This window comes from Haliotis rubra, unplaced genomic scaffold (genome assembly GCF_003918875.1).
Source record: "Haliotis rubra isolate DU_JTF1 unplaced genomic scaffold, ASM391887v1 Scf316, whole genome shotgun sequence".
In the NCBI taxonomy this organism is placed as follows: domain Eukaryota; kingdom Metazoa; phylum Mollusca; class Gastropoda; order Lepetellida; family Haliotidae; genus Haliotis; species Haliotis rubra.
Genome location: NW_025766987.1, coordinates 1,118,462 through 1,190,550, shown reverse-complemented (window position 1 = coordinate 1,190,550; position 72,089 = coordinate 1,118,462). Strand labels below are relative to the sequence as shown.

At 38.7% G+C, this 72,089-nt stretch overlaps 1 protein-coding gene across 1 annotated transcript; it reads right to left on the bottom strand.

Annotated features, from left to right (window-relative positions):
- Nucleotides 1–22,292: 22,292 nt before the first annotated feature.
- Nucleotides 22,293–41,539, bottom strand: LOC124283460. The gene is made up of 7 exons (XM_046719523.1): nucleotides 41,505–41,539; nucleotides 40,314–40,368; nucleotides 39,578–39,691; nucleotides 38,220–38,307; nucleotides 31,156–31,515; nucleotides 24,102–24,281; nucleotides 22,293–22,805 (listed from the first exon to the last, which is right to left on the bottom strand). The coding sequence occupies exons 1-7, from the start codon at nucleotides 41,537–41,539 to the stop codon at nucleotides 22,570–22,572; spliced, it is 1,068 nt and encodes a 355-aa protein (XP_046575479.1). The 3' UTR covers nucleotides 22,293–22,569.
- Nucleotides 41,540–72,089: the final 30,550 nt, after the last annotated feature.

The following is a 72,089-nucleotide window of genomic DNA, read 5'->3' as shown; positions in this document are numbered from 1 at the left end:
TGTCGAATAGTGTGAAAAAACATTTTGTGACTTTGTTTGCAACTGGCACACCACTGTACTATACTGAATCTTAACAGAAACATTATATTACAGCTACATAACTGTTTTATAATGAATAAAGCTGCCACATACTATGGAAAGGATTTTGTCATTTTCAGGTTGTTGTTTTTTAAACATACCAAAAATATGTCTCGTCCAATTTTGGTATGAATCCAGAGTACCATTCTGGCGATAGATATTGTGGCCTAAAAGCGCTTTATAATAATTGTAACACGCGTCCACAGATACATTTTGTGACAAATGTTCTTTTAGATAACAATATTTTAAGTAATTTTCCAGAAATGGGCGACAGTCTTTGCCTCCAGCTGCTTCCTCAATTAATTTTTTACATTTTCTTCATAAACCTGCTTCTTTGTCGACATAAATTTTGGAATTCTTTCTTAGCTCTGAGATACTGTGTACATTGTATACTGTTAATTGTTTTCCAATATTTTAAAATAAAATTGATTTGTATGGTTGACATTTTAATTGAACCACCTTGGTTGCATGCGTGTTTGTTGTGTATATGGTCTCTGGGGCGACGTGCTCATTTATTGGAACTTCTAACTACTTTCCTAATATTTTTTAATCTGGAAAGCGTTATCAATATTAGAGGACAATGTAATACAGTCCTCACTGAAAGTATCAATATTATCGTAAATGGTTGAGTAAATTCACGAGCCCAACTTGACATTGCAGGTATCTGCATGCACACTCGGTTGGAGCGTGGTTTTGATAATATGATTACTGCCATATCATGGGTATGGATAATGACCAAAGACTGCGGTATGGTTCCACTTAAGCAAAGTATACACATGCCTAATGGTCATTATAGTCATTCACCCTGACGAGTCCCGAACTGATGTGCTATCTTCGTTCCCTTTGTCTCCTTAACACTGCAAGATCTTTAGTGACAAAGGGCTGAGTTGACGAACCGGGCTGGACTGTGTGAACAAGAATTGATTGTGAATACACAGTGCCATTTAGTGAGTGATCAAATGTAAAATATGTAATATTTGGGATTACACTTTCTCAGTAAAGTACATGTGCATATTCTAGTACTTTGGTTGGGTTGAGTCCCATCCGGGATTCGAACCCACACCCTCAGAGGCAGGCACCTTATCGCCAGCACACAAAGTCAGCCACCTTATCGCCAGCACACAAAGTCAGCCGTCTACTAAACCGTTCAGCCACCGCAACTTCCACAAAGTTGAAGTCGGACAACTGGTAATCTAGGCTGCGGTGGCTGTAGTGGAAGTGGTGGTGGCTGAGCGGGTTAGGTGTTCAACAGTCCATACCATACATCGATGCGCATAATATCAACCACTGGATTGTCAGGTCCAGACACGATTACAGCCGTCATTTTGCTGGCATATTTCAGCAAACATAAATTATATGCTGAACCTGAAACAACATTAACTCTTCTAATTGATTTAGAACCGTCAGTTGACAGTTACCTATTATTTAAGAATTGAGTGTAATTGTTTTAGATTAGTTTGGTCGGAATCCCTAAACCAATGTGCAATGTCATCTAAGCACGTCAGATTGTTCATACCGGAATGAACGGACAAAAACAAACATTCAAACCAATAATTAAATTCGACAAGGAAAACATGGGATATCTACTAAAGTTTAATCGAAACCAATTATATAATCAAAGCAGGCAAAAATATCAGGAGTGGTACACATGCAAGGCGAAGTTTGGTTCGTTTGTTGTTTAACGCCGTACTCACCAATATTCCAGCTGTATGGCGGCGGACTGTAAACTAATCGAGTCTGGACGTGACAAGCCAGTGATCAACATCACGAGCATCGATTACCAGCGAGGAGATATACAGTGCAGTTAAAAAACTTTAAAATAATAAAGCCCCTGGGCTTGATGGTATCATCAATGAGTATATTATATCCACAGTAGGCGCGTTTATTGACATTTATATACTCATGCCAATAATGGTTGTCACCCCTTCCCCCCCCTCTCCAATAAAAAACCGATTATTGCAATGTGTATATATGTTAAAATCTTTAATATTGTATTTGATTGTGGTTATTCTACCGTCAATCACATCTTCACATTGTTTAACCTTTCAGAACTTGTAAGATGCCGAAAAAAGAAACTATACTGTGCATTTGTGGATTTCCAAAAAGCCTTTGATAACGTTTGGCGCGTGGGACTTTGGCAAAAGCTTCTGGCAAATAACATTTCTGGTAAATGTTTCCGAGTTATACACAACTTGTATAGAAATATAAACTCTTGTATATTATGTAAAGATGGTTTTACGGACTTCTTTCCCTGTCGATCTGGCGTACGGCAAGGAGAGAATTTATCACCCACATTATTTGCTATATTTATGAATGATATTGAAATGTCTTTTGATACAGATTTCTGTAAAGGTGTGGAGCTTAAACCTGAAGATTTTAATGATAGGTTAGAAGATATTATCAAAATGTTTGTATTATTATATGCAGATGATGCAGTTCTCTTGGCTTCAAACCCCAACGATCTTCAGCAAATGTTAGATTCTTTTCATGCCTATTGTTCCACAATGAAACTTAATGTCAATATTGCTAAAACAAAGGTTTTAATATTTGGCGGTTCAAAGAAAGATTACAAAATCCCATTTAAAATTGGAAATAACGTTCTGGACAATGTTAAAAAATACACATATTTGGGCGTAGTTTTCCAAAAAAGCAGAAGATTTACGTTAACAAAAGAAACAGCTGTTGAAAAAGCAAGAAAGGCAATCTATTTTATTCTTAGCAAAGGTCGGAAACTGCATCTAACATACGAATTACAATTACGTCTATTTGATTCATTGGTGTTGCCGATTCTTCTATATGGTTGTGAGGTTTCAGGATTTGAAAATACATTATTATTGGAAAAAGTACATTTAAACTTTCTTAAAGGTCACATGCAACTTGCAGATTCTGATACCTTTCGGTATGGACTTACCGAAACAAATCATCAAAAATGCAAATTCAACATATCAAGTTGAAAAATAACGCGATGAAAAAAACCGCGCGAAATCGGAGTTCAAACGATTCACTAATTTTCCCTCGACTTTTCGGAGGAAAACGGGTTTCAACAGCTGGGCTGCGCTCATAGCACGTGCGCAGTGAAATAGGTTCGCGCAACTTGGAAGCGGGCTGTCCGGTGAATACTCGGTGAAGGCTTTGTGATATCTCACAGGCGCGAGCTTTTTATATGTTATGACAGTAAATAAACTGTTTATATAATTTCATTTGTCCATTTCACCGCACGTTCTTCTTACCGAGTCACTTTCTCAGTTCGATACTTGAAAGCAATGTCATTATTTAGCGTTGACAGAATTTCTAACTGTGATATAGATATGTCGTTGTCACAGACAAAACTCAATGTCTTGTTTTATTGACATCTGTGTGTCTGCCTGCCTGTCTGCTAATGACAATATTCAATACACAACTGCGATCACTGACCACATGCAATTTGAACTTATCAGGCTATACACCATAAACAAAACGCATTGATTTATGGCCCGAGTTCGGTCTCTGTCACATTATGTAATTACACAGACAGGCAGGTGTGATACTTGAACACATGACATGTTATGATGTCTGTTGATTGCATAATGTTATACACAAAAAATGAGCATGTATTTACAATACCCAACATCTCTATATATACACACACAATGAGCCGTGAGGGCATCAGCCGTTACACATGAGTGCACACCCACCCGCTCTGACTGGGTTCGGTATCCCGGCTGCTTCGTTTCTTGGGAAGTAAACCCAAGTACACAATATTGCACTTTTGATTTGCGATTGTACGCTTATAATTTTGTTTATATGTCTTTTCATAACCAGCAATGTATATTATATGTCATGAATAAGTGATAATTGTGTTTTAATTATGTTTGATTTTTTGGTTGCATGTGACCTTTAAACAATTAGCACTGTTAAGAAAAATCACCCCAATTTTTATGTTGTATGGGGAGTTTGGTAGATACCCACTTGCAATTGGTGTGAAATTGAGAATTTTTTCGTTTTGGGGTCGACTTTTAACAGGTAAATCTTCCAAATTATCCTTACTTATCTTTAAATTACTTTTTAATGACACGCAATTTTGAAAAAGTAGGCATTAATGGATAATGAATATTAAACATACTTTTGACGAAATTGGGCTTAGTTATATCTGGAATTTCCAAAATTTTGAAAACCTGAATAAACTAAAAAATACAATTAAATGTAAACTAGAAGATGCGTATAAGCAAGTGTGGTTATCTACGGTAGAGCATTCATCCAAAGGTATCGTATATAGCTCCTTATCAAACTCAGATTTAAGGTTAAGTAAATATGTTGATATTTTAAATGATAAGTGTTCAAGGGGAGTGTTACGTTATAAAACAGCAAAGCATAACTTACCGATTGAAATAGGCCGTTGGAGCAATATCCAGAAACGTGAAAGATTATGTAAACTTTGTAATGGTAACTACATTGGCGATGAATTTCATTATTTATTTATTTGTTATCACTTTATAAATGCAAGAGTTAAATATTTAAAGCCATATTTTTATACAAGACAAAAGTTTCATAAAATTCAATAGCAATAAGATAGGTATTCTTAGAAAACTCGCTGTATTCTGCAGTATTATTATAAATGTTTTTATTATATATTCACTTTTTTCGTAATGAAATTTATTTGCATACGAATACATGTGTCAGCCAAGTCAGCGAGCCTGACCACCCGATCCCGTTAATCGCGTCTTACGACAAGCATGAGTTGCTGAAGACCGATTCTAACCCGGATCTTCACGGTTCGATATAATAGGATAATACAGTGATGTGACGTGAATCATGTGATTATATTTATGTTAGCACAAAACTAGACACGCCAACAGAGGGAGTAGCCAAACAGACAGTAGCGTGGAAGCAAGGTCTATATGACCTGTCAATCATGGAAAGAGACGAGAACTAACAACATCAGAGTGTAACGAATCAGAAACACATTCAGAGTTACTTTCCCTGAGTCCGTTCACTTACCGTTACAGGTTCCACTACACTAAATCAGAATCACATGCTCCCTGAGCGAGCACCGTATGTATACAACTCAAGGGACAGAGACATGTGACAACTGTGATTGGATGAAATAGTGTAAGAACCGTTAATTAAAACTGACCACAATTTTAAGCATCTAGTGCTGTCATTTGTATCACCATGACCTATGCTTATTGTGTGTACAGATATTTTGCAGTAGGTGACATTTGGTGCGGAACTGGGGTTGATGTGTTCCGCTTCCTGTGCTCGCAAAATATGCCGGACAAGTTGGCCAGATATTGTGTTTTATTGTAGTTCAAAGGCCAGAGTGTACACAGGTGTACATGGAATGGCTCTTGATAGCCTGGATAATTTAAAAGAAAATATAAGGTTACTATAGAAGTCTATTGGAAAACAGTTGGTGTTGTGTAACCTACAAACGTCCACACTCACTCACAGCTGTTTGGTGTTGCATTGGTAAGTAGCAACAATGGCTCCCGAACAGGTCCCTCTCGTTCTGATGCCAGGAGGAAAACAATGAGCTGTCGTGCGACGCGATTCTCAGAGATTGAACGACGCTTCAATCAGATCCGCCAGACAATGATGGAGATGATATTAGTGAATATGGTAACAGATCATTTTTATTCTGGTATGTGTTTGAATTACCTCTAAAATAACTGATCATGATTACATCAACCTCATTTGACAAGGAGCCATAGTTGAAAGTCTAAGACATTTGTGTGACATTTCCTGGTTTTATGCCCCAGTTTAAGGAAGCTGAAAATATAATTATCTAATTTTGGTCGACTTTCAGCGGGTGTGACTATAGAAATTTGAGAAAATGTTACCAGATTTGGAAAATAAGATAACGTTTATGACAGTGGTACTTATGCGCTGCAAGACAAAAATCAGGATTGACTTAAGAAAGATCTCTTGTACGTGTGTGTGTAAATTGATCCTGAATGTTCAACTTGGTAAAGATGGCGTCATTCAGTCACAAGATGATGTATCATCAAACTGTGATATATTTAAGTAATGCTCGTGTAGATTTGATGGCAAGAACCAGCTCCAAACCAATCTTTGTTGAGGATGTTATTCTAGAATATACTCAAAGTGAAAAGTTACAGTAACAAATGTTGCAAGGTATGGCAACGATCCACAGTCCATAAGAACAGAGCACCTGGCATGTGCAAATAAGTCACAATACAGGTGGGGTTCACATGGTTTCACTGAGTGTGTCCACTTTGTACATTAATGCATACGTGGCACATCCACGTCACTGAGGCTAATAAATGGCGATGAAAGGAAGATAATTCTTTATCCGAAGAATAATTTGACGGAATTCAAAATGTTCAAGGATTCTGATTAGGTTGCAAACGTCATTCCGATTCATCCCAGTCGTGTTCAGTGGGTAACAGATCGCAGGATCTCGGGGGGCCTGGGTCACATTTTAATGAATAATATACTGATGTTAAACTCAAGCAACGGGCGTTATTGTGTTGACGCGTTACACCAGGGCCGTTGTGTTGCGAAAAGAGTAAATCTCTTTTCTCAGCATTCAAGTCTCACGAAATCACAATCATTGGCGTCCTTGATGCAACCCAAGATCATAACGCCCCCACCTCCAAAACTATCCCCTGATGTAACGTTATTCCATGCGCCTATGTGTCCTGCCATCAGCCCAGTGAAGACGGACACATGACTCATCGGTGAATAAAATTCTTTTCACCGTCGCAAGTGTTGTCTGTTCAACTGGAAACGTTGACGTCGATGTTGACGAACTGGCCGTCGGACAGGGCGTCTTGCAATGATGCCACTGATGCAGATTGATGGACATCTTCGAACTGTTCTCCAGATACACCTCTGTTGATAGGCATGTGCAGGACTGTTATGGAACCTGAGTCGAATCCATCGGTCTTTGTAGGGGTCGTTACTGCCCCTAGACAGTTGATGACTTGAGTGATTAGCTGAAAACGTCACTGAAAGTGACAAATGGTCAATGGGAATTCAGTGGACGAGCACTGACTCGCTGGGACGTACAACACTGCAGTACACCCATAGCTCTCCAGCTGTGAGTTTCCTCGAGGCGTGGCATGTGGGGCTTGTTCCAGAACGATGAACCTGTACTTCAAAGATCACTGTAATGACGTCTTATTGTATTATTGGCTGCCAAGAATTTGACATTATTTCTTTTCTAAATCTACTCAAACTTCTACATCTTTTTTTTTCAAGCAACTGTAATTCTCTATTAAACAAGTCCTGATACAATAATATCTGCTATTATCCTCGATGTTAACAAATGCTACATCTGCATCTTTCTTCAGTAACTCACACGAAGTGGAAGATATGATATTTGATTTCACTGTTCATTATTATCTTCAATGCAGGGGATGCATGCTGGGTAATCAGACAGGGAAGATTTGCTCTCAACCTTCACCGAGCATGGGGATCAATTTAGTGTGATATCGTGTAAGAATTGGAACTTATTGGAAATAAATGCAAAAGGACTGTAAATGGTATTCAACTCCCTAGAAGAAAAGTTTTAATGATTATGCGTCTCCTGTTGCTACTGTCGACATTGCTGACCGCGTGTGGTGATGTTGAATCTAACCCGGGGCCGGGGCCCGACAAGTCTACCTCCAGAGTTACTCGACAAACTACATAGATAGAAGGTGCAACTGCCACGGAAAAGTTTACAAACGAAGACCTCATGAGAGTATTAATGGAACTGAAAAATGAGACATGTGGTTTAAATGAACGCACCACACGCATCGATAAAAAAAGTTAACAAGATGGCGACGCACGTGGAAACCGAGCTGGACAAGTTGAAAACCGAAAACAGACGTTTACAAGAACAGCTACAGGACATGCGTGATAAACACGAAGACATGGAATCACGTTTCCACGGCATTGCAGGGGATGCCAATGAAACTTGGGACATTTCGGAGAAGAAGGTTAGAAGTTTCATGAAAGATACCCAAGTGATAGAAAATACCGACGAACTCATTATATCGAGGGCGCAACGTATCTCACCGCGCAAGAAAGACTCATTATTGTTAGCTTCGTCAGACAGAAACCATATAATTCGGACGGAACGGGAAAAACATAACTTATAAGGAAAACGAACAATTCAAAGTCTCGGAAGAAGAAAAGAGTCCGCGAGGATCGTCGTGCATTATCCACACTCTTCGCCGAGGCTAGAGATCAAGGAAAGTTACCAAGGATACGCCCAAACAAACTACAATTATGCGAACGTTTTGACATTATAGGATAATGTGAATCATTCGTTCGTGATTCAAAAGACTTTTCTGATTATACTATGTTCACACTATCACGATTCGCGCCACGATTGAAATCGTGGTTTTAACCGTGGACCAATCGTGGCGATCCTATCAAATCTTATCAGATCTTGAGGTCAGTCGTGGTAATAGTGTTGATCGTAGAAACATTTTGGACGGTTCACTATTAGTTGTCTATCGTGATCACGTATCGTATTGCGTCGTAACAAAGCGCATCATATCACATCTAATCGTGCTTCCAAATCGTGGTGATCGCCACTGATCAAAATCAATCGTGGACAAGACAACACCACGCTCTGTTGAGATGTGTTGCGATCTCTCACGATCTGTGAGGCTCTGTCGGGTCCCATTGCTCACGGCCTGACACGAATGACTCACGAGTTGATACGAGTAAATGCGAGTAGATACGAGTTGATTCAAGTAAATACGAGTATTTACGCTTTTTTCACAGACGCTCACGATCTGTTACGAGTTACTGCCGACCCACTATATCCTTCACAGTGTTGGTCTTCTGCTCTTGAGTCCCGAGGAGACACCTGAATCTATTGGCCAGGATAAATCTGGCCGATACAGTGGTGGTGTGACTGTGTTTATGAAAGATGATCTTGTGCAACACGGCAACGTATCTCGTATCTTTGGTGATTTCCAGGATTGTGTAGTTTTTCACCTGAAAACCTCTCATAGCTCTATTGGTAAAGATTTAATTCTGATGTTTTTATATATATCTCCTCAAAACTCCCCCTATTTATGATACAATGGCTAATATGTTTTGCATCAACATTAACACGATAATTTGTCTTGAACATCTTCTTGTCATATGAAGAAAGTAAGAAGTATTACAATGTTTATTCATTATATTTACAGTGTTAATACTTAAGCATGTACAATATGATGTACCAATGTGCCTGCATTTTGTATTATGGGCCCTTGGCTTAGAATTACAGAAATATGTCGGTCTGTCTGTCTGTCAACCCACACAAAAGGGCGGTGAGTCAGCCTAGTGGTTAAAGCGTTGGCTCGGCACGCCCAAAACCCGGGTTTGATTCCCCACATGGGTACAATGCGTGAAGCCCAATTCTTGTTTCCCCCGTCGTGATGTTGCTGGAATATTGCTGGAATATTGCTAAAAACGGCGTAAAACTAAACTCACTCACTCAACCCACGCTAATTGACTAAAGTGCTACAAACGTATGTTGCCTCATATTCATGAAGCGGACGTAAACTGACCGTGACCGGATGGTGCGATGACCCGGCTCCCGGACGTATGTCTAACACTCTCTTTAAACGAGAAAAATGAGCAAAGTAATATTTCTGTCAAAAACCAAATGGTAACGCATATCAGATATTAATGACTGTAACAATAGTATTACAAATTTACCTATGAATATATTCCATGCAATGGATTTAAGAAACGTAACAATGTAATGAATTTGCGACACCCCGAGACCATGTACTGTGGGACTATGGCTTCATCAGCATTACGAATACAGAATGTTGTGGTGAGAAATCATTAATGAAAACAAAATATTGGCTGTAAACTAGGACACTAGTGCAGGGTATGTAGAAACGCGTTCCGTTTTCGGAACTTATCTCATAAACCATTCTATAGGTCTTTACTCAAATTTGTACGCAAACCATGAATACTCTGAACTGGTGCCTTGTGCTATTCATGAATTTGCTCATGCTGTTGATCACTGGATTGTTTGGTTGATTGACGCGATTATTTACAGACCACCGCCATATAGCTAGAATATTGCCGAGTGCGACGTACAACTAAACTCACTCACTCACTGTTCAGGAATTATCTTTGTATCCGGACAAGTGCGAAACTTGAGGAATTTGCTATTGAGGTATTGGATTAAATTTGCGGTTTAAGCATTCGTCATAATGTCATAATTCGTCACAAATCCCCTTTTCGTATAATGATGTTTGTTTCGAAAGGGCGGGTGATATACATGACTTCTTGTGTTGTATACCGAAAGTCGATAACACAATAACGTGTAATGGCAAAATCGTCTTTTGTTTGTGGCATCAAATGTATATTTACGTTATCATAGGTACATTAGCATGACATTATTGCATGACATGGTTAAATATCAAGCTGCAAAACGTGGAACTCGGATCCAAATCAATGTTAGTCATCAAAACTCTAAAACTGCTTGCACTGGTTGGATACTCATCAGGTGTATTTGCAGATGACGACATCCGCTTGACTTTCACCATTGCTTTCTCTGCATGTTCTGTTTGGAGAACTTATTTACAAGCCCTTTTGGTTTAAGGAAATGTTCAAAGATCACAGTTAGTCTATCAATGTTTAGAAATACGTATAGACAATGTATCAAAATTATTACGCTATCCTTACAAACATTAGCCCAGTCTTGTCCCAGTTGCATCATCCAGCAAATTATCTCACCGAAGCTAATGTATGGTGACATAAAATGGGCTCCACACATTGTAACCATGTGGGGAATCGAACCTGGGTCTTCAGTGTGATGAGCGGACGCTTTAACCATTAGGCTACCCCACCGTCCACATAGCAGCTATTGAGTCCTAGTGTCAGTGTCAGAGTGTTATGTGGGTGGTGGTGTTATAGTTTTAGGTCGACGCGGGCCAATAAGAGGCATAAACAAGCAGTAGCGATAAAATGATTTTAAATAAGAACTCAATCTGTCCAGGCCATTTAAGAGCCTGTCTAAATTACTCAATATTTTCCTGATACAAAGACAAAGACTGCCCGTTGCACGGAGCCATACATGATATTGGGGCCCCAAACTGTAGATAAAGAAAATATGTCATGAATTTCAAGTACAGCACTTCAGTGGATAAGTGGTTTGATAAGGAGTGTAGGGATATGAAGGCTATTAAGTTTAGTGTGCTGGATGAGTTTAGATTGACTGGGAACAAGGCTGTTCTGCCGGAGTATTGTAAACTGAGGAATAGTTATAGATCGTTATGTCGAAGGAAGCGAGAAGCGTATGGGGAGTCTTGTATTCGCCAGCTGGCTGATAGTACAGGGGATAGTAAGTCATTTTGGAGAAAGCTTCGTAATCTAACTAATAAGGTGAATGTTGAGAGTTCAGCCACAAAGATTAGTAATGAGAATTGGTTCGATTATTTCCAGAGGGTCTTCAATTTAACCGATTTAAGTGTAAACAGTGATATCATTGAGCATGTAGACGGGTTATTTTGTAATCATGACGAAGATCTTTGTGATAGATAGATTGAGATTGAAGCTGCCATAAAAGATCTTAAGTTGGGTAAAATCTGCAGGCCCGGGTGGTGTTTTAGCCGGGTGGAGTTGTGGCAGTCATCTCGTTCCGTATCTAATAGTTATTTGTGTAATAATATTCTATCTACAGGTAATTGTCCTACTGAGAGGTGTGAATGTTTGGTTGTTCCACTCCATAAGCAGGGACGGTATGATTGGGTGGATAATTATCGAGTATTTCCCTCACGGAATTTTTCTTCTATTGGAAGAATTTTTCTCGATTATTGTCAGTAAACGTCTGCAGCAGTTTGCTGATTTCTTTAACAATATTCCAGAGTCACAGGCAGGATTCAGAAAGATATATTGTGCAATGGATAATGTTTTTACATTAAAAATGTCTTATGCAAAAAATATTTGCCTGAAAGCTGGAGTAGATATTTCTGTTTGTATGATGATTTCAAAAAGGCTTTCGATTCGGTTAATGGGAATTTGTTATGGTTTTCAGTTATGACAAAAGGCGTTCCTGGAAAGTTGTTGTTTGCTTTACAAAATATGCATTCTAAAATAAAACCTTTGTTAGAATATCTGGCACTTCTATAACAGAGTATTTGGATTGCTTAAGTGGAGTAAAACAAGGATGTGTCCTTCGTCCATTTTTATTTTCAATGTTTATCTCAGAATTTCAATATATGATAGAAGATTCTGATGTCAGAGGTATATTTAATCTGTGAAGAATATTTAGATTTGTTATTATTATTGTATGCTGATGATTTATGTATTTTTGATGATAGTGTGGTTGGGCTGCAAAGGAAAATGGACATCTTGAGTACATTTTGTAAGTCTTGGGGTTACAAGTTAATATGGATAAGAGATTTTAGTATTTCGACATGGGGGTTACCTTCGTAATTATGAAAATAAGGTTTTCGATAGCGTACAACTTAAAATAGCAACATATTATAATTATATTGGTATCATGTTTTCTACTAGGTTGTCTTGAAGTTTTTGTACTAAGACGCTATTGGCAAAAGCCAATATAACAGTATGAGTTTAAAACAATTACAACATAATTTTACAAATATTCCTGTTCATGTGTTATTTAAACATTTTGACTGTAAAATAAAACCAATATTGTTGTACGGGGCAGAGGTGTGGGGATTTCAGGAAAGAAGTGTTGTTGATAAATTTCATAATAATTTTTGTAAATTTGTTTTAGGGGTTAGGTAAACATATATCAAGTAATGCAGCATTAGCTGAATGTGGAAGATATAGTATGAATGTAGATTATCATCTTAAATGTGTTACATTTTGGTGTAAACTATTAAGAATGTCTAATGATCGTTATCCTAAACAATGTTATAATTATATACTTAGATTAGATTCTGTAGGTAGGATTACTTGGGTTTCAAAAATACGTAAGCTTTTAAATGAGTATGGATTTGGTTATGTTTGGCTTTCCCAAGACATCGGAAATGTGTCATTATTTTTATCATTATTTAAGCAGAGGTTAGTTGATTGTTCAAAACAAAATATCAGTAGCAATGGCATGGATTCATCCAGTCTTGTACATTTTAAAAGTATTATATCATCATTGCTGCTTGATAATCACATTTATGTAAGAATTAATGTAAGAGACTTAAGAAGATATTTATGTTTGTTAATATTCAAGTGAGGGCTTGGTCGAAATTTTCATAAATCAACTTCAGGATATTGTAATCCAGACTAGGGCAAATTACCTCCGATCTCATTCCCATGTACTCCAACATGCGCTGGAACCCAAACAATATCGCATGCAATGTACTTCGTGCTTAGAAGCGTATCAAACTTCAATATCTCATAAACAATGTCATCACTGGATCCATTGAACAGCTTCTGCAGCTTAATTGCTGCCATGGAATCTGTAAAGATAATTGCTTCATGGTCATGTTCAACTACCCATATCAGGTCTTGCAGAATGGACAAAAGTTCAGCTGCCAAAGCCGAAAGATAATCATGGAATCATCAGATGGTTCTTTTGATGCATCAGTGTACGGAATTCAATCCAGGTTTCAGGAAATGCCACAGGATCAACTGGGCATGGAGTACAATTTTAAATACCATTTTGAGCAGCTAATCTCTGTATGTTCAAGCCAAATTGAAGTTTTCAATGAGGTCAGTCACACATGACACATTCCACACGGTCATTAACAATCTCAGTGACTGCATGGTTTTTGCCGTTGGTTTTTATTTTTAAGAAGTATTTCAGAGATACATGTTCTCCTCGAAGGGGAAAAGCCATATCTGAACACTCAACTAGAAGCGCTGAGGTTGGAGTTGTTGCATAGGCCCTGCCTATTCTCAAAGCTTTAGAGGGGCGGTGGGGTAACCTAGTGGTTAAAGCGTTCGCTCGTCACGCCGAAGGCCCGGGTTCGATTCCCCACATGGATGCAATGTGTGAAGCCCATTTCTGGTGTCCCCCGCCGTGATTTTGTTGGAATATTGTGGCGTAAAACCCAAGTTGAACTCACTCACACTCAAAGCTTTAGTCTGAATACGGCCAAACTTACTAAGATGGCAGCCATAGTCAAGTCTAGATAAGCTCAGGACCTTGTAAAGCTATAACATAGTTGACTTTATCAGCACCCCACTTCGTTTTCGAAAGACCCTCATATAGATTGATGATCTTGTTACATGTTGTACAAATGAGGGATATGGTGAGACCATGTTAATTTTCGATCAAAATGTACACAAGAAGAAATTTGAACACTGGTACTATTTCCAATTTATTGGTGTGTATTTTGATCAATCACCGAACGATGCGCTCCTTTCTTAAGAAAAGACAGCCAAATCACATAGTAGTGACGAGTGACCTTTGCCTTGCAATATTGGCCTGTTCACAGTTGTCATTCCACCAAGACTTTGGAGAGAAAGCCGTTATTTAACAGATGCTTTTCCAATGGTCTCTTCTGCAATTCTTGATATTTGTGTTGTGACGTTTTCATTAGACATATCAACATTACCGTTAATAAGATCAGATGTGATATGTTCAGAGCACAGACAAGGAAATATAGGCCCAATTAGCATTCTTGACATTAAAGAAACACGATGAAACATTCACAAGAAACACGATGTGGTCAGACCTGAATTTTCTTTAAAAACGGGAAAATGATCACTACCTAACGCATCTTCCTGAAATACATCCCAGTTCCATTTACTGTCTATTGATGGTGATATCATCGGGAGATCCAAAGGAGAATAAATCCATTTGCCAAGATCCATGCGAGTGAATTTACCATCGGACAAGGTCAGCTGCATCTAAAAAGTGTTCAACAGTTTGACCATTGTAATAAGTCCCCACATATAAAATATGGGTCTTATTGGGATCAATCAATTTCAAATATTCCTCTACGTTTGACTCACCTGTATTCGATATGGCTGAAATATTGCCGATGTGACGATAAATATTAACTCACTCACTCACCTGTATTATAGATATTAACAATAGTAACGGTTGTATCTTCCCCATAATTATTTGTTTCCTGCATTAGCCGCATACACTATTTTTGGTAATCTGGGAACCATATACAACAAATCAGACTTGATAAATCTAGCACAACCACCTCTCCGAGCGATTTTAGTATTTGGATTGATTGTTTGCCTGTCTTGTCGGAGAACAAGATGACCATTAATATTAGAATTACTCTCTGGCCAACGAAAGGTGTCTTGTACGCAAATAACGGGTAGCGGTAGAAAATGCTTTACATTATCTTCATGTGCAATGAGACTTTGGGATTTCATTGCATTTTATTAGTATATACTAAGGATGTATCTATTATTCTACCTGAACATGTAGCGCGCTTAAGAGATCCGTGGGAACATCGATGTGGTGATGTATTTTTGTATTTTCGCTGCCGACGCAAAACGATTGATCTGATCCTCCTTGGTTATTGCATTAAAGCATTGATTGAGGGGAAGTATCAAAGATGGGACTAGCTACCTGTGTTGTGTTGACTTGGGCTGTAACAGGTTGATCTGATATACACTGGTTTGAACCTAACACTTGTGACTGTCATATACAAACACAGGTAGGGTTAGACCCAGATCTAGAGGTACCAAGAAGAGGGCGGGGTTGTTCAGCTGTATTTCATGTGGCTTGTATTCACTACATAGATATTGAATTCTTGAATATTTGTGTTAGAGTGAACCTGACCATGCGTGATGCTTCAGCATTAGAGATTTTATTCTATACTCGTACCTATTGCACAAATACTGTCTCCTTGTATTTCTCACATCCCTTTTAGGCAGCACCGTGGTTACCTCCAAAATTACAACATCTGGGCATACAGTATACCCTGGTTATAATGCCACCGTTTGTCCAAGAGAAAATATGGCATTATATCTAGGGTGGCATTATAACCAGGTAGGACAGTTAGTGGCCCTATGCAATCAACAAGGTGATTGAGCTGATATCTCCTGTAATGGGCCTTGAATGACTGGATAATCCCAGCGTCTAGGGGTTGCAGGTGACTTGTTGTAGGAGGCAGGAAGTGTATTGTCACATGTGTTATCCTATCTTGGATTACATGACTACCTAAAGCATTAATGAGTTTGGTCAATTTGAGTTATGTCAATTAACCAATTAAGTATGAATACTACATGCAGCCAGTGTAAGTGGCATTATAACCAGGAGGAAATGACTTTTTGTTCCATTGGCATATGACATTATATCCAGGGTATAACCAGGGTATTATATAGGCAGGAAATCCTCTTTGGCAAACACATGGCATTATATCCAGGGTGGCATTGTAAGCAGGGGCAGTATAACCAGGGTGCACTGTATTGTTATAAGGCGAAAATGCATCCCTAAACCATACGAGCATTACATCAGATTCCGTATTTAAATTTGCAGTATGACGCAGGACTGATAACCTTTGGCTCATGACACAGAACGGTTAAACAATGAATGAAGACAGAAAATCGGGGATAGGAGAAAGATAAACAGGGACACGTGATCTTTGCCATAGCTTTCGCAAGGCAAGGACACGACAAGGTCGTCAGAGGAAAATTACGAAACACATGAATTCAAGGTCGGACACAGAAGTAACAAATCAGGGAAAAGGGGAGTCTCCGAACGGTGCTGTCCGAAATTCCTCCACTTACAACACACATGAGCGCAAGGTCCGATACAGTGGTTAACGAATCAAAACGATATGTTGAAACATGTGATCAAGATCAATTCAGGCTCGAACCATTTAAAAACACTTGTTTGGCACTAGGAGCTCAGTTCGACAAGAGAGCCAATCCACGTCACTCAGTTTCCCTGTGTGGTACGAGCCTACCCTGTCTTGTGTTGAAGCTGTATTTAGAGAGATGGACTGAGACAGAGTAAACCCGTGTGAGCATAGCACCTGATGTTGCGTTGATCCTTGAATGTATGTGTGCCAGTACATGAATCTAATGTGGTTAGTTAGGAGCCACGGTCGTCGGACCCCTCACTCCTTAGCTTACCATCCTGCAACTGACCAAGCGAGTGGAGCGCCTGAGCTACGATCTCCCCTGACAATGTGGAACGGCCATAATTAGTAGGTAACAGTGGTATGGTTTACTAAAGCCCAATCGCCAGTTAAGACGTGGTGGAGATGCGGGGTTTCTTTCCCGATCACTTTTCTATTATGTGCTCACCGCTGCACCCAGGACAGACCTGCTTTTTATGTTTACATCGAGTTGAGATATAGCCATATGTCTGGCAGTTGTAACTTCTAATAGCTGATGGGATATACAAACGCACTCGAAAGGACTGATAATACATCCTCAGTCGATGAGGCAAATGTGGGCTTGAAAAAGTAAGGATTGAAGTAGTAATCTCCTTTTCTTTTCCCTGCATAAGTCGTTGATCAAGTTTGACCCTTCAATTGCTCAACTATCTCATCCACGTTTACATCTGTGTCAGCATTGTAAATAACTTCCTTAGATTCACGAAGACTCTTTTGGACAGAATTCTTGACAAGAACGTCACGGATTTATGCTGAAGTCACTGCTAAATATAGTTGTTCAGTCGTCCCGCAGTTTATTACCAACTCTCCCGTTTCCATTTGCTTCAATATGCTCCACATCGCCTTATTATTTAAAATATCTCGAGCCAAAGCAATTGGACTCAAGTCTGTCAAAAGCTATCTCGGGTCAACAGAAGTAAACATCACAACAAATTTAACAGTTAATATGCATCATTCACATAATGCATGCTCATGTTTTCGCTTCAACCGTTTGAAAATAATCGATTCCTATTTCTTCGCAAATTTGACATCTGTCGAGGTTTACTCAAACCAGTAAAAGTACTAAAATTGGTACTTTACTGAGAAAGTGTAATCCCATATAGAACATATGTTAAACCTGAGATGGGTATTTCATGCAGACACAATGCGAGAAAACGTGGCCACGCGGTGCTGAATGAAATACACAAAATATGGCAAAATAAACCAATATTTGACACTAGGTACTCTTCAGTCACTTAACATATTGCTAAGACAGTCAGGAATTAGTGCATCTTTAGTCATTGCCGAAATACTGGGGACCGTCATTTGAGTCAACAATAAAACAATGTCACCTGGGTTTAATACTATTTAGCATTTCAAACAAAAAACTCATGAGGATTTTAAACAGACAACTCATGACAAAACATATAGAAAAGGAATAAAATGAATTTTTTCTCACAAGCTCAATTGTGCCATTTATTCAAAACCACTGAGTAATTTCGAACTGACACATTATCTTTTTCAGGTTGTTTACACGAAGTCGGAGACGGATGTGTAGAACAAACAGTTGCTCTAAAACAAACAGTTGCTCTCAAACAAACAGTGGCTTTCAGCACTGCTGTATGAGATTAAGGAAAGAACTGATTAATCACCCTGGAGTCTTTGCATGTTTTATTGATTGTTTTCAAATTTAGACATATGCACTTACTCTGATCAATGAGCTGGCGTCTTTGTTAGCGAACCATAAACACATGCCCACGATATAGTCAGAATCGTCCAATAGACTCTTCCTTCAGCAGAAATGTGTGTTTACTGAGATGCCTTTATCGTATGTAACAACAATGACCCGCAAAACCTATACGACAATGTCAACATCAGTCGTGGAACCAGTCATTGATTTACGAATCTTTGAATGCATATATCTACATGACAGGCAAAATAAGTAGTAGCGAGAGTCGGAAATTGATCTAGATACCGTACCTAGATAAAGACCTGAAACCATAATATCCTGTGTGACAGACCACCGTCATGAAGCTCCAAAACTGAAAACAAACCAAGCGATCAATCGGCTGGCCATGCCATGCCATGCCATCCCATGCCTAATGCATGTAAAATCTCCATTTATAAATATCACATCAAATTATGAAAATAAATCATGAAACTGAACACTCTTCATTCTGAAAATATTCTATTCCTATGCCAGAAAGCGATGGCTCATGGGTCTATCTAGCAACACAGAAAAACTGACTTCTATGTTTCTTCAAGAATAATGTATGGGCACAACGAGCCTCACCACTTAGTGGCAACAACTTTTCATGACTGTTTACGTGTCGATGGTGGGGTGGGGCGATGGGGCTTGGAACCATATTATAACTGTCATATATCAAAACGTTAATTCTGGTTTGGAAAAAAAGGTCAGCAAATGTCGACACATCAAGGCTTTGTAATCTGATGGGGATGTGTCTCCTACAGTTACAGACTTTTGGCCAACAAGATGTATAGTGATTGGTTCTGCCATTTGGGACACTCTTAACTTCAACCCCTTGTATCAAATCAGTCGTTCATTAAGAGGATGAAAGACACAGTTATTGACTGAATATAATAGGTTTGAACGTGATTTAGTTATATTCTAAAGTGATACCTTTAATCGATGTTGTTTGAACGAAGACACATCAACCTATCAAACTTTTTTCCGAGATGGTTTAAACGCTCCAAGACTTAGCTTCAGTTCTCCATGGTGTATAGTATCTAATTTCCCTAAATTACGTTTGAAAGCTCCGGCATATGTTATGGAATCATAATATAAACTGACAAAAGAAAGTACACGCCCGATGCTTTGGCATTATATTTTTAAAAATTCATCACTGAAAAGTGTTTACAAGTCACAAACATTGCGAGTGCGTCAAAACACCACACCCTGTCAATGGATTCAGGACATGGCTTATACTGATTAATAGGCCTGGATGCCGACACCACGCAGTCGCCTCATCGTCTTAATGTTGATGCGGTGACCCAACGAACGTTGATGCTGATGACGTCACTGTGATCATCCAGCTGCATAGTTGATGGTCATCTTGCCGGGTTTGTCACTCTCCGTGTTCTGGGACGGTCACATGCCTGGGCAGTCTGGGTAACGCGTCTCATTAGTCTGATGATGGCCTGCCTTGTACAGCCGAACGTTCTGGCAATATGGCTGTTCGAACCCCATTACCATTATCTGAATTCACGTTTGTCCTCTCTAGTTATTTCTGAAATTTGATGACGACGAATGTCTATCTTCGACCAAATTATTTTAAATTTTAAATTTTTCAGTTAATAAATGATTTTAATATTTGAGTAGATGAATACTATATTTCGAACCTTTGTCTTTGATGTTTTTAACCATGTCCCACACCTTTGAAATAGATATGCGTGAGTATATGTTGGAAAACGTAGTTTTTCCCACTTGTGACGTTTATTGTGTTCAAACGTTCGCCAGTTATATGCTATGTTTCTGTTTGCCAGATAAGAACTAAATTGGGTCAGGAAAATCCTTGAAAATATCTGATTTAAATTTTTCAGTTCAGTTGATCTGAAATATTGACCAATCCGCGTTGGCAAAAATTCCATCCTGATGAAGGTGGTTCACTGGTGGTGTTTAAAGCCGTAATTAAGGTCGGAGATTTGTCACACCCAGAAAGGTCATCATGGACCGTTATAATTCATTGTATTTGATTGAATACGATATTGCCAGATCTGGGACAGAGTGAGTGATCGAGTGAGTTAGGTTTTATGCCCCTTTTAGCAATATTCCAGCAATATCACGGCGGGTGACACCAGAAATGGGCTTCACACATGGTACATGAGTGGGCGATCTGGGACAGAATATGTTTCAGTTGCAGAATTGGTGTTCAGCATGATTCTCTTTCCAGTGAAAACTTGAATGTCGTAGTGACGAGGAAACTTGCTGTTTATCCCATAATGCCAGTTTTGGTGTGATATATCTTTGGACTAGACTCACAGACGTCATCGTATACCAGTTGCGTAGATCGATGCTCATGCTGTTGAAATGTAACGGCCGACAAATTGATATATTTTCGATGTGAGTCAGAACGATTTATTTCTGGCCAAAGTTAAGCCACCATTCTTCTTTTATTCTATCATTACCCTTTCCCCCAAAGCCCATACAACAATTCAGCTTATTGACATGGAAGAGATAAATAAATAAATACATAAATAAATAGAAATTCCTACCTTCCATGCCTATATTATGTACTCTGGTCTAGGGAATAAAGCCATGAACTGGTTCTCAGGTATTCCAAGTATATCGACAATAGTCCTCTGTCTCTTTAACACAAATGACCAAGGTACAGGTTTGGGAAGCAAGTACCCAGCAGCCTCTGCTGCTCTTAAGAGGCCACTTTCTGGATCTTTCTGGGTGACGTGCACGATTTGATTGTCACTGTAACCCGAAAGCGCAAATCGATTCTCAGAATATAATCTCTGGAATATCTGCACTCGAATATGTATAGGTTGTTCTCGAACGGCTAGATCATTGCTGAGTGATGCGATATAACAAACTAACACAGAATTGTTTTGTAGCTTTCCTATTGAAACAAGAAAAGGAAATTGACCATTTCAAAGGACAATCGTGGGCTATGCGCATTTTTTATTGAACTTAAGATGCTTGTTGGTTTCAGGTTGTCAGAGGTCCAGCTACTTGTGTACATGCATCAGTATGCAGCATCTGTATCATTTCCTGGAAGCCAGTGTGTCTTTGTATATATGTGCAATATATATTGCGCACTTGGCATATTCCTCAACATCCATTGTATACTTGCAGCACTACAGGTATCATGCAACATTTCCATAGTGTCCATGTACAACCACATCAAAAGATATATAGATATAAGATGTAAAGATGAAACTGGTTGATAATTTAATATGTACTTTCTGTAATGAGGCTGATGAAAACGTATGTCATGTATTTTGGGAATGTGAGGAAACAAAAAAAATTGGAATGAACTTCAAATTTGGATTAATCAAAACATATGCCACTGACAAAATGTCACGTTTGGTTTGGTACTTAACCACTACTTTATCATATAATACTGGAAAAAGTAATTCCAAAATTAAAAAACTTGATAAAGATTATAAAGATTTTCATGTTTGAAATATTTATACCCAAAAGAAACAATGTTTTTGATAAATTCTCAATTTGTAAATGATTTCCTCTATTCCTGCACTATTTGATCAAGAATGGCAATTGTTAACCTTTGAAATTTGATATGCAAAATATACAAATATTTGATGTATCAGCATTGTATACTCACATATAACTATACATGTACTCGAAACCTGTATTCATGGAAACAAAACAAAAATGAAAGAAAGATATATATATCTATATGTATATACGCACAAAATGTCCAAAGTAGTACAGGTGTTCAGTCATAAATATTGCATAGATAAATAAAAACAGAATGTCGTTTTCTCCAACATGTTTCGTTCTATATATATATATATATATATATATATAGTTTAATAACGTTTCGGACGTTTTTACAACAAATTTATGAATACAGTAAGTTTGTAAACAGTTTGTTTTAAATTACACATAAAATAACATAGGACATTTGTACAAGGATCACAGCGTTTGGTGCATTGTCACGTGATAGTCACGTGTAACGTCACATACGGATTCATCCCATGTATCTGGTGCCCGATGAGGTTTAGAGGAATGTCCTTGTGTTGACTGTTAGAAATACTTTAGTACTTCCAGTAATTTCATTTTGTGTTCCGGGTGTTAAAGGTCTTTCTGACAGATGTAGAACTTTCTTTCTATCGGGCTCCTGTCTTGCCACGTATATATATATTCAGGAATTATTTTGCTGGCAGTGAGGACGTCGAAATTTACCGTTTTATTTTCCGGGAAGCCTGGGCTCCAGGCGAAGTAGGTCATAGGTCGGCCATCATGGAAGATCCATTGGCCTTCAGTTTGCGCATCGGAACCATCGATGAAGTAGCTGAATCTTTGACTTGCTGAAAGTTTCAAAAGGCATTTTGAGTTACTCTTGCTTATGAACAGATATTGAGAGGTGGGATTGAGATTAAACTTTACAGTTATGATTACCGCATGTCAAGTAATGGTGTAAAACGTTCTCACTAACAAAATCACCAGAAAAGGTAAGAAAATGAGACACATTTTCATTTCTATATGGCTGTAATATTGCCGGGCGGTGGGGTAGCCTAGTGGTTAAGGCGTTCGCTCGTCACGCTGAAGACTCGGGTTCGTTTCCCCACATGGGCACAATGTGTGAAGCTTATTTGTGGTGTCCCCCGCCGTGATATTGCTGGAATATTGCTAAAAGCGGCGTAAAACAAACTCACTCACTCTGACGCTACATAGTCGGTCCTGGCGCTGACGAGCAATGGTATCGTTGCTGTAACCTGAGATTCACACTGGCATTGGCAACCATTAGCGTAATCTAGCGCCAACAAGCTGCCTTCCTAAAGCCTCGTTTCTCTGGTTCCCCATAAGTCCGGGCATGGCCTGTTGCGAGTATCGATACTAGAATGTTCCATCCAAGTATCGGGGTCCCTTTATCAGGAATGGCAAAGAAGTCAACACACACATTCATTTTGATTTGACTAGAGTGAGTGAGTTTATTTTTACGCCGAAATGTTATTAGCAGTATTCCAGCAATATCACGGCGGGGGACACCAGAAATGGACTTCACACATTTCACCTATGTGCGGAATCGAACCCGGGTCTTCGGCGTGACGAACGACGCTTTAACCACTTGGCTACCCCACCGCCCCGATTTGAATGGAAAGCATGCTGGACTTTATAACATTGTTGTTTGTTAAGCTGAGGAACAATTGTACGCACAGAGAAATGTCAAAACGAGAATGCTCCAAACCTACATTGATATTTCAATGGAGTACTTTCAAGTATTATTATGTTAAGTGACATTCGGTATGAATACATTTAAATGTATGTAGATAATATGATCGATAGAAATCCAGCATTTCAGTCATTCTTTGAAACCATTGAGGTCAAATGGAATTTCCATATAATGCGCCGCCAGAATGCTATACATCAGTTCAACTGCGATCAGAAATATACTAGTATTGATATTAGGAGCAGCGGGGAGGCCTAGTGGGTAAAGCATCCGCTCGATACGCCGAAGACCCGGATTCGATTCCCCACATGGGTACAATGTGTAACCCCATTCTAGTTTCCCCCGCCCTGGTATTGCTCGAATATTGCTAAAAGCGGCGTAAAACCATACTCACTGACTGACTGACTTAAGATATGAAGGCACCTTTACGAACCTGATGAAGATGTGATCTGCTTGACCATGTGGTTCTGCTTGTCCTCGCTGTCAATAACAACAAGGTGTTCTCCTCTTGCCGTACAGTCAGCAAGACCGTCGCTGTATTTCATTTTGTTGAGATGAAGCTGGTAGCAGATGTTGAGGTGGCGGTTGTGGACGTAGCCAGGTGGACACGCATCTGGAACATTCAAGAGCAGATGTTCATCCTACCGTCACATGTTTTCGCTCGTCATGTGTTTCTGCTCGGCCATTTTACATCACAATTATTACGTGAGTTTAGGAGATATGACGTCTTCACCACTGTGTTTGTCAACAATGCAGTCCCTGCTCTCGCTCCGATGACAAAATGCTGCGAATCAAGTTACAAAACGTAAGTTATTCTAAAAAAATTGGAAACATAAGTATTTTAATCCAGGATCACAAATGCAAAACTTACCACTTTGAATAATACCAATTATAAGCGTATTCGTGCTTCTAAAATGTCATCGATGTTTCGTCTGCTAAGAAGGGCGGTGGGGTAGCCCAGTGGTTAAAGCGTTGGCTCGTGACGCCGAAGACCCGGGTTCGAATCACCACATGGGTACAATGTGTGAAGCCCATTTCTGGTGTCCCCCGCCGTAATGTTGCTGGAATATTGCTAAAAGCGGCGTAAAACCGAACTCAGTCAGTCAGTCAGTCAGTCAGTCAGTCGTCTGCTAAGAAGGATTCTCGGATATCAAAAAGTCACATGACAATCACGTGACCCTCGCTAAAAAATAAAATCTATGGAAGATCAGTTGGGTAATGTCTTATATCAGTTTTTTTTGCTCTCTTGACGTTTTGGGTGAATCTAAATCAGGAATCATGGCTGTTTTTTTTCTTTTTAGGCTGTTGTCAATGCTGGAAAGGCCACTTACAGGCGATATTCCTTGGAGGCAATGGAAAATGCGTACGAGGCAGTAGTGAAATGGGAAGGTATCAAAAGTGCATCTAGAACATTTTCAGTGCCGTATTCTACATTGCGTGATCGGATTAGGGGCAAAGTTGACTTGGAATGTGTACGATCGCGACCCGATGCCTTATTATCTCAGGAAGAAGAGCAGAAACTGGTCACTCACATTAAGATGATGTCTTTCTTAGGATACGGCTACACACGTACGGAGGTTACATATTTGGCTACGGATCTTGCAGTTTGCCTAGGGAAAAAAAACAGGGATGAAAACCCCCTCTCTCTCCAATGGTTTTACAGCTTTGTGAAGCGATGGCCGGAACTTAAGGTTCAGAAACCACGTTCTCTGGAAATTATGCGAGCCAAAGCAACATCAGAGGAGACCATCAGCAAATATTTTGATGAGCTTGACACCATATTGGACAAGTACAACTTGAAAAATCGACCTCAGTCTATCTACAACATTGATGAAAAGGGCATTGTACAGAATCACACTCCACCTCATGTAGTTTCATCACGCACCGATGTCCCCGTGGCTGTGACAACACCCAGATCAAATACAACTTCTGTTATAGGCTGTAGAAACGCCCTCGGCATGGCATTACCGCCTTGTTTTGTCTTTAAAGGACAGCGAATGCGTGAAGAATTGCTGACTGGCAGTTCTGCCGGTACTACAGGAAGTGTAAGTGAATCTGGATGGTAGAACACAGAAATTGTCCAGAAGTACCTTGAAACTCATTTCATCAAATCTGCTCTACCACCAACGCCGGACAATCCAGTCCTAGTTTTGTACGATGGTCACAAGTCTCATGTATCACTGTCATTGATCAAGTGGACACGGGAGCGACACATAATTCTTTTGTATTGCCTGCTCACACATCACATGTCTTGCAGCCTATGGACATTGAATGTTTTGGTCCGTTTGAGAAAATTTACAACGGCATGCGACACAAGTTCATGCGTGAACATGCAACATCTGGGATCGACCGATATTCTGTTTGTGAGATTGCATGTAAGGCTTATTGTGCAGCGCTTACACCGGCGAATTTTCAGTCGTCGTTCAGGAAAAGTGGAATATCCCTTTGACAGGAACGCAGTAAAGCGCAACGTATTTCTTCCATCAACTGTTTTCAGCTCCATGCTGGATGTTGAATCATCATCAGTCAGTCCTTCTCCAGTTATCACTGACGATAATATTGACGACAGCAGCAGTGGATGTGTCGATTTCTTCCGAAATGCGGAACAAGTTTTGACCAAGAAACGGAAAGTTCAAAGCTCTGTAGTAGGGGGAAAAGCTATCACTGAATATAATGTTATGGCAAAAATCGTCGAACATCAAGGAACGCAGCAGACGAAATCCAGGCCTAGAAAAGTCACACCAAAGAATAAAGCGACTTCAACCACTCGACGGAAAACCATTTCACAGTCCCCAATTCCTTGCACCTCTGGCATTGTGACAAATAACAGAGTTTCAGATCATGACTCCATGAGCAGTGAAGAATCACAATTCGATGACCCCAGTGACCTCTGCTGTAAATGCAAGAAGTGGCAACCAGAAGAAGTCAAGCATTGTGTATCTTTGGTGTTTGTAACCTTGGCGCAGTGTACACACCCGACATGTCAGCACTGGACCCACTTGAAGTATTGCACACCTGTAAGATCTGTGCGGAGACTTTCAGAGTTTTGGTGTCCTTGTCATGACGAACCGGAGGAGTAGCAATATTCCAGCGTCATGTTCAAATATCAAATGTTCAAATATCAAATGTACAGAATATGTTGTGAATTTCTAGACATTTTACATTTATTCAACTTTCCAATAATATTTGATCATCATTGACTTTCATTTTCCCTTTGTGTCGGTGACAGCACGAGAGCACCATATATGAGGCAGCAGCGATAAAAATAGTCCACCAATGAGGCGAGCGGAAACATAAGACGTCAGTATGCAGTATGGCCGACAGTGGAATTCCGAGGCGATCGATAAAAACTTTGGGAGCGTGAACTTTGCTGATTGCGACTGGTAATTAAAAGAAATGATTATCTAAACAGGTAGGCATAATATTTTTGTAATAGGATGTGTTGTTTTAATTTTATATGCATTTATGTCTTATCCGAGCGAAAACACGTGTCACCAGGATAAAACAAGATCGACAAATCCATTTCATAATTCACAGGAATTCTCAGCTAAACACTTAATATATGTGTGTATTTATGATTCACAACCGACATCGTAGAAACATAAAATGTTCGCACACGACATCGGCAGATGTTCTGGAAAAGCTAGGCGTATTCCGCTCAATCGGCTTTTTTTTATTCTCCCCCTATTTCTTTAGCAAGAACAGGAACAAACAAATTAATAAGATCCCCTGGAGAAGATGAGTGAGTTAAAATTTATAAACACTTTGGCAATATTTCAGCCATAACGTGACTAAAAAGGGTTATATTTTTTAAATAATGTATAATGTTATATCTTAAAATCTGTCGGCGAATGATAGTAAAGGCACTAGAATATCACAGTTAGAGATTTAAAACCAGCATGTGACTTAAGAGTATATACTACTTAGGACATTACAATATAAAAATGGGCTATGGATCGCCAGTAAATGAAGGTAGATCACCATACTAGGGGGCCATGGGGACTTACAGAGCCTTTGCTACCTGCATGGACCCAAGCTGGATTTACACCATCCCCTCAGCCGCTGGCGATGGCGGGGAAATTTAGCCATAATTTAAACTAACAAATATTCTACGTCGAAAAAGCATGGTTGAGCTAAATTGACATTGCAAGTTTTGGGACTTACGTACCCTCTCAGGACGACAATAGGTTTACGATACTTTAACCCCCTTTGATGACTGGAGAAGATGATTGATAATCGATATTCAATGTGTGGGAAAATACAACACAGTCAGGCCAAACGTGCTTGACTGATTTTATTATCACAAAGGACACACGTGAAATATTGCCGATGCGATCTCACTCACTCACTCACTCACTCACAAAGGTCACAGAATGGAGTATCCTCCCTTTACATTAAATATTCACGCGGAAGAAATGTATGACCAATTCTGTCCTGATTGACTACCCTAGTGGGAATACCTAAAGTTTCATGAAGTTTGTCAATACCCAGTTGGGTGATCTGCTTTGTTTGCAACAACAGTGAGTGAGTACGTTTGGTTTTACGTCGCTCTGAGCAATAATCCAGCTATATCTCGGTGGGGGACACCAGAAATGGGCTTCACACATTGTAACCATGTGGGGCATAAAACCCGGGTCTTCGGCTGACGAGCGAAGGCTTTAAACACTAGGCTACCGCACTGCCCATATGTAAGTGGCGAGGACATTCAACATCAGATAGTTGGAGGAAGATAGTTGGAGGAATATGTTTCGAAACTGAACAATCGCAACCCTTTCAGTAAATTTCTACAGCCTGTAGAAATGCCATATTTCTCCGTAATTTCAACAAGGACACATTCAGAAAAGTCATCATGGACCGTTGAAATTCCTTATATTTGGTGACCGCCTCCGTGGTGTAGTGGTTAGAGCGTCCGCCCGGAGTGCAGAAGGTCGCGGGCTCGATCCCCGACCGCGTCATACCAAAAGACGTTAATATATGGTACTTGTTGGTTCCTGTCTGGAGCTCGGCATTAATGGGTACAACAAGGACTGGTCGGCTCGGAGTCAGTATAATGTGTCTGAGTGGGGTATTCATGCTTCACTGCGGCATGGTATCTCAGTGGGCTAGCACTATAAAACCAGCTTCAGTTTGGGCTAGTCCACGCAGCCGCACATACACATACACACGCATGCACGTCGTCATATGAGCGAAATATTCTCAAGCACGACGTTAAACCCAATTTCACCTCACCTCACCTTATATTTGGTTGAAGATGCTATTGATAGATCTGGGACAGAATCTGTTCCAGTGGCAGATGTAAATATGTGTTCGTTCCATCGTTAACGGTCCTTAAACCCCGTGAAGATCCGGGGTAGAATTGGTCGTCAGCAACCAATGCTTGTAAGAGGTGACTAAACGGATCAGGTGGTCAGCCTCGCTTACTTGGTTGACACATGGATCGATGCTGTTGCTAACTTGATTGTCTGATCCAGACTCGATTATTTGCAGAACGCCGCCATATAGCTGGAACATTGCTAAGTGCGGCGTAAAACAACAAGCAAACAATTTATCAGCCACTTTGTTCAGTGACAAAATAACATTGTTAATGTCTTAAAGGATCACATGGACGGGTGACAACATGTTGATTCTGTCTGTATATGTATCACGCAAGTGCATAAATAAAACAGAATTGATAAATGGGCACTGGAGAATGGGTTTCAGTTTTCTAGTGCAAGACACAATGTATGCCTGTCTAATCTCACATTACATCTCAGGTTACCAGAAGACCGCATGGTGTGTGATGATCATTATACCCTGTCTAGGCAGATCATCAGATCACACCCGAAGCAGTAAACAATGTCAAGGTGATGATCATCTCTTTAAATATCTTGTGTGGCCCCCATATCCAGAACTGCCAGGCACCATCGCTCCAATCAGATTACGGATTGTGTCCTGGGGAATGTTCACCCACACTCCTGCGCTTCTGCCAAATGTTGGAGATGCCGTGACTGTTGGTGACGTGAAGGCAGACGGTTATCAAAACCATCCCATAAATGTTGGATGGGTTTAGATCGGGAGTCATTGAGGGCCACGACACTACATGGATGTCGTGGTTCCTCAAAAAGGACATTGTCAGTCTTGCCGTGTGAGGTCGGGCGTTGCGTTGACAAATGGTGTTTGCTTGTTGCATAATGGGAAGGATGCGTGGCTGAAGAATTTCATCGTTGTAAACTTGTGCGGTTTAATTGCCTTGGACGTGTACCAAGTCTGTTCTATCGGTATGGGAGATGGTGGCCCACATCATTACACTCTCGCTACCACATATGTCCACTTCCTGTATACAGTTTGTAGTGAGTGAGGATAGTTTTACGCTGCTTTTAGCAATATTCCAGCAATATCACGGCGGGGGACACCAGAAATGGGCTTCACACGTTGTACCCATATGGGGAATCGAACCCGTGAAGATCTGGGTTAGAACTGATCTTCTGTAACCCATGCTTGTCGTAAGATGATCGGGTGGTCTGGCTCGCTGACTTGGTTGACACATGTCATTGTATCCCAGATGTGTAGATCGATGCTCATGCTGTTGATCACCGGATTGTCTGGTACTATTACCAGATGCAATTACCAGATTGTGTTATTCTGAAACCAGGCTTCGATTCAATGTTGCAATGAGAAAATGCCGACAAACGACAACAAATTAAATAGACAAACACAGATGTATACTCAAAACAAACGTAACCACAAAAACATATATTCTTTTCGCAACAATACAATATAAAATGGGCTGTACATCACCAAAATCTAAAGGCAGGTCATCATGCTAGAACCATAAGGACTTACAGTACTTTTACTACAAGTTAAGATTTATAGTCACATCGGCCATATAAGTGCTAAGAAATGTTAAATGTCATAAATATTGCAATTGCAGATTAAAACATTGATACATTGATAATAAATATAGTTAAATAAATATAGTAAAATTGTAAAATATGACTACAAAGGGCAGCAAAATTAGAAAATATCACAGATAAATATTTAAAACTAGCATGTATTTTTAAAATTACAACAAACCAAAATGTCTGATTGTCTTCAAAAGTCTTGAAAATGTATGAATAAAAGTGAATATGAGCTGAAATCTTTGTCTTGTGTATTGTATTGTCAATGGATGCAGTAATTGAGAGAACCACGTGTTACAACAATGTTCAGTTCTAGTCATACGTAACCATGTCAGCTCTACAATCCGGCACGCTTGTCTAAACCGGATTATTTCATGCCGGTTTAGACAGCTTTCACTGTATACCATTATTCTGGATATTACAACATGAAAACGTTGTAGATCGCCAGCAAAGGAAGGTTGATACTCGAAACCAAGCACTCAAAGTACAGTAACCTATGATCGATCAAACACATTCGAAATAAAGTCGAGGATAGGCAATACAAATGTAACTCAAACAATGAAAGAAATACCTTCTAAGCCTTATTTCAATAATGGTGTCGGCCCTCACCTGTTATTAAGCTGTAGTACTTGGTGTCTGTCTCTTGTTCTCCGTCCTCAGGCGACATGAACAGCACGTCATGGAACTGACACAGGGATTGCTGTTGTCTATGAAAGACAGACACGCAAGCTTTTATCTGGAGACATAGAAGTACACACCGTATACCACTGCCAACATTCGAAACTTGAGACAAGACACTTGTTGACATGAAGACATCGTCAAATTGTGACAATTTAGATCCAAATCCAGCGTTTATCAAAGCAGTAGCATGGCTCACTAAGCACAGAAGAATTAGCTTCAAAATCATTGCTTCCATCTCAGGTGAGCGATCGAACAGAGGTGGTGTTGGCGTAGAACTGTGTTGGCTGACTGTTCATGCAGTGAAAACATCAACATATATATGCTTAAATATATATGCTTTCAATTGTTGCCATTGGTCCGTCATGAATGAGGTGACAGGACAATAGATATAATCTGTACCTACTTGTAACGGTAGTTTTACTCCATGTTCAATTCAATTCTTAAAAATTGCTTCCGTCTTATTTGGTCGCTCGACGAGGTGTAGTTATTGAATATTGAAGTATATTGTTTGGATGCATTAATTGTTGATTAGTTGCTATGGCTTCGTCTTCAGGCGACACGATATCCGAGACACGAAATAGTCAGGGTATCAGGCACACCGTGAAACTATTGAACATAATTGGGAATAATACAGTTTAAAACGAAATATTGTCACCAAGCTAAGGCCACATCACCTTTTATAAAAACATGGGTCGGATTTTATTTATACATTTATTTTTATTTTATATCTAAAACCTTTTCTCCGATAGAAAATCAAAACTTAGAAGTGTGAAAAATTTCCACTTTTTCTCTTTGAATTTGTAACTGAACTTCAAGTTTTTTTCATTTCCAATTGGTCTGAACATTCTTCTTGAACCATTTCCAAAACTTCATGTCCCAAAACTCCCTCATCAATATAGTGATTTAACACAGTTTTCAAAATCTGAACTTTCCTGATAGCAGGTTTGGCCTCAAGTTTAAAATGTGACGAAATTTGCAATAAATCTGATTTGCGCAATTCATTGACTGTCTCAGGGTCAGGGGACTTAAGAAACTTTCCAAATTTAAACACCATTTTGCTGGTTGCACAATTAACTTGTTGCAAAATTGCAGAAAATTGTGAAATAAACTTTACAAAAGGTCTCAAATGTCAAATGAATTCTATCCTGGACGAGCCCCCATTTTTGTTACGGTAAATAATTTGCTGTGACAAAAGGTTTAACAGTCCCCACTGAACTAGCAAAATAGAAAACAGACAAGTCTAAAATAAATATTCAATAATATATTGAACAAACAATGAGCAAGCTACAATGAATGACAATACAGATTTCTAGTACAATGCAATTGAGTCACAAATCTAAAATATTGGGTAACAAATATCAAAATTTTACTCACCAGTGTCTTGACATTTACAGTGAGAACAGATATACTGATTGAAGGTTGTTTACAATGACAGCAGTTGAATAGACAAGAACGGTCGGTCTTCAAACGTTGATCAGATTAATGATGGCAGTCATGTAATAAGTCCTGTCCGCACAACTCAACAACCAGCCTTTATATAGCTCTTATACAGTTCTCGAGCATTCTAGCAAAGCTTGGCTCCATCATTATCCTCTCAGGACGGTATGAAAATTCCACGGTTTGACGAGAGCTGGAAATCAACAAGATAAACAAGCCAAGGAAAACTAGAAAATCGGAACCAAACTTAGCAATGTTCTTCTACTTTAGGTAAAGAAGCTACTTTCCAAATTAAAAACAATCAAACCAACAGTTTTTAAGTTATTGGTTGAAGTAACTATTCAAAGTTCAAAATGGTAAATTTCTGTAATTCCTAAAAATATTAAAAGATCATTACAATTGGCACTGCAACTCTCCGTCACACAATGATGGTGGTCCCCAAATTTGAAAACAATCCAATCAACAGTTATGCGTTGTACAAAGATGTCTCCGGGCGGATTACTATTGATCGCCAACAACCGAAGACAGATTTCCCGATAGGACCATGAGCTGGATTTACGCCAGACCAGAAGATTAACATGATCCCTACAGTAAAAACTGTTGCTGGAGATTATCAGCAAATTTGACCAAAATTAAGATGACTCAAATCATGCTATTTAAAGCCTGGCGATGAAAAAAATGTTAAAAGAAATTGAATTATCTGCTGAATTGGACGTAAACACTTTCTACAAAACTGTCCGAAAGCAATGGTCAGTAGTTACAAATGTATCTACACTTGATTACGGAGGCGAGAGCGGCTCAACGCCCTCTTAAGTATGTAAAATATGGGGCAAATACTATACCGACCTAGCTCAACCACATGAGTCAAAAACATTTGATGATGATTTCAAAAATCACATATCTCAATTGGTTAAGGAATTGACAATAGCAGCACTGAGGATTATGATGAGGAACTAGAAAGAGACTTTCTATTTGATGAGGTAAAGGATGCTGTTAAGTCTCTTAGCAAAAACAAATCCCCAGGTCCCGACAAAATTACAAACGAGCATATCATATATGCAGGTGATGTATTCATTAATTATGTATGTAAACTATTCAATCATATGATTGAATCTCAATATGTCCCATACGAATATAGGATTGGAATGGTAATATCAATATACAAAGGTAAAAATGATAAAACCGACCCTCAAAACTACAGAGGTATCACACTAACAACTTGCTCTTGCTCAAACGAATTGAAAATAAATTGCTTAAATCAAATCCGGACTTTCCTGATAAGTTACAATTTGGATTTCGAAAAGAGCATGGAGCCATAATGTCTGTGTTTACTCTCATGGAGAGTATACAAAACTATAACCATAGAGATTCTCCTGTCTTTACAGCCTTTCTCGACAATGCAAAAGCATTCGACAGAATTTGGCATGATGGTTTATTCTATAAGCTTTATGAACTTGGTATTAGAAGTGATACATGGAAACTGTTACATCACTGTTACACCAATAGCCAATCATTTGTTGCATACCATGGCGAGAGGTCAGATATGTACTCGGTCAAACAAGGTGTTGGACAAGGGAGGGTTCTATCCTCTTGGTTCTTTCTCATTTTTATTAATGACCTAATTACATCTTTAAGAGAAGCTGGCTGTGGTATCCGTGTCTTTGGTATGGACGTTCCAACTGTCTTGCTTGCTGACGATACTACATTCATAAGCACATCCCCTAATGGCCTACAGGTATCACTGGATATTGTCTCTTCATACGCTTCTAAATGGCGTCTAACATACAACCCATCAAAAAGTACCATCATCGTTTTTAGCAAAAGAAACGGCTATGATGTAAACGTCCACTGTAGCATTGGTAACATCCCAATTCCCTTATCAGAATCTACCGTATATGGGGGTGTACTCTTTACAAGTAACCTCTCAACAAAAACTAGAAGTGAAAAGTATTGTCAGAAAGCAAGACAGAATGTAAACTCACTTTTGGACTGAATGATTCTGGCCTACATCCAATCACTTGTGTTAAAATATGGCTCAGAATGATTCTTAAAACTAGTCTCTATGGCTGTGAAGTATTACCAAACATCAAAGTCCAACAGGCTGACACCTTTGAACAAACATAAAGATACTTTGCTCGTCTTGTGCAAGGTCTTGATAAGAGGTCATCATCAATATCTACCATTGCAAATTTGGGATTATGGTCACTAACTGGGTATATCGATAAATCTAAACTACTACTTCTTGGGCGACTATGTAACACTGAGTGTAACAACTTTGCAAAAACATATCTTTTGTGCTGCTTTTACAACTTCAGTAAAATCTAACAACATCTGTGATGATCTTTTATCAATATCTGAAAAGTATAATCTAAATACATTTGTTGACAATTATATTGCTCAAGGCATATTTCCTCCAAAACGGGTATGGAGAAGAATTGTAAATGCTACTGTACATAGTTATGAAGAACAATTATGGCGATCACAAACTCGCTATCGTTCAAACATGTCATTTTACGCAACAACTCATACTACACTCTCTTATCATACTTTCTGGCAACTGGCATATAAACACCCTAATTATAAATCTTCCTTGCAATTTTGTGTCAAAATATTACACCACACAAAATGACTGTATTACCCAAATTTACTAACGTCAGGAAATACTCGTTTCATCCGGCGGCCATATGAACAACGTTTGAAATCTACGTATCATCTGGCCGTCAGATTTACACAAGTTTAAAAGGGTGTTAAAATAAACATACATTCGACTCGGTATTTACATGTATTTCACAGGTGTGTAAATCTGGCCATTGTTTCCATGTGTTTCCTAACATGTGTAACATATGTAAATGCTGTGATTGTAGGACATGCATTTCAATACCCTTGAAATCTCGTATGACCAGGGTTAGGTTTGTCATATATTTTGTACATGCGTAAATGGTTGGAAATGAGTAAGTATAGTGTTACAAGATTAGCACTACTTTAACATGTATTTCAATGGTGCTGTAATGTAACTGTCACATAGGGTTCGTTAGCGCGTCCGACCACGCCATAATGTACTGAGATAATTAGTAACACATGGTGAAGTGATACCCATGACTGAGCACCACTAATAACGTGCGTGTCTTTCTTGACATACACATGGTGTCTGTTTAAAAGGTTCAAATATCGAGTCTATGGGCCAGAGTGATATGTATGTTAGGGAGTGTGTGTGTGTGCGAGGGAGAGGGGTAGGCATGGGGTAGGCTTAGGGTGGGGTGGTGGCGGTGGTTTTCTTTTTTGCTTTTGCTTTTCGCCGTCTAATTTGTTATACATTATATAATCATGTTAATCATTTTGGTATCTCAATATCATAGAATATAATATGTACTTATTAATCTATCAAAGTACCGAAACGTATTATCTGTATGCGTTACTGTTATTGGGTGAAACTGTTAAAAGTACCTGCGTACAGAATTTCGTGGAAACAGAAACTGAAAATTACTAGATCAATGGAAAACTAAATTGGATAAAGATCGCAATCAATCATTATTTATATTCCACTTTTAAATTATCAGTGTGCAGATCATGTCACTAACATAAAACTGAAGGATATATGGTGACAAAACTGGGTTCAATCTTTGAATGTATAATAAATGTACCAACAGTATCAAGGAATGATGGGGTATGCTCGTGGTTAAAGCGTTCGCCTGTCAGGTTAAAAACCGGTGTTTGATTCCCGACAAAGGCACATTAAGACTGAAAATATATTATTTTGATAAAAGGCAAAGATCTTAATTTCAATTGAAAGAAAGGGACGAAGTAATTTGGAAGATTCACAGACTAACAACATCTATATTGGGGCTACAGGTGCAGGAAGCATCTTCAATTATAAAATCACATTCCACAAATATCAGATAAAGGTTTAAATGACAAGCATATTTATTGGCATCTTGCCAAGCTCTGTCCTCTCCCAATGCAGTATAACCAGAGTGCTGTGGTCACTGCCTCAGGTGGCCAAATTCAGCCATCCCATTACTTTACAGTATTTTCTTACAGGCATATATTGGAAAGTTAACTTTTACGGGTATGGAAAGAGTGGGGGGAAACACGTGCAAAGTATTAGTACGCTGATATTATCCTTCAAAAACATCATATGTACAACAATCACTTATCATTATGGCATTACAAAAAGGCCATATTTCCAGACAGCAGACCATAACCTTTGGTTGGAGTTCCAAATAATTTGACACCTAAAGCCTGTCAGTTAACGCAAAGGAAATAACCCTTGTGTTTTAAAATGATAGTCACAATGAAGTGTAGGTTGCCATGCATTTTATAGTCTGTCTCACAGTCCCTGAACCACATTATTTTCCTTACTGTTTAGTCTGTCTCACAGTCCCTGAACCACATTATTTCCCCTACTGCCAAGCCCTCTCTGCAATGCTAAAGCCTTAAATGAAGCAAGTCTAGATCTCCTCAGGTCCAGGGTCTGTTAACATCTGCAAGAACCCTAACTCACTTTGGGGGTCGGGTTACAAAGTAAACATATCTATAGCTAACTGCAGCCATGGCTAGCCGGACTGAATCTCCCTGGGGCTCAATTCAAATGGGCTTGTTTGTTACTATCAAAATTATATATATTCAGACACTAAGCGTTAGTCTATGTATTTTCCGATATGATGGAAATACTAATATTGACCAGATAAAATTCTAAAGGAGCCTTTCTTCAAGCAGTGACTTAACGCCATACATAGCTAGACTTGCTTAGATGATAGACTTCATATAAGGCATCACAGATATTTCACAAACATGGTACAGGACCCTTAGCCTCATTAGCTTATTGCCCCACCACTTGCAAATTAAGCGTTGGCAGATGTAAATGTTACTGGAGATGTTGGTCCCGCCAGCTGTGGGTGATCGGTATGGCTCTCCATAACCCGAACCCTGCAGTGAGTTTTCCTAGAGACGGAAGGGGAGAAAATATCGTTCTGTGACTATGGAAAACCAAAATGTGGACAACACACCATTGTTTGGGTCTTTTAATTGTAAATATGATTCAACTAGCTTAACCTAGATTTCGATATCCTCCGAATGTACATTTGGTGGAAAATATACATTTATCCCGAGCCAAGGACGAATGTTTATATATAATTAAAAAATGTAACAGCACTAGTATCCATTTTGTCTTTTGTCTTCTACCCGTGAGAACTAGATTAACAACTAGTCTCTGATATGAACATATTTTACAGAAAAAAAGTTGATAGTAAAAAAAGAATATTATATAAGGAAAAGGAGCCCTGAGACTTTCTCCTGAAGCTGTGGAAATCTAGACTTGCCACATTTTGTAGACTTGCGTGGGCTTGGATATATTTGCTTCAGGGTCTGTATGACAGACGACGTCCCAACACACGCTCAATCACATGTGTCTCCAGGTCACGGAGAATGGAAAGGTTAAACGAGACTTACCTTGGTAAAGTTGAAGTTTGACCTACATTCTGCCAACCAGTCTGGAGTGCCGAAGAGGGGTCACATGAGATGGCAAGTGCGCATGCGCTAGTCAGACTTTAACACACTTGAGGCCACGATATCTGGAGTGCCAGGGGTCACATGAAGGGGAGGGTCCCCAGGGACGGGCATGTGACCCCTCTTCGGCACTCCAGACTGGTTGGCAGAATGTAGGTCAAACTTCAACTTTACCAAGGTAAGTCTCGTTTAACCTTTCCATTCTACCAACCAGTCTCGTGCCGAAGGTCACATGAGACTTCAAAGCAATATCGTGTCCAGGCCTTAAGTGAACCAATAAAACAAGATCGACCAAGATCTGATGAAAAGACACATTTATTAGAGTAAGCCAAAGGTTTAGCTCAATACCACATAAGACATTGTCCCTTGACAATTGTTCCAACCCACAACTTATGGTAACATCACTCAAAGTCAAGTCATACTACTGTGAGACCAGTTCACTTACTGGTTCTTGCTAGACAGAATAGCCTGTGAGAAATTCTCTGAACTGCACTTAGCCAAAGGTTTATTGTAATATTTGGCAAATGTCTTAGCTGATGACCAACCAGCTCTCTGTAGAATGTCTGAAACAGGTACGCTTGACCTCATTGCAGCAGACACTGAAGCTGATCTTGTACTATGTGCTTTAAACCTATTTGTGTTTATACCAGCACGACTAAGACCAAGTTTAATCCATCTACTGACAGTATCTCGGGAAACTCGAGTATGAGGCTTGATTGTACTAATCAAAAGTCTTGTTTCTGAGCCTCTCAACTTTCCAGTTCTAGCAATGTACTCATTGAGAGATGTGATAGGACAAATGCTCCTATCGGGGGCATAAGCATGTACATCCACTTTGGGAAACGCTTTCCCACATCTTGACTGTTTAATATGTTCTTGCAAATAAAATGTCACTCTTGAACACTTGTTTCTGATGTCCATATGATCAATATCAAATAAATGCAATGTTTGCCCTCTCTGGGCGGTAGTTAACGAAAACAGTAATACTAGTTTGATTGACAAATTCACTAATGAGAGCTTACGCACAGGCGTCAACTTTCTCAAGTAGTCCAATACAACATTAGCATCCCATATGTCCGAATATCTAGAGGTAACGGGACGAGCTTGGTATACGCCCTTCATAAACCTCTTCACTAGTGGGTGTTCTCCCACCGGTACAGCAGTAGAAACAATCAGCACAGATAGAGCACTTCTGGCTGTATTAAGGCTGCTATAACTCAAACCTTCTGAGTACAGTTCATACAGAAATTCCAACACCATTTCTATAGGGGGAGAAACTGAATCAACTTGTTTCCTAGAACAAAACTTAATCCATCTGTCCCAGTACGTCTTGTACTGTTTGCGAGTACTTCCTCGCCAGGACTGCAACATAACGTCGGCAACTTGCGGAGATATTCCTCTCTCTTGCCCAGGATTTCCTGAGACTGGGAAAACTCCTAGAATCATCTGATTCAACTGTGGATGAGTGTCCCGACTCCATGGGAGGTATAGGGCTTGGTTTCCCCTGGGGATCATCCTGGGTCTGTCAAACAAAAGGTGCAGTACATGAGAAAACCAAACCTGCGTTGGCCATACTGGGGCTACAATGATACCAGTAGCATTATCAGCAATGACTTTCTGAATGCAACGTGATAAGAGACAGAAAGGTGGAAAACAATAGAAATCTTCAGATTGCCAGTTGAACGTAAATGCATCAACATGAATTGCTCCAGGGTCTGGATGCCATGATATATATCTAGGGAGTTTATTGTTCAATCTTGTAGCAAACAAATCTATTTTGGGCACAACTGTATCAATAGACATAATCTTTTCAAACACTGACATTTCAAGGGACCACTCAGTCCTGTCTGAAAACCTTCTAGAAGCATTATCTGCTTTCACATTTTCAACACCAGCAAGATGAGATATGACAATCTTGACATGATTATCAATGCATTGCTGGACTATTTCCCTTGCAACTTTATCACACTCAGGTGATACCATACCACCCATTTCTCTTACATAACTGACAGCTGTAGTGTTATCACACTGGATGTGAATAACTTTCCCAGAAATCTGTTTCTTGAAAGACATAACAGCTAAAAGAATCGCTTTCAATTCCAACACATTTATGTGATTTTGACTTTCTGATGGTGTCCATCTACCATTAGTGGTGGCACCATTGCAACAGGCACCCCAGCCTTCTTTGCTTGCATCTGTCTGCAATGTGACACTTGGTAATAACATTACAATGTCTTTTTGTGAACCCTGGATAGTTTTAATCCACCACTGGATTTGTTCCTTACTAGCAACTGACAGTGTCACCAATGTATCAAAATTCCAATCATTCTGTCGCAAAGCTCTTACTTTATTTTTCTCAAGTTCTCTGTAATTTAATTTTCCATATTCGACCGCAGGAAACGTAGATATCACCTTCCCAATGAAAACTGCCAATTCTCTAATTGTAAGTTTCTTGTCATGTAGGAGCTTATGTCCTAAAAACACCAAAGTGCTTGCCTTCTCATCATCCATGATTACCTTCATTCTGACAGAGTCAATGGTAAATCCTAGAAACTTGATCTTTTGACAGGGTGTAAGTTGAGATTTGTTAACATTCACTGTGAACCCAAGTTTTGTGAACAATGTGATGGCACTGAAACCATTTCTCTACAAAGTGATTTATTTTCGTCTGAAATCAAACTGTCATCTATATAACCTAGGCAATTTATGCCTTTCTGTCTCAGGGATGAATAAACTACTTTTGTCAGTTTTGTAAAGATACGAGGGGCCGATGCCAGACCATTTGGCAGACAGGTAAATTGATACAAATTCCCATTGAATCTAAATCTCAAATATTTTCTGTGTGAGTTGTGTATGTTCACAGAGTAATATGCATCCTGTAAATCAACAGATACCATGTATGTCTCTTTCGTGACAAGTGACAAGGCTGTTTCCAGTGAATCCATTTTGAAATGATGGTATTGTACATGTTTGTTCAATTCTTTAAGATTCAATATCATTCTAAAAGAACCATCTCTCTTGTCTCTCAGAAATATATTTGAAACAAATTGCCCAGTTTCACTGTGAACTTTTTCAATAACATTACGATCAAGAAATTGTTTTATTTGTTCGGAGACAAACTTTCTTTCTTTCTTACTGAATTGTATTGGTTTTGGTTCTGATTTTTGCACTGGTAATTCATTATCAATAAATTCCAGTTTTACCCCCGATACAAACTGTAAAATTATCTTATCACTTGTCAGTTTAGCCCATTCATGGGTACAATGTTTCAAACTACCGGCCATATTTGTGTTATTCTTATCAATATCTGGCATATCCGAGGTACACTCACCTACCTGAGTGGCTCTATCCTCCAGCTCGCTGGGGTCATCTACTTCCCCCTCCCTCTTTTTTGAAAGTGTTTCTTGAACCGGAACGAATTGAACTGGTTCGGTCCGTTCTCTAAAAAAGAGTTTGTCTGGGAGGCGTCCTGAGGGAAACTATCATAGCTCTGTGACCGTCCAAAACCTCTACCTCGTCCCCGAAAACCGAAGTTATAGGGTCGATTGCGATAGAAACCACGGGTCCCACGTCTCCTCGGAAATCTTCCGGCTCTGGCACCAAGACGATGTGCGACACCGAGATCTTTGAGATTTTTCACAACTTCGTCACCAAACAGTAGTTCGGGTGTGCTGCATGATGCGGGCGAGCAAAGCGCTCTATATTCCGCCGCAATGTCAAATCGCAAAAACTCTTTGCGTTTCTGAACTGTAAGTAAGTTGGTATATCCCATAATGTTCAACACGTCCCCGAGTAAGGTAAGCATCTTCTCGAAGTGGGCTTTAGGAAGCTCTGATTTGTTTGTAAACAGCAATTCCATCGCACGGACCGCAGCCGTTGAACTTTTGACAACACCGTTTTGTATTTTCTGCATTTTTGTGTCAACCGCACGTGCGTGACCCGAAACGTTGTCCCATATCAGTTTATTGAGTTCAGGAACTTGCAGTTGCGGGCAATTCGCCGGCTTCAAGTGAGTTTTCATTCGCTCATTCACGGTGGATTCATTTTTTACTTCCTTGTTTGGTTGCAGATCGAATAAAGAGGACACAATGTCAGCAAGGTATTCTGGGATATTATCCCCTTTCTCTGCAGCTAAACCCAGACTTTCTTTCAGCTGATCAATGCCATTGACATCACTATTTTCACCGCACATTTTGTCGGAATCAACATCGTCATTGTGTTTGTCAAGCAAAGCCGCAACAGGGTCTTGCGTGGAAGAGTTGACAGGTAATTGTCCCGAATCTAGACCGTAACCATCGTCCTCCTCATAATATTCAACTTCGTCACGACAGTTGTTGTCATAAAGACCCTCACTCAGTTTAGTGAAATTATTTTCCATGTTTCCGCTGAGCTGGCTCAAACCAGAGTTCATTTTCTTCATTTCCGACAACATGGCCATCATTGTCGTGTCAAGTGACACGGAGAGTGAATCGTCTTTAGATTGTTTTGAGGTAGACGCCTTTGAAGGCGTAGATTTTGTTGATTTTTGCGAGTCAACTTTACTCTTCGATTTCTCGTCAGATTTGGCGCTTTTCTTCCCACGTGGGGACGAGAGCATGGCGTCAGCCATGTTCATGAAACTGATTTCGAACGAAAAACTTCCCTGAATGTACACACGATTCTTCAAAGCTTTGTTATGACACCTCGGGTCATAAATAGGCTCGCCTCAAATACGTGAGTATTTGAATCAAAATATAAAGACGCCTCAGGTCTTTTCCAAATACGAGCTCGCTCAAATGCGTCTGACCATTAGCGCGAGTCGCGAGTGCTCTGACTAGCGCATGCGCACTTGCCATCTCATGTGACCTTCGGCACGAGACTGGTTGGTAGAATCAGTGGTTAGAGGCCCGTATTGCAATTCTCGTGCGTTTGCCAGGCACGTAGCAAGCCATTTTTTTCGTGTAAGCAATATGGGCTGCAAAGCCTTATATTTAGGTGGTATTGAGGGCTTGCCCAAATTTCATTTTTTATGAGACCTGAAGAGTTATCGTTTGACGTTTGATGATTTCAATAGCTTCAAAATATGGTGGAAAGACTTCCGCTTGTATCCCCCCCCCTTAAATTTCATTCTAGTCAAATCATATCACCTAAATATATATTCCTCATCCGATAAGGATGAGTTTTAACGTGTTTTGGGGGTTACGGACGGAAGTCTTACCTCCATGGAAATTCAAGTGTGATTTCATATACAAATATGTTTGGACATATTGTATACATGTCAGCTGCATTGATACAATACCATACATCGAGTATTTGGTGTTTTTTCTAAAATAATTGATAAACAAATGATAAATAAAAAACTGCATTTCAGTGATTATTCACATATAATCATGACTGCAACAAAACATCCTCATACATGTCGATGGAAACACAATCATCACTGAAAGTTATGATATGAAGAATAACCTGTTTACTGTAATTTACTGTAAATTATTTTTAGCAAAGATGTGAATGCTCGAGCTGTTTTTTATAATGGTAGCTACGCCCCTGTTTGCATGTGTTGTTGACGCGGCATGGACTGCTTGTAACATCACTATTTGATTATGATTCGCAAACACATGCCCATGATATGGTCGGAATCGTGCCACGGATTAGCAGATACTTATCATGAAAACAGGTTTTTATGTAGGTGGCTTGAAACTCGCTTTACAAAGGCCTATAGGTTCGATCACAATACATTTCTGTTTTACAGCTTCTCTTTTCTTAACATGCTCACGTCAAAACTGATTTAAATTCTAATCACAGATTAAAGAATAACACAATAAATAGTATGCCAAATTATCGTTACCATGACAACCCTGTGATATTCACCTTATGTAAGAGAGTAATGCAGATGATACTGTCGGCTGTAAATTTTGAGAAGTTGCTTCATCGCTATCAATAAACACTCGGTATCTATACAATTATATGTGTGATCAAAGGCCATATGATAGATTATGTGGTCTCTGGTGTGATGGAGGAGAACTTGCGTCGCTAGTTTTCTCGATAATCTGAACACATGTATGTAGCGTGAAACCGGCAGATACTTTAGAAGAAAGTGTTTGCCCTACCTGTAACAACGATGTCCCGTGTCTATAAAAGGGATATAATGTGGAGATGAATGACATGTACTTTTATCTTGGCCCGTTTATGATGATACATACTGCGATCTTTCACAATAATCCCTCTGGCTATCAGATTGAAGGTGCGTTTTAAACATAACCGGTATTTCTATTTTTGTATTTATAAAGTTCTTCGAAAGTTCTCCATATACGTCCGTCAGATACATCGCGCACTACCCTTTTCTCTTTTGATCTTCTCAAACGACTGTTACAAGTTCGAAGAATCTTCGTCAAAGTAGAAAAGTCTTAAGACTATTCCTACAATTCTGTAACTTACACATTGTACCCTAAATGGGTAGAGCTTTCGTTCGGGGAATATCAGAAGGACAACGATACAGTTATTTCCAATGTTGTAGAAAGCCTCTCACTTACTTAGGAAAACACTGAGATATTGTATTCATGTCGGAATGATATTTTCAGCCCCTGTCAGATCAGAACCTGAACATGCGATGTCCGCGTCTGTGTCAGACTAAAGGCCTATAAGATGTTTAGCAACACTGGGGCGTAATAGCCATAGATCTTCTCCAAACGAGGGAATATACATCTTGTGAGAAGGACTTCTTCGACAGGGAAATTTACAGCAATGCGACATCACAATTAATTACGTGATATTTACTTGCAATCTGAGTTATGGATCGTCAATTTAAACAGGACAATATAGACGAATTTCACAAAAGGCACGGAGATCCAACATGTCTATGATATACTCAGAGAACGCACCCGCCTGTGCTATCCGGTCATAATCGCTACTCGATAAAAACAATTTTTCATTTCATGTCTCACAGAATATATAATTTGATATGGCATTGTTTCTTATTGTATACTTTTGCGTTAGTGAAACAAACTTTAAAGTTTATATATGGCGTTATTACAGCAAGTGCAATAATATTCCAATTATGTACTGCCACAATTATTGTACAGTAGTGATGCGCGAGCTGAACAGACTTAAGAAATTACGAGTTGGTTCGTGTAGCATATTTGATTGTGCTCCAAGAGATAAAGTGCTATTCTTTGGGGCAGCTAGGGACACTTGCTAGGACAAAGGGACAACGCATCGCCCTTTGTTCACCACTGAACCTTTCATCCCTCGAAACATGCACCTCACAAGGTTTGCCAACACCACAGACAAGGCGTAACTGATACTGGTAGCAAGAGCGAGTGCAGCTTAATAAGGCGTGTTAGCTTGCGTAATACCTTTCTTTGTCAGGCTCTTTGGTGATAAGAATATTGAGGTCATGTGAACGTTGATTTCAAACGTACTAAAAAATGTGAAAGTGAAATTACATGAGCCAAGTAATTCACATGATGGAAACATATGATCATCTTGCTTGAATTCAGGTAACATGATGGTGTATGAACCATTCATATACATACCCCTGAAATCCGGTATGATACATAAATATCTAAGGTGTGTAAACATTTGCAAATTTGAAAATTTACATGTGTTTCCCCACCTAAGTAAATTCACATGTTTCCAACCCGAGTAAACTTAGAACGAAATCGGAAATTTCAGCACCCACTGAAATTCAAAGGAATGCATTGGAAATACTATATGATCATGTATTTACCGGGATATCTGTTTTGCAATTCATATTTGGAAATCCCTGACAATCCGGTCAGGGCATACATGAACGAGGTGCTTGTGCATACGAAAATGTACGATGAGCATATGTTTCAAAGATATAGATTCATATGAAATATATGCCCGAAGTTAGGAAATATCTGAAAACATACGTAAACCCGGTCATGGCATGTATTTCCTACTGTATTTACGTATATTTCAATGGTTTACTATCCGGTTTTTGGTGCTGTGTTATCAAGGGGTAAAATCTCAAAAGAGTGTGCTCTTTGTAATAAACAAACATTTGACTATGATTTCCACATACTTAATTATTAATGATTACTTAATTGATAAACTTGATGTTGAAACTTACGTAATATTTGAAATGCAAGGTGAACAAGATATGTTGTCATTTCTCTTCGGAGCAGAAAACGACTTTTATAACTATATAGATTCAACACTATGGGAAACCATACTGTTACGCTTTTCTTTGTATGTATATGACCTGAAACCTCACCTTGTGAACTGCTATACAGAATGATTCTCTTCATGTCATAAATTTCTGTACATATATTTCTAAACATCCAATTGTTAATATTCATGTACGTGTTGTAATAATATGATGTTTTTGTTTGTAATCTTCGGTTACTACTGGAGGAAATAAAGACTCTCTCTCTCTCTCTCTCTCTGGTGGTCCCCAAATTTAAAAAAAATCCGATCAACAGTTATTCGTTGTACAAAGGTGTCTCCGGACGGATTGCTATTGATCGCCAACAACCGAAGACCAGAAGACCAGAAGATTAGCATGATCCCTACAGTAAAAACTGTTGCTGGAGATTATCAGCAAATTTGACCAAAATTAAGATGACTCAAATCATGCTATTTAAAGCCTGGCGATGATAAACATCCTTTGAATTAAATGGTGTTACGTACCCTCTCCAGGGGATAATTATTCTTCACTACTTCAGTCCCTTTTGAGGGAACAGCCACTCTCAACCATAGTTACTTATTCATTTGACCAAATTTAAAATTCACTTATACGTTACTTTGTTTGTTTGTTGTTTGGGGCGGTGGGGTAGCCTAGTGGTTAAAGCGTTGGCTCGTCACGCCGAAGACCCGGGTTCGAATCCCCACATTTCTGGTGTCCCCCGCGGTGATGTTGCTGGAATATTGCTAAAAGCGGCGTAAAACCAAACTCAGTCAGTCAGTCAGTCTTTCTTTCCTCGTTGGATTATCATTGTACTCGCATTTATAAGTTAAGCTCTCTTTGGCAACTGTGTGTAGAACCCTCTTAGTTGTGAGATGGCAACCCTTCAAGAAATGCAGTTTAGACCCATTGCAATTAATAAACGTGGGAGTGGGCAAACAATGATTTCCTCCAGCTCTACATCAAAACATGAAGGTTATCGCGAGGGTGCTATGTTCACAGTTTCAACAACTTGTATTTAAAATGTGTATATGAAGTGTTTGAATACGTCTGACTTGATAAATTGTAAATTGAAAATGAACTGACATCTTCATTCGTGCAAGTGCACACCTAATGTCGACATTCAATATATGGTGCACGATTTCCCCCCTGTGCATCAGATGGCCTGAACGATGGAACTACAGATCTATTGCAAAAATTCATTTAATACAATCGATATCGCAACACACAAAATGCGTACATCAGCGGTTCACTGCATGCCATTTACTAAACAAAAAAAGTCCTGTAAACGTTTTTGTTAAATGTTCGATTGAACAACTGTTCTACAAATGTTCTCTTACCTTGTGATGGTTGACTGGTGTGACTAAGTACACAGAAATGTGTGGTAAGTAATATCTGCATCGATAATGTACAGGCTTTACATGTTGTTGATTACAAAGTGCCATTATTAATTACAAGACGACAGGTATTGTGAGATGACAATGCATTAGCGACGCATGGAAGAAATGCTGTTAAAACAGCTATGAAAGTGTTTGGTATATATGAATATCGAAACTTGAAACTTTAATGTGTGTTTAATATGTTGTCAGTTCACATGTTACTGTCTGTAATTTTTGAAGTCAGTCCTCATTCAGAAATTGTAAATTTGAACAAATCCTGATATTAGCATTCTTTCCCGTGTCATTATGTATCAGTGGTCTATTTTCGAATGAAATGGTGAAAGCTCTGAACCACTATTGTTGGCAAACACTTATTGTTTTAAGGCAATGTACAATCAATTTCTCCCGTGAAAAGCAGTTAACAATAGCCACAAAACCCTTGAAAAAAAGGTCGTTACAAACGTGGAGCAGAATGCACGATACGAGGTGTCGCATGGGGTAGCCAAGTGGTTAAAGCGTTCGCTTGTCACGGCGAAGCCTCTGGTCTAAATGCGAACATGGGTACAATTTATGAAGCCCCTTTCTGTTGTCCCCCGCCGTGATATCAGCTGGAATAATGCTAAAAGCGGCGTAATATTGAATTCATTCACTCACTAATGCAATATTGATTACCAGTTGTGGCAACAGGTGCTCTCTAAATATGGCAATGGACATTACTATATGTCAATACATTCTAATGTACGAAAACATATAATTTTGTAAGAAATAGTATGTAAAAGGGCAAAGCATTCAGAAAACGTTATTCCTTAAAGAATAAGAATCTCCTTGATTCCGTTATTCATAACGCTAGAAGCATGCACGGGATATGTCAACTTCATCCCGCCATACGACCTATCCTGACGCAGTCAAAGGTGTAGCCGAAATAATGTCCGTAGGCATCTGTTGTGATGGAGGACTGATCTTTTCACTAACGAGTCCAGTTTCAACTGTTGTGACGGGCGGTAGGTTGTTCACAGACTTTTTGGTGGGGAGCGTTATCCTTAACCTTTGTCATGGACAGGAATAGCGACTGTAAGTGTCGCGAGGCGATACTTCCGGTACTAAGCTCGATCCCTGCTCCCACTGCCCGCGCCAACTTGCGATATGCGAGACGGCGCCCAGCTTACTTCCGGTGACAAGCGTATATATAAGAACCAGTTCTGGTTCCAAATATGACTTTACTAGACCGGACCAAGTGTACTTTGTTTGTCACCGTCTAGCCAAGTTCCGTGACATACTTTCGGGACCAATTGCTTTGTTGGTGGTACCGTGATGATTTGGGGCGGCATAAGTGCAGGTCAGAGAAGCCATTAAGGGCAGTTTGACTGGTGTGGGCTACGGGTTTTCGAACTAGTGGCAATTCCGTTTCTATTACGTCATGGTCCAGGGTTGACATGTGCATGCAAACGGGACAATGCATGTCTTCAAACAGCTAAGGTTGTTTTTAATCCATTTTCTATCAGCTTATTTTCAACAGCACAATCAACCACAGGCAAACTGTAGCGCAAATAGGTTTGTTAACAAAGAGAAAACGACCAGTCTTCCTATATTGCCGGGAAGCGAACAAAGGTTGGCAACGTACTTGCCTCGCTTCGGTTCGAAAAATATGTTTAATATCAAAATAAAATATCGCCAACATCAAAGGAGGCGACCCATTTCCTCACAGGGTTGTGCTCTCAGAATTCCAACCTCATATTTGAGTGAGTGAGTTAAAATTTAACGTCACCTCGGCAATATTTCAGCCATACAGTGACGAGATATGTTGTACATACACTATACATACAAGTAGTTAAATAACCAGTCATCGACGGACTGTAAAATGAGTACTGTACTTGAGTATCACAAAAAGAGTTAAAACTAGCTAGCATGGTTTTTTTAAAGTAGAAAACTATTTTTGACAATACAATGTAAAAAGGCTAGTGATCGCCAACAACTGAAGGTAGATCACCAAACTAGGGACCAAGGGGACCTACAATGCCTTTGCTACCTGCATGGACCCTATCAGGATTTACACCATCCCTTCAGCTGCTGGTGATTGATTGTAGGCAAATTTAGCCACAATTAAAATGACAATAATACTACGAGTAAAACCTCATATTTGATAATAACACACGCAAAATATATTTAATTTAACATTTTAAGCGCCACTCGTGGCATATCAAATGGTCCATTACCCCCGCCAGCTTCCGGTTCAACGGAATGAAGGAACAGGGTAGTTAAATCTAAATATAGTTGTCCGCCATATGGAATACCTGCGGAGTTACCTCCCTTGCTTTCATTCAACCGCTTCGCTTTTTTGTAGAATAAATGTTACGAAAATTCTAACAATAACGACGGCAGATAAGAAAAATAATATCCAACAGTCTAATGGTAAAATTAGGCAATATCATATTTCTTTTTGATTTCTGCTTATTCTTGTTCCTTCATTTCGTGGCGTGGTCTACCACATTCAGTGTTGAGTACAATCCGAGATTTGAACCCACAGTCTCAGAGTAAGTAACCGAAAAGGCGGTCTTGAAGCACAGAGTATCCGAGTTAGAATAGGTCTTCAGCAACCGGTGCTTGTAGGCGACTAACGGGATCGGGTGGTCAGGCTCGCTGGCTTGGTTGACACATGTCATCGTATCCCAAGGCAGGCCTATGTTCACGCTGTTGATCACTGGATTGTCTTTTCCAGACTCGATTATTTACAGACTGCCGCCATAGGGCTTTAATATTGCTGGGTACATAACAAACAAAACGTGATTAGGATGACAGACGTATGTAAGAGAATGCAAATTGACAACGGTCCTTGTTTGCATATTTAAACAGGCGTTTCAAGTGCTGCTATGTTGTGATCAGCAAAACAGTTCTGTTCAATTGATTGGATTGTTTTGTGTCATCGCTGTTAGTATGTGTAACGAACAGGATGCTTAAGTGAGGTATCAAAAATACAACGTGTAACAGTGTAAAATACTGGATAAATTGAGCATACGTCAACAATGCGAGAGCACACAAGCAAACAATTCAATTCGATATCGAACTGTTTTGAACTTGTCTTGTATTTGTGTTGTTGTTTGTTTACAAGCCACCGTCGCTTGGCAGTAGTTCGAAAAGAGTAAGTATGTCCCGTTTCACCGCTAGCACTCACCATACAAAAAATAATTGGCATAATCTAAGTGGTGCTTTTTGCATGACGCCACACAGCAGTCCTGAGACGGAGGCCTGTAAACAATAAAGTTGATGAATTGACCAGAATAATCTCGTGACACGATATATAATGATTTTGTTGAAACTAATATCTTTGTCAAGTTTGAAATACGTCTCGGGTACAGAAAATCGGTTGCTTAAAAGTAAGGAAACAATCTGTTCGTTTCGCAACACATTACTGGACAGTATTACAATATCGTGGCTCAAACTTTTCCGTTGTAGTTAACTCAGCATAAAAGTGAGTGAGTTTAGTTTTGCGCAGGACTCGACAATATTCCAGTTATATTACGGCGGTCTGTAAGTAATCGGGTCTGGACCAGACAATCCAGTGATCAACAGCATGAGCATCGATCTAAGCATGACATGATCACCCGATCCCGTTAGTTGCCTCTTAGGACAAGCATGGGTTACTGAAGATCGATTCTAACCCGGATCTTCACGGGTCTCAGCATAGCAGTGAGTTAGTGCGTTACAATGTATCGACACATCGGTACCCTGTAGGGGGCACACTATTTACAGTACTTCAACCCCCATCAAGGGCATGGCCACTTACAATCTCAGCGAAAAATCATATATCAAATATCATAATTATAAAATATTTAACTATACACATAAAAATGTATGTTATAAATTTTATTTCTTTTAGAAAACATAATATTTATTGAAAATAACATTCAAAAAGATCCTGGACTGTTTTGACACTGAAATATTGATCCCTTGTGATGGAAAAATAACTCAGCATAGTAAAAATGTCACTGAGCCTATGATGAAACTCAGGGACCTGCCCTACGTGCTTCCGTCACTGGAAGCGAAGAAGATAATAAAATCAATTCGTACCAGACAAAAATGCACGAGTGCAGTGCATGTCTGATTACGTTTGTTCAACAGTTTATCAATTGTAATCCGGAAACGAACTCTGACCTCATATGATCGCAAGTCTAACGTGCTGCCCTCGAAACGCAAACTCGTCAGTGAGTGAATTTAGTTTTACGCTGCACTCAGAAATATTCCAGCTATATGGCGGGGGTCTGTATGTAGTCGCAAACGAACAATCCTGAATTGTAAAAGGCACTAGATTAGTGCTGGCAAAGTAGTGCTACAAAGTTTCGTGATATAAAGTAATCTTCAACTACTCTCTAGGAATGCCTAATCGAAATATTAGATGGGCTTCACACATTGTACCCATGTGGGGAATCGAACCCGGGTCTTCGGCGTGATGAGCGGACGCTTTAACCACTAGGTTACCACACAGCCCATATAACGCTGAAAGTTCTGTTACATACTGCTGCGTTACGAACTTCTAATTGTCCATGTATCATTCTGTGTATCATGGTATGTATTATGGTATGTATGTATCATTGTATGCATCACTGTATGCATCATTGTATGCATCATTGTATGTATCACTGTATGTATCATTGTATGTATCATTGTATGCATCACTGTATGTATCATTGTATGTATCATTGTATGTATCATTGTATGTATCAGTGTATGTATCATTGTATGTATCATTGTATGTATCATTGTATGCATCATTGTATGCATCATTGTATGTATCATTGTATGTATCATATGTATGTATCATTGTATGTATCATTGTATGTATCACTGTATGTATCATTGTATGTATCATTGTATGCATCACTGTATGCATCATTGTATGTATCATTGTATGCATCACTGTATGTATCATTGTATGTATCATTGTATGCATCATTGTATGTATCATTGTATATGTCACTGTATGTATCATTGTATGTATCACTGTATGCATCATTGTATATGTCACTGTATGTATCATTGTATGTATCACTGTATGCATCATTGTATGTATCATGGTATGTATCATTGTATGTATCACTGTATGTATCATTGTATGTATCACTGTATGTATCACTGTATGTATCATTGTATGTATCAGTGTATGTATCATGGTATGTATTATTGTATGTATCACTGTATGCATCATTGCGTGTTTCCCTGTATGTATCATTGTATGTATGTGTCATTGTATGTATCATTGTATGTACCACTGTATGTATCATTGTATGTATCACTGTATGTATCATTGTATGTATCATTGTTTGTATCATTGTATGTATCATGGTATGTATCATTGTATGCATCAATTTATGCATCAGTGTATGTATCATTGTATGTATCATGGTATGTATTACTGTATGTATCATTGTATGTATCAGTGTATGTATCATGGTATGTGCATTTGTATGTATGTATCATTGTATGTATCACTCTATGTATCATGGTGTGTATCATGGTATGTATCATAGTATGTATCTTTGTATGTGTCATAGTATATATCATTCTCTGTATCATAGCATGTATCATAGTATGTATTATGATATGTATCATTGTTTGTATCATGATATGTATCATCGCATGTATCATGGTATGTATCATTGTTTGTATTATGATATGTATCATTGTATTATCATTGTATGTATCATATGTATCATTGTATCTATCATGGTATGTATCATTGTATGTATCATTGAATGTGAGTGTGTTAAAACTTAACGTCTCATCGGCAATTTTGCAGCCAATATCGTGACGTGACGAGAACAGTTCTATCAATATTCAAATCAATAAATGTATAACGTAAACACCTGTCATCGAAGGACAGTAAAACTACTAGAATATCACAGCTCTTAATTAAAACTAGTACGCTATCATAAAAATATATCACGAGAGACAACAGTACAATATAAGAACGGGCTATAGATCACCAGCAACTGAAGGTTGATCACCATACTAAGGACCATGGGGACTTACAGCACCTTTGCTACCTACATGGACCCTAGTTGGATTTACATCATCCCTTCTGCAGCTGGCGATTGTAGTCAAATTAGCTATAATTAAAATCCCAAAAATTCTACGCTTAAAATCCTGATAGGTTTGAAATTTACTTTGAGAGTTTTGGGGACTTACGTACCCTCTCAGGAGGACAATAATTTTACAATACTTTAACCCCCCCTGAGGGTACAGCCACTAACAATCTGAGTTATTAATTTAAACTTCCCATTATAAAATATTTATCTATTTACAAATCTGTTAGCAAATCTAATTCTTTTATAAATGAAATAATTAAATGAGGACTTACAGTAGTAAAATGATCCTTCATTGTTCGTGATTTGAAATAGATATCCCTTGTGATGTACTATTCAACACAGTCAAGCAGGGCATGCTTGACCGTGATTCTTTCATCACAAGGGATACAAAACGGAGCATCCTCACCTTTCCATAGGCACTCATGAGTATATCTCGTGTGGCCAATACGGCATCGTCGTATGATGACCTCTTCAAATGTGGACTGACAACCCAAGTACGTGTAACCAATGTAGGGTTTTATTTCATGTAATTTATTGATACCTACTTGGGTGTCCCACTTCTGCATTAGATCACGGATATAAGATCTGATGACAGCTTTATAATCAGAGTATGGAATAAGAAGTGGTGTCACAGATTTGTTGAGTGCTGCCTTGGCAGCAAGATCGGCCATTGTGTTCCCAGAAATGCCAACGTGGCTGGGTAACCAACAAAAGACGATGTCGTATTGGCCAGTTGCAAGATCATTATACAATTCAATTATTTCAATTAAAAGTGGATGTTTACAAGAGAGATTTTTGATAGCCTGAAGGCAAGAAAGAGAATCTGAAAATATAATATATTGTTTATATTTGGGGTGTCTATTAATATATTAAAGAGCTGTTAGTATAGCGTTTGCTTCTGCTGTGAAAATAGAGCTGTTATCAGGCAATCGAGAAGATATTGTTCTGGATCCAATGACAGTGGCACAAGCTACTGCGCCACCATCCTTCGACCCATCTGTAAATAAGGATTTGTATGTATTATATTTATTTCTCAAATGACTAAATTCTTGTTTATACTGTAATTCATTAGTTTCGGATTTTTTAAATGTGGTCAATGTTAGGTCAACTTGGGGCCTAACCAATTGCCAAGGAGGAGAAGAAAGAAGACGTGAGGGAGCTATATTTTCCAGCTCAATGCCGGCAGCAGACAGGAAAGGTTTCACTCTTATGCCCAGAGGCGGAACAAGTGAAGACGTTTTGTTATACAGTTCCTCACAGAGGGGAGTGAAGACACAGTTATATGCAGGGTTTGACTCATTGGAATATAGTTTTGTTATGTACTGTAAAGTTAATTTTACACGGCGTTGTTTAAGAGATGGCTCATCAGCCTCGACGTAGAGGTTGTCAACAGGTGAAGTTCTGAAGGAGCGAAGACAAAGTCTTAGACCTTGATGGTGGACAGAATGCAAAAGTTTTAGGCTGCTTTTGCAGGCTCCATCATATACGATGGAGCCGTAATCAAGTTTTGAACGGACCAATGATCGATAAAGTTGTAGGAGGGTAGCTTGATCCCCTCCCCACTTAAAATTGGAAACGAGTTTCAACAAGTCAAGTGCCTTCAGACATTTAGTTTTAAGGGATTTAATATGTGGCAAAAACGTTCGAGTCAAAAATTAAACCCAAGAACTTGGCCTCCTTAACAACTTTGATGGGAGTTCCATTTAGAAACAGTTCAAGGTCTTTATGCGGTTTATACTTTCTACAAAAAAGTATACAATTAGTTTTGGATTTAGAAAATTTAAAGCCGTTTTCAAGACACCATTAAATAGTATGCATATTTTTACCACGACATGAAATATTAAAATCATCCACAAAAAGTGATCCATGGATTGAATCACTTAAAACCTTCGATAAACTGGTGATCTTAATACTAAATAGAGTGACAGGCAAAATACTGCCTTGTGGGACACCCTGGTCCTGCCTATAATGATCAGACAGGGTAGAACCCACGCGGACTTGAAATGGCCTGTCAGTTAAAAAGTCGGATATAAACTGAGACAAACGGCCCCGTAAACCCAAAATCATGTAAATCTTTTAAAATGCCGTACTTCCATGTCGTGTCATAAGCTTTTACTAAATCGAAAAATATTGAGACTGCATGTTGCTTGTAAATAAGGGCATTCTTAACGAATGACTCCAATCGAACTAAATGGTCAATGGTACTGCGATTTTTACGAAAACCACATTGAATGTTTGTGATTAAATTATTTGACTCTAAGTACCAAGTTAATCTGTTATTGACCATGCGTTCCATGGTTTTGCAAACGCAGCTAGTCAAGGAAATGGGCCTATAATTAAAGAGATCTGTATGATCACGTCCAGGTTAGGTATGGGTACAACAATGGCATCACGCCAGGATGAAGGAAATTAACGAGATGTCCAAATGTCATCAAAAATATTTATTAGTGTCTCTAAACAGGATTCAGGTAAGTGTTTCAGGGATGATAATGAATGTTATCAGCTCCTGTATTGTGAGCTTGGTCAAGAGCAGTATGAAGCTCATGGATAGAAAAGATTTCGTTATAGTCTTCCCCCTTATCCGAATGAAAATCGATTTGTTTCTTTTCCTGCAAATTGTGGTATTTTTGAAATTTAGGAACATAGTTTGACGAGGAAGAATGTTTTGCAAGTGTTTCACCCAGTTTATTTGCGATATCAGATTTATCTGTTAACAATTTGTCCCCAGTTTTGAGATGATGTATACTTGATTTGGTACCCTTACCTTTAATTCTCTGGATCATGTTCCATACCTTGGATATCGGGTCCGTGAATTTATTTTCGAAATGTAATTTTGCCAAGACTTACGCTTGTTTTGCTTAAATGTACGCCGTGCTTTAGCATTTTAAATTTTATATTTATTTAAATCATTGAAAGCAAACTGCATATTACCTGCTATATCATTGACTGTATCACGGTATGTATCACTGTTTGTATCAGCGAATGTATCATTGAATGTCTCATTGTACATATGATTGTATGTATCATAATATGTATCATTTATGTATCAATGTATGTATCATTGTATATAGCATTGTATGTATCACTGTATAATCACAGTATGTATCATTGTATGTATCATCGTCTGATGACAGGCGGACGGGTTCCTCACGATTGACCAAGGTGCAACATACGGGTTGTCCATGAAAGTAAGGAAACTGAACTTCTACACACGAATACGTATTGAACGGTGAGGATCTTCCATTTTGTATCCCCTTTGATGTAAGAATCAAGGTCAAGCATATTCTGCTCGACTGTGTTAATTTTCCCATTACAAGGGAAAAATATTTCAGTGTGAAGTTTAAAGGTTATCTTTGATAATGTCAGGTTTTATTTAATTATCGAGTTTTAAAAAGAAATTGAATTGTTTGACATTTTTTGATAAATATGTTTTGTAAATATATAAATTGCTAGGATCCATTCCGGAAGCAAAATAGTATGGCGATATACCTTCAGTTGTTCGGGATCTATAGCCTGTAATATCTTGTATTTTCTATAGTTTTATATTTACATCCAAGTTTGAAATCTCTATCTGTGATATTCTCGTAGTTTTCACTGTGCTTCGTATTTCTATATTCTGGGTTTAGGTTACATGCTCTATTATTTTTCATAGACTTAATTTCTTAGAGCTGTTATGCCTTTTAAACGAGCTAAATCTTGATCGTCAATATCGTCTGTCCACTTATATAATAAGTATAAGTTTTTTTTCTGAATCATGAAAACGTTTCACTCTTTCGTTATCCCACTGTTTTCCTCTCATTTCTGATTTTCATTCTGATACTTTGGATAACATTGTGAAAGTCCTTTCTTACTAGTTCTTCTTATTCCAACACATCATTTTCTATTTCCTTGTATCTTTTTAAAAAATGTTTAGAATATCCGTTGTTCCTCTTATTTGCAAAAAATGTCTCCAGTAGCGAATTTGACTTTTCGTCAGAGGTGAGGTGAAATTGGGTTTAACGTCGTGCTTGAGAATATTTCGCTCATATGACGACGTGCATGCGTGTGTATGTGTATGTGCGGCTGCTTGTACTAGCCCAGACTGAAGCTGGTTTTATAGTGCTAGCCCACTGAGATACCATGCCGCAGGGAAGCATGAATACCCCACTCAGACACATTATACTGACTCCGAGCCGACCAGTCCTTGTTGTACCCATTAATGCCGAGCGCCAGGCAGGGACCAACAAGTACACTTTTCGTCAGAGATATTTCTAATACCTTCATCATCAGATTTAGGATCTGCGTGCTCTTCTAAAATATCTTTTTTGTAGTAACGATGTATGGAGACTTCCAACATCCTCGCCCCTTTTTCTTTATAATGTTGATTTGATAACAATGTAATTGCGGAATGGTCGATTTTGTAGCCGATTAGATCAAACATTGAACAATAAGATAAAAACATTTTCTCACACGAGGACAGAAGTCTAGTCCAGGTTGTTCATGTGGGTTGGTTTTTCACCAAGTAAATTTATTGTTGTTCGGACTTAATTCCATCCACGCATTTATTAGATTTAATGATTCAGTTATATCGAAAACTCATTTTCTTGCTTCAGGGCTGTTAATATTTTTATAGTTTTCTAAGTCTGTTGAAGGATCAAGTACATTGTTCAAATTTCTGCCATACATGGTGGTGAGAGTTAGCTTTGTACCATCAACAGCAATATCTAAAATAATATAAATATCATTAGCCTTTGGCAACAATAATACAGTCACAATAACACTATCGAGACTCATTCATTTTTTAAAATAAGATTTTCATTGATTTTTTTTGTATAACGAAAGGAGAGGATAACATGAATAAGAAACAAAGAAAAGAACATTGTCGTGTAGTAACAATAATACATTTATCAACATACACAAACACAAAAATATGCCCACAGATAAACACATACGTATTAGTGCTTACCAGAGGCCATACACTAGTGTACACACGTACATATTCACATGTGAGTGAGTTAAGATTTTAGGTCATATCGGCAGAATTTCAGCCATATCGTGACTAAATCAAGTTATAAATTTATATTAATTAAAGGTAAATTATAAAAAAAACTGTCAACGAAGGACAGTATCACAGATATAAATTTAAAACTAGTAACTAAATCTAAAACAATTTAACTATAGACGACGAGACAATATAAAAACAGGCTATAGAGTGCCACCAACTGAAGGTAGGTACAGTACATTTGCTTCCTGCGTGGACCCTAGCTCGATTTACATCATCCCTTCAGCTGTTTGCAATTTAGACAAATCTAGCCATACATTAAACACATATTCTACGATTAAAAAAGTGGTCAGTTTTAATTTACTTAGAATGTTTTGGGACTTACATACTATATCAGGAGGACAATACTTTTACGATACTTTAACCCCCTTTGAGGATACAACCACTATCAGTTGCACATTTAAACTTTTTACTAAAAAAAATACATCTTTTAACAATACATATTAATAAAAACTTCAGTTAGTTTCTTTTAAAATTTCTAAAATTAGATGATAATTAACATTACTGAAAATATCTTTAATGTTTTTACACTGAAATATTCAGCCCTTGTGGTGGAAAAATCAATACAGTTAAGCAGGACATGCTTGACCGTGATTCTCTCTAAATGCACTAACAGGACCAAAAGCCGGATAGTAAACCATTGAAATATACGTAAATACAGTAGGAAATACATGCCATGACCGGATTTACGTATGTTTTCAGATATTTCCTAACTTCGGGCATATATTTCATATGAATCTATACCTTTGAAACATATGCTCATCGTTCATTTTCGTATGCACAAGCACCTCGTTCATGTATGCCCTGACCGGATTGTCAGGGATTTCCAAACATGAATTGCAAAACAGATACCCCGGTAAATACATGATCATACAGTATTTCCAATGCATTCCTTTGAATTTCAATGGGTGCTGAAATTTCCGATTTCGTTCTAAGTTTACTCGGGTTGGAAACATGTGAATTTACTTAGGTGGGGAAACATATGTAAATTTTCAAATTTGCAAATATTTACACACCTTAGATATTTATGTATCATACCTGATTTCAGGGGTATGTATATGAACGGTTCATACACCTTCATGTTACCTGTACTCAAGCAAGATGATCATATATATCCATCATGTGAATTACTTGGTTCATGTAATTTCATTTTCACACATTTTAATACGTTTGAAATCAACGTTCACATGACCTCAATATTCTTATCACCAAAAGAGCCTGACAAAGAAAGCAGTATTACGCAAGCTAACACGCCTTATCAAGCTGCACTCGCTCTTGCTACCAGTATCAGTTACGCCTTGTCTGTGGTGTTGGCAAATCTTGTGAGGTGCATGTATCGAGGGATTAAAATGTTCAGTGGTGAACAAAGGGCGATGCGTTGTCCCTTTGTCCTCGCAAGTGTCCCTAGCTGTCCCAATAGAATAGCACTTTGTCTCTCTTGGAGCACAGCCAAATATGCTACACGAATCAACTCGTAATTTCTTAAGTCTGTTCAGCTCGCGCATCACTACTGTAAAATATTTTGTGGCAGTACATAATTGGAATATTATTGCACTGCATGTGACCTTCCTTAATAGTCTCACAGTGCCTGAACAATGTTATTTCTCCATTCGCTCAGCCTTTGCTGTAATAACGCCATACATAAACTTTAAAGTTGTCCACATTTGTTTCACTAACGCAAAAGTATACGATAACAAACAATGCCATATCAAATTATATATTCTGTGAGACATGAAATGAAAAATTGTTTTTATCGTGTAGCGATTATGACCGGATAGCACAGGCGGGTGCGTTCTCTGAGTATATCATAGGCATGTTGGATCTCGGTGCCTTTTGTGAAATTCGTCTATATTTTCCTGTTTAAATTGACGATCCATAACTCAGATTGCGAGTAAATATCACGTAAGTAATTGTGATGTCGCATTGCTGTAAATTTCCCTGTCGGAGAAGTCATTCTCACAAGATATATATTCCCTTGTTTGGAGAAGATCTATGGCTATTACACGCCAGTGTTGCTAAACATCTTGTAGGCCTTTAGTCTGACACAGACGCAGACCTCGCATGTTCAAGTTCAGATCTGACAGGGGCTGAAAATATCATTCCGACATGAATACAATATCTCAGTGTTTTCCTAAGTAAGTGGAGAGCTTTCTACAACATTGGAAATAACTGTATCGTTGTCCTTCTGATATTCCCCTGAACGAAAGCTCTACCCATTTAGGGTACAATGTGTAAGTTACAGAATTGTAGGGAATAGTCTTAAGACTTTTCTACTTTGACCAGGATTCTTCGAACTTGTAACAGTCGTTTGAGAAGATCAAAAGAGAAAAGGGTAGTGCGCGATGTATCTGACGGACGTATATGGAGAACGTTCGAAGAACTTTATAAATACAATAATAGAAATACCGGTTATGTTTAAAACGTACCCTCAATCTGATAGAGGGATTATTGTGAAAGATCGCAGTATGTATCATCATAAACGGGCCAAGATAAAAGTACATGTCATTCATCCCCACATTATATCCCTTTTATAGACACGGGACATCGTTGTTACAGGTAGGGCAAACACTTTCTTCTAAAGTATCTGCCGGTTTCACGCTACATACATGTGTTCAGATTATCGAGAAAACTAGCGATGCAAGTTCTCCTCCATCACACCAGAGACCACATAATCTATCATATGGCCTTTGATCACACATATAATTGTATAGATACCCAGTGTTTATTGATAGCGATGAAGCAACTTATCAAAATTTACAGCCGACAGTATCATCTGCATTACTCTCTTACATAAGGTGAAATATCACAGGGTTGTCATGGTAACGATAATTTGGCATACTATTTATTGTGTTATTCTTTAATCTGCGATTAGAATTTAAATCAGTTTTGACGTGAGCATGTTAAGAAAAGAGAAGCTGTAAAACGAAATGTATTGTGATCGAACCTATAGGCCTTTGTAAAAGCGAGTTTCAAGCCACCTACATAAAAACCTGTTTTCATGATAAGTATCTGCTAATCCTTGGCACGATTCCGACCATATCATGGGCATGTGTTTGTGAATCATAATCAAATAGTGATGTTACAAGGCGTCCATGCCGCGTCAACAACACATGCAAACAGGGGCGTAGCTACCATTATAAAAAAAAACAGCTCGAGCGTACACATGATCTTTGCTAAAAAATATTTTTTCTTCTACTTCTTGCCAAAAATACCTACAAACACGTTCCATTTAAAAAGTGGAAATCCCTCTATGTATCATACTGACTACAATATTCTTTGATTAAAGCATTACCATGTACAGTAAACAGGTTATTCTTCATATCATAGCTTTCAGTGATGACTGTTTTTCCATCGACATGTATGAGGATGTTTTGTTACAGTCATGATTATATGTGAATCATCACTGAAATGCAGTTGTTTATTTATCATTTGTTTATCAATTATTTTAGAAAAAACACCAAATACTCGATGTATGGTATTGTATCAATGCAGCAGACATGTATAAAATATGTCCAAACATATTTGTATATGAGGAAATAACATTTCAATTTCCATGGTGGTAAGACTTCCGTCCGTATCCCCCCTAAATTTTAACGATGAGGAAAACTTTCTTTGAGTGGCATTTTTAGAAGTAGAATATGTCTTTCAGTATGTTCAAATACAATAAACAAAACACGTTAAAACTCATCCTTATCGGATGAGGAATATATATTCAGGTCATATGATTTGACTAGAATGAAATTTAAGGGGGAATACATGCGGAAGTCTTTCCGGGCAAGCCCTCAATACCACCTAAATATAAGGCTTTGCAGCCCATAGGGCTTACACGAAAAAATTGGCTTGCTACGTGCCTGGCAAACGCACGAGAATTGCAATACGGGCCTCTAACCACTGATTCTCCGTGACCTGGAGACACATGTGATTGAGCGTATGTTGGGACGTCGTCTGTCATACAGACCCTGAAGCAAATATATCCAAGCCCACGCAAGTCTACAAAATGTGGCAAGTCTAGATTCCACAGCTTCAGGAGAAAGTCTCAGGGCTCCTTTTCCTTATATAATATTTTTTTTTACTATGAACTTTTTTTCTGTAAAATATGTTCATATCAGAGACTAGTTGTTAATCTAGTTCTGACGGGTAGAAGACAAAAGACAAAATGGATACTAGTGCTGTTACATTTTTTAATTATATATAAACATTCGTCCTTGGCTCGGGATAAATGTATATTTTCCACCAAATGTACATTCGGAGGATATTGAAATCTAGGTTAAGCTATTTGAATCATATTTACAATTAAAAGACCCAAACAATGGTTTGTTGTCCACATTTTTGGTTTTCCATAGTCACAGAACGATATTTTCGCCCCTTCCGTCTCTAGGAAAACTCACTGCAGGGTTCGGGTTATGGAGTGCCATACCAAACACCCACAGCTGGCGGGACCAACATCTCCAGTAACATTTACATCTGCCAACGCTTAATTCGCAAGTGGTGAGGCAATAAGCTAATGAGGCTAAGGGTCCTGTACCATGTTTGTGAAATATCTATGATGCCTTATATGAAGTCTATCATCTAAGCAAGTCTAGCTATGTATGGCGTTAAGTCACTGCTTGAAGAAAGGCTCCTTTAGAATTTTATTTGGTCAATATTAGTATTTCCATTATATTGGAAAATCCATAGACTAACGCTTAGTGTCTGAATATATATAATTTTGATAGTAACAAACAAGCCCATTTAAATTGAAAAGGAGCCCCAGGGAGACACGAGATTCAGTCCGGCTAGCCATGGCAGTTAGCTATAGATATGTTTACTTTGTAACCCGACCCCCAAAGTGAGTTAGGGTTCTTGCAGATGTTAACAGACCCTGGACCTGAGGAGATCTAGACTTGCTTCATTTAAGGCTTTAGCATTGCAGAGAGGGCTTGGCAGTAGGGGAAATAATGTGGTTCAGGGACTGTGAGACAGACTAAACAGTAAGGAAAATAATGTGGTTCAGGGACTGTGAGACAGACTATAAAATGCATGGCAACCTACACTTCATTGTGACAATCATTTTAAAACACAAGGGTTATTTCCTTTGCGTTAACTGACAGGCTTTCGATGTCAAATTATTTGGAACTCCAGCCAAAGGTGATGTTATGCTGTCTGGAAATATGTCCTTTTGTAATGCCATAATGATAAGTGATTGTTGTACATATGATGTTTTTGAAGGATAATCTCAGCTGACTAATACTTTGCACGTGTTTCCCCCCACTCTTTCCATACCCGTAAAAGTTAACTTTCCATATATATGCCTGTAAGAAAATACTGTAAAGTAATGGGATGGCTGAATTTGGCCACCTGAGGTAGTGACCACAGCACTCTGGTTATACTGCACTGAGAGAGGACAGAGCTTGGCAAGATACCAATAAATATGCTTGTCATTTAAACCTTTATCTGATGTTTGTGGAATGTGATTTTATAATTGAAGATGCTTCCTGCACCTGTAGCCCCAATATAGATGTTGTTAGTCTGTGAATCTTCCAAATTACTTCGTCTCTTTTTTTCAATTGAAATTAAGATCTTTGCCTTTTATCAAAATAATATATTTTCAGTCTTAATGTGCCTTTGTCGGGAATCAAACACCGCTTTTTGACCTGACAGGCAAACGCTTTAGCCACGAGCGTACCCCATCATTCCTTGATACTGTTGGTACATTTATTATACATTCAAGATTGAACCCAGTTTTGTCACCATATATCCTTCAGTTTTTATGTTAGTGACATGATCTGCACACCGATAATTTAAAAAGTGGAATATAAATAATGATTGTTTGCAATCTTTATCCAATTTAGTTTTCCATTGATCTAGTAATTTTCAGTTTCTATTTCCTCGAAATTCTGTACGAAGGTACTTTTAACAGTTTCACCCAATAACAGTAAAGCATACAGATAATACGTTTAGGTACTTTGATAGTAATATAAGTACAAATTATATTCCATGATATTGAGATACCAAAATGATTAACACAATAATATAATGTATAACACATTAGACAGCAAAAAGCAAAAAAGAAAACGCATGAGCAACATAATGCTGTCAGGTAGTAAGCTTTCAACAATTATCGAAACTGCTTAGTTATGAGCTAATTGCAATCACTACAATTTTCTTTAGTCTACCCAAGAGGTTGAAACAAAATATGTCTACAGTATATTCCGTCGGGTAACTGAAATTTGAGAAAACGTCCGTATGGAATAATACCTGTATTCCGAATCAAAAAGAGGTCATACCAAGTATGTGCATGTTCACACATTTACAACAGTAATTTACCCCGGAAATCATTAATACATTGTAATCATCTTTTATGAAAGTATAGATAATGAAATTTGTTCAGTTATGATCAGTCGGATAACTCATACAAGTGAGCACTAAAATTAGGGACCTACCGGTTCATGTCTGTGTGAACACATCTGTCTGTGTTTTATTGTAATTAGCAGTGTCTCCTTGTATAGCATATATAAGAAGTGTACCTAAGGTCAGTTATTTAAACTGTTATGTAATTTCCATTACAAAAAGTATAAACGATATTACCTACTGGTCTGAAAGACTTATCAGTACCCCAACACCGACCCACCGCCACCACCCCACCCTAGGCCTACCCCATGCCACACCCGCTCCCTCGCACACACACACACACACACACACACACACACACTCCCTAACATACATATCGCTCTGGCCCATAGACCCGATATTTGAACCTTTTAAACAGACACCATGTGTATGTCAAGAAAGACACGCACGTTATTAGTGGTGCTCAGTCATGGGTATCACTTCACCATGTGTTTCTAATTATCTCAGTACATTATGGCGTGGTCGGACGTGCTAACGAACCCTATGTGACAGTTACATTACAGAACCATTGAAATACATGTTAAAGTAGTGCTAATCTTGTAACACTATATTTACCCATTTCCAACCATTTACGCATGTACTTACTATATGACAAACCTAACCCTGGTCATACGAGATTTCAAGAGTATTTAAATGCATGTCCTACAATCACAGGATTTACATATGTTACACATGTTAGGAAACACATGAAAACAATGGCCAGATTTACACACCTGTAAAATACATGTAAATGCAGAGTTGAATGTTCGTTTATTTTAACACCCCTTTAAACGTGTGTAAATCTGACGGCCAGATGATACGTAGATTTCAACGTTGTTCATATGGCCGCCGGATGAAACGAGTATTTCCTGACGTTAGTAAATTTGGGTAATACAGTCATTTTGTGTGGTGGGAGATAAAGCAACTGGAGGTGCTTCTATCTTAGTGCGGCAGGGTGTTATATATAGCCCTTTCCCCTTAATACCAATCTTCAGACTGTAGCTGTCCGACTGACCTTGCACATTGCATTGACTCTGTGCAGCTTGTATATCCCTCCGTCTTCTGACATCCAACAGTCGGATCTTCAAAATCTATATGATCAGCTTCCAAAGCCATTTCTCATCATGGGCGACCTCAACGGACACAATCCGCTTTGGGGAAGTGCCCACACTAATAATAAAGGTAAAATACTTATATTCATTTCCGATAATAATTTATGTATTTTCAATGATGGTTCAGCCACTTATCTACATCCAGCTGGGGCGGTGGGGTAGCCTAGTGGTTAAAGCGTTGGCTCGTTACGCCGAAGACCCGGGTTCGAATCCCCACATGGGTACAATGTGTGCAGCCCATTTCTGGTGTCCCCCGCCGTGATGTTGCTGAAATATTGCTAAAAGCGGCGTAAAACCAAACTCAGTCAGTCAGTCTACATCCAGCTATGGGAACATATTCTTCCCTGGATCTGTCACTCACCGATTCGAACTTATATAATGAATTTGAATGGATGGTTCATGATGACCTGTGTGGGAGTGATCACTTCCACGCCATTCTCAAAACAATCAACCCTGGTGATGATCCACCTATATCACGACGGAACTTCGCCAGGGCTGTCTGGTCATTAAATAAGACACTATGTATTGATCACTTAAAACATGACATTTTTGCGAACAGCGAAGATCCTATACAGTTATTTTCAGATCTACTGAACATTATTGCTGACCAAACTATACCCAAGTCCTCTGCAATTCCACACATTTGTAAGCCATGGTTCAATAATGAATGTAAACAGGCCAGAAAGTGTAGGAAGAAAGCGGAAAAGCATTTTCGCCGACATCCTACTGTCCATAATCTAGACAAAGTTAAAATTCTAAATGCCAAGGCTCGACGTGCTTTTAAACAAAATAAGTGTCAGTCTTGGCGAAATTAAGTATCTAAAATACAGTCACGCACGCCTATGTCAAAGGTGTGGAACATGATTCAAAGAATAAAGGGCAAGGGTTCTAAATCTACTGTTCACCATCTGACGGAGGGTGATAATTTATTAACTAATAACACTGACATTGCTAACAACCTTGGTGAAACTATTGCCAAGCATTCATCTTAATCAAATTATATCCCTGAGTTTCAAAAGTTTCAGAAACAACAAAGAGAAGAAAAGATTAAATTTTAACTCAGACAATGGTGAAGACTATAACGAAATATTTTCGTTACATGAGCTCCATACTGCTCTTGAGCAAGCTCATGCTACAGCAACAGGGGCTGATGATATCCACTATCAGCTCCTGAAGCATTTGCCCGAGTCATGTTTGGAAACGCTGCTAAATATATTTGATATGATATGGACTACAGGGAATTTCCCAACTTCGTGGCGTAATGCCATTGTTGTCCCTATTTCAAAGCCTGGCCGGGATCATACAGATCCGTCTAATTACAGACCAATCTCTTTAACGAGTTGTGTCTGTAAAACCATGGAACGAATGGTTAACAATAGATTAACATGGTATCTTGAAACATATAACCTTATAACAGTATTCAATGTGGTTTCAGGAAAAATCGTAGTACCATTGATCATTTGGTACGTTTGGAATCTTTGTTAAAAAAATGTCTAAACCAGTACAGGATCAGTGTCCCCAAGGCGCGGTGGGGTAGCCTAATGGTTAAAGCTCGTCACGCCGAAGACCCGGGTTCGAATCCCGACATGGGCACAATATTGAAGCCCATTGCCTGTCACGTGATATTTGCTGGAATAGTATCAGCGGCGTAAAATCAACTCAGTCAGTCAGTCAGTCAGTGTCCCACAAGGCAGTATTTTGCCTGTCACTTTATTTAGTATCACGATCAACAGTTTACCCAAGGTTTTAAACGATTCAATCGATGGATCACTTTTTGTGGATGATGTTAATATTTCATGTCGTGGCAAAAATATGCATACTATTGAACGGCAAATGCAGTTTTGTTTAAACAAGATAAATAAATGGTGCCTTCAAAACGGCTTTAAATTTTCTAAATCAAAAACTAATTGTATACACTTTTGTAGAAAATATAAACCCTGAACTGTTTCTAAATTGCTCTCCCATCAAAGTTGTCAAGGAGGCCAAGTTCTTGGGTTTAATTTTTGACTCTCATTTAACGTTTCTGCCGCATATTAAATCCCTTAAAACTAAATGCCTGAACGCACTTGACTTGTTGAAAGTGATGTCTTTCAGTGGCATTTAGAAGTTGCACATTGATGTCCAAGATAGTTTAATGGATTAAACTTCTTTTTAATTTCCCTCACGACGTTTCGAGACCATTCCAGGTCCCTTCATCAGGTAAACTGACAGTTAGGACTATGACGTCACAATGCAAGTGACATCACAGTACACTAGGGAGAGTACAGTATAAATGAGGTTGAAGTGTTAATTACATAATGATGAAAATTCATGCTAGATAATAGAGTTGAAAGTTGAATAGTCAAGACACAACGACTGCTAATTACACAAAAGTTACTTGATAGCAGGCTTTCCAAAAAGTAAATAGTAGGCTTTTTCTATTTATCTAAAGTTAATCAAAAGTTAATCAGGAGGTCCCACGCACTTGGCAGGTAGACACCTTGATCACGATTCATTGCCGGTTTATGACTCCTTATCTCAACAGCCTCCTGTAGTTTCCTCATACACCTATATCGATCATTGGTCCGTTCGAAGCTTGATTATGGCTCCATCGTATATGGTGGAGCCTGCAAAAGCAACCTAAAACTATTAGATTCTGTCCATCACCAAGATCTCAGACTTTGTCTTTGATCCTTCAGAACGTCTCCTGTTGACAGTCTCTACGTCGAGGCAGATGAGCCTTCTCTTACCCAACGCTGTATAAAATTATAACTACAATATATTACCAAACTATATTCTAACGAGACTAATCATTATTGCTGCCGACATTGAGCTGGAAAATATATCTCCTTCCCGTCTTCTTTCTTCTCCTCCTTGGCAATTGGATAGGCCACAGGTCGACCCTACACTCACTAAATATAAAAAATCAGAAACTTATGACTTACAATATAAACAAGAATATAATCAATTAAAGAGTAAATATAATACATACAAATCCTTATTAACAGATGGGTCCAAGGATGGTGACGCAGTTGTTTGTGCCACTGTCATAGGATCCAGAACAATATCTTCCCGATTACCAAATAACAGCTCTATTTTTACAGCAGAAGCTAACGCCATATTAACAGCTCTTAAATATATTAATAAACACCGTAAATATAAACAATACACAATCTTTTCCAATTCTCTTTCGTGCCTTCGGGTCATTAAAAATCTTTCTTGTAAACATCCACTTTTGTTGAATTGTTTAATGAGCCTGCTACTGGCCAATTCGACATTGTCTTTTGTTGGTTACCCAGCCATGTTGGGAACACAATGGCTGATATTGCTGCTAAGGCAGCACTCAACAAATCTGTGACATCACTTCTTATTCCATACTCTGACTGCAAAGCTAGCATTTGAACCTACATCCGTGATCTGATGCTGAAGAAGTGGGACACCCAAGTTGATATCGATAAATTACATGCAATAAAACCTTCTGTTGGTTACACCTACTTGGGTTGTCAGTCCAGATTTGAAGAAGTCATCATGCGACGATGTCGTATTGGCCACACAAGATATACTCATGAATACCTATTGAAAGGCGAGGATCCTCCGTTTTGCATCCCTGATGATGAAAGAATCACGGTCAAGCAGTATCAGTTTTCATGTAATTATTGCATTTTCAAAAGAATTAGATTTGTTAAATGATTTGTAAATACACAAATATTTTATGATTGCAAGTTTGAATTAGTAGCTAAGATTGTTAGTGGCTGTATCCTGTAGTCCCAAAACATTCACGGTAAATTGAAACTTTCCATTATTTAATCGTAGAATATGTGTAATTTTAATGTATGGCTAGATGTATCTAAATTGCTGACAGCTGAAGGGATGATGTAAATCCAGCTAGGGTCCATGCAGGAAGCAACTGTACTGTAAGTCCCCATGGTCCCTATTATGGTGATCTACCTTCAGTTGTTCGCGATCTATAGCCGGTTTTTATATTGTATTGTCATTTATAGGTAAAATATTTTTAATTTTATTACTAGTCTTAAAGTTATTCCTGTGATAATCTAGTTGTTTTACTGTCCTTCGTCGACAGGTGTTTTATAATGTAATTGTGTTTATTGTTAATTTATAACCTTTTAAGTAACAATATGGCTGAAATATTGCCGATTTGACTATAAATTTTAACTCACTCACTCACTCAAAAGACATTAGGTTATTCAAATACTCCAGTCTAGGTTGGGTAAATTTACATCTCTGTCTCAAGATGTTTGTTTTAAAGTGTTTGATGTTCAAGTATTACCAATTTTGGCTTATTGATCAGAAGTTTGGGGATTTCATTCATTGCCGGATGTCGAAAATATACTCACTAAATTCTGTAAGTTAACTTGTGGATTGAGTAGAAATATTCCAAATTTTTTGGGTAAAATCTATCTTGGCTAGAAATTCTGTCAAAGTGTCCAATTATTTAAAAATTGTAATGTTTTGGCTTAGATTATTAACTCAAGAAAACAACTTGATATCAAAGAAAGCTTATACTTTTCAATAGGGCAGAGAATGGTAGTGCTTGCTGAGCACTCAAGGTTAAATCATTGTTATTTTCTTACGGATTCGCAGAGGTTTGGATTCAACAGAGTGTTGGATGGGCTGATTTATTCTTACACCAGTTTAGACAAAGATGTGTAGACATTGAGAATCAAATCTGTCATGAAAATATTCAATCTTGCTCTAAACTTGAACTGTTCTTTGCTGTAAAAGATCATTTTCAATATCATAACTGGGTTCGATTTATCGATGTAAAATTATTTCGAATTAATATTTTAAATGTTCTTGGATCTAATCACCGTCTTCTAATAGAAACGGGCAGATATTATAGAGTTCCACGAAATGAACGTGTTTGCCCTCTTTGTATTATACCAGTTGTCGAGGATGAATTTCACTTTTGCCCCGCGTGTCCATTTTACCTTGATCTGCGATCCAGTCTCATACCTCAATATTTTCACTTGTTTCAAACTCGCGAGAAAATGGTCTTGCTATTTTGCTCCACTAATCATAACATATGCAATAATCTGGCAAAATATATATTTCTTGCCGCTAAGAAACGTGATTCGTTTTCAAAGGGATACCTGTGAAATGATCTCTTAGTTATTTTAATGTCCTTAATGTACGTGTATTTATTTACAGCGCTCATGTCACAATTGTATTTCATCATGCTCTGTACTTGTATAATGGGCCGGTGGCCCCTGTACTGGAATAAAAGCAACTCAACTAGAAGCGTTTGAAGAAATATTTGCCAAATATTTTCACCAAGAAAACATACTAAGCAAATTGCATGTGCAAGTAAGCGGAAAAGCATGCGTATCGATCACTATAAAAATGCAAAAGATGTGCTTAACTTTTTCATTCTTATTTGCCTAGAAAAGAGGAAATCATCATGCCACAACTGAATGGCACCAATCGAAACATCGCCATTGGCCGCCTTGAAGATGGGGATTCGCAGTCTGCAGTTGCCCGACATTTCAACGTTCATCAGAGCGCCGTTTCTCGCCTTTGGCACCAATTCCGCCCAATATCACCCGGGAAGCGACCGTCCAAGAGTTACCACCCAGGCCCAGGACTGCTACATCCGGGTTGGTCACTTACGTCATCGTCTTGCTACAGCCGTGGAGACTACACAACGCATCCCTGGTTTGAGAAGAATTTCCAACCAAACTGTCAGGAAGTAAAGAAGGCCAGTTCTCGCCCCTGTTTTGAGAGACTTCCAGTGGCACAATCGGTCGCGGTGACGTCGTAGAGCCCGGAACTGGAACCTTAGAATGGGGCCAAAATGGGGCCAGTTTGGTTCAG

What these genes read in the sequence shown, in the direction of transcription:
- LOC124283460 (XM_046719523.1), bottom strand. Translation starts at nt 41,539, where the DNA reads ATGACCCCAGCGAGCTGGAGGATAGAGCCACTCAG. An exon ending in TGGAGGATAGAGCCACTCAG is followed by an intron (nt 40,369 to 41,504) that starts GTAGGTGAGTGT and finishes GTCACATTGCAG; the next exon opens with ACAGATGCAAGCAAAGAAGG. An exon ending in GTACTACAGCTTAATAACAG is followed by an intron (nt 24,282 to 31,155) that starts GTGAGGGCCGAC and finishes TGAATGTTCCAG; the next exon opens with ATGCGTGTCCACCTGGCTAC.